This window comes from Anomaloglossus baeobatrachus, chromosome 1, assembly GCF_048569485.1.
Source record: "Anomaloglossus baeobatrachus isolate aAnoBae1 chromosome 1, aAnoBae1.hap1, whole genome shotgun sequence".
Classification (NCBI taxonomy): Eukaryota; Metazoa; Chordata; class Amphibia; order Anura; family Aromobatidae; genus Anomaloglossus; species Anomaloglossus baeobatrachus.
The window spans coordinates 463,436,367-463,507,483 of NC_134353.1; positions in this window are offsets into that span (position 1 = coordinate 463,436,367).

The window sequence follows — 71,117 nt, forward strand, 5'->3', positions numbered from 1 at the left end:
TGCGTTGCCTATGAGTTTCCATTGGATTGATAGGCCAGGTACCGTCTTTTGCTTTCGTTTGGCCATGTTGTGTGCGCAGTCACTAGGATAATGTGAGTTAATGTAGAATCAGTTTCACACTTCTCTGTGTTGGTGTAGTGGTAGGCTCTTTGCTTGGGCTGCGAGAGGTTGTGGGGTCGACGCTGAGGTAAGGCCCATGGACTTTGTATGGCTGCATGTAATTGCCTAGTCCAATGGATTGTGTTGCCTTTGAGTTTCCATTGGATTGATACGCTTGGTACCGTCTTTTGCTTTTTTTTGGCTATGTTGTGTGCGCAGTCACTAGGATTATGTGAATTTATGTAGAGTAAGTTTTGCACTTCTCTGTGTTGGTGTAATGGTAGGCTCTTTACTTGGGCTGTGAGAGGTTGTGGGTTTGACTCTGAAGCAAGGCCCATGGATTTTGTATGGCTCTATGTAATTGCCTAGTCCAATGGAATGCGTTGCCTATGCGTTTCCATTGGATTGATAGGCCAGGTACCGTCTTTTGCTTTCGTTTGGCCATGTTGTGTGCGCAGTCACTAGGATAATGTGAGTTAATGTAGAATCAATTTCACACTTCTCCGTGTTGGTGTAGTGGTAGGCTCTTTGCTTTGGCTGCGAGAGGTTGTGGGTTCGACGCTGAGGCAAGGCCCATGGACTTTGTATGGCTGCATGTAATTGCCTAGTCCAATGGATTGTGTTGCCTTTGAGTTTCCATTGGATTGATAGGCCTGGTACCGTCTTTTGCTTTTGTTTGGCCATGTTGTGTGCGCAGTCACTAGGATTATGTGAATTTATGTAGAGTGAGTTTTGCACTTCTCTGTGTTGGTGTAGTGGTAGGCTCATTACTTGGGCTGTGAGAGGTTGTGGGTTTGACGCTGAAGCAAGGCCCATGGATTTTGTATGGCTCTATGTAATTGCCTAGTCCAATGGAATGCGTTGCCTATGAGTTTCCATTGGATTGATAGGTCAGGTACCGTCTTTTGCTTTCGTTTGGCCATGTTGTGTGCGCAGTCACTAGGATAATGTGAGTTAATGTAAAATCAGTTTCACACTTCTCTGTGTTGGTGTAGTGGTAGGCTCTTTGCTTGGGCTGCGAGAGGTTGTGGGTTTGACGCTGAGGCAAGGCCCATGGACTTTGTATGGCTACATGTAATTGCCTAGTCCAATGGATTGTGTTGCCTTTGAGTTTCCATTGGATTGATAGGCCTGGTAGTGTCTTTTGCTTTTGTTTGGCCATGTTGTGTGCGCAGTCACTAGGATTATGTGAATTTATGTAGAGTAAGTTTTGCACTTCTCTGTGTTGGTGTAGTGGTAGGCTCTTTACTTGGGCTGTGAGAGGTTGTGGGTTTGACTCTGAAGCAAGGCCCATGGATTTTGTATGGCTCTATGTAATTGCCTAGTCCAATGGAATGCGTTGCCTATGAGTTTCCATTGGATTGATAAGCCAGGTACCGTCTTTTGCTTTCGTTTGGCCATGTTGTGTGCGCAGTCACTAGGATAATGTGAGTTAATGTAGAATCAGTTTCACACTTCTCTGTGTTGGAGTAGTGGTAGGCTCTTTGCTTGGGCTGCGAGAGGTTGTGGGTTCGACGCTGAGGCAAGGCCCATGGACTTTGTATGGCTGCATGTAATTGCCTAGTCCAATGGATTGTGTTGCCTTGGAGTTTCCATTGGATTGATAGGCCTGGTACCGTCTTTTGCTTTTGTTTGGCCATGTTGTGTGCGCAGTCACTAGGATTATGTGAATTTATGTAGAGTAAGTTTTGCACTTCTCTGTGTTGGTGTAGTGGTAGGCTCTTTACTTGGGCTGTGAGAGGTTGTGGGTTTGACTCTGAAGCAAGGCCCATGGATTTTGTATGGCTCTATGTAATTGCCTAGTCCAATGGAATGCGTTGCCTATGAGTTTCCATTGGATTGATAGGCCAGGTACCGTCTTTTGCTTTCGTTTGGCCATGTTGTGTGCGCAGTCACTAGGATAATGTGAGTTAATGTAGAATCTGAATCACACTTCTCTGTGTTGGTGTAGTGTTAGGCTCTTTGCTTGGGCTGCGAGAGGTTGTGGGTTCGACGCTGAGGCAAGGCCCATGGACTTTGTACGGCTGCATGTAATTGCCTAGTCCAATGGATTGTGTTGCCTTTGAGTTTCCATTGGATTGATAGGCCTGGTACCGTCTTTTGCTTTTGTTTGGCCATGTTGTGTGCGCAGTCACTAGGATTATGTGAATTTATGTAGAATAAGTTTTGCACTTCTCTGTGTTGGTGTAGTGGTAGGCTCTTTACTTGGGCTGTGAGAGGTTGTGGGTTCGACGCTGAAGCAAGGCCCATGGATTTTGTATGGCTCTATGTAATTGCCTAGTCCAATGGAATGCGTTGCCTATGAGTTTCCATGGAATTGATAGGCCAGGTACCGTCTTTTGCTTTTGTTTGGCCATGTTGTGTGCGCAGTCACTAGGATTATGTGAATTTATGTAGAGTAAGTTTTGCACTTCTCTGTGTTGGTGTAGTGGTAGGCTCTTTACTTGGGCTGTGAGAGGTTGTGGGTTTGACTCTGAAGCAAGGCCCATGGATTTTGTATGGCTCTATGTAATTGCCTAGTCCAATGGAATGCGTTGCCTATGAGTTTCCATTGGATTGATAGGCCAGGTACCGTCTTTTGCTTTCGTTTGGCCATGTTGTGTGCGCAGTCACTAGGATTATGTGAATTTATGTAGAGTAAGTTTTGCACTTCTCTGTGTTGGTGTAGTGGTAGGCTCTTTACTTGGGCTGTGAGAGGTTGTGGGTTTGACTCTGAAGCAAGGCCCATGGATTTTGTATGGCTGCATGTAATTGCCTAGTCCAATGGATTGTGTTGCCTTTGAGTTTCCATTGGATTGATAGGCCTGGTACTGTCTTTTGCTTTTGTTTGGCCATGTTGTGTGCGCAGTCACTAGGATTATGTGAATTTATGTAGAGTAAGTTTTGCACTTCTCTGTGTTGGTGTAGTGGTAGGCTCTTTACTTGGGCTGTGAGAGGTTGTGGGTTTGACACTGAAGCAAGGCCCATGGATTTTGTATGGCTCTATGAAATTGCCTAGTCCAATGGAATGCGTTGCCTATGAGTTTCCATTGGATTGATAGGCCAGGTACCGTCTTTTGCTTTCGTTTGGCCATGTTGTGTGCGCAGTCACTAGGATTATGTGAATTCATGTAGAATAAGTTTTGCACTTCTCTGTGTTGGTGTAGTGGTAGGCTCTTTACTTGGGCTGTGAGAGGTTGTGGGTTTGACTCTGAAGCAAGGCCCATGGATTTTGTATGGCTCTATGTAATTGCCTAGTCCAATGGAATGCGTTGCCTATGAGTTTCCATTGGATTGATAGGCCAGGTACCGTCTTTTGCTTTCGTTTGGCCATGTTGTGTGCGCAGTCACTAGGATAATGTGAGTTAATGTAGAATCAGTTTCACACTTCTCTTTGTTTGTGTAGTGGTAGGCTCTTTGCTTGGGCTGCGAGAGGTTGTGGGTTCGACGCTGAGGCAAGGCCCATGGACTTTGTATGGCTGCATGTAATTGCCTAGTCCAATGGATTGTGTTTCCTTTGAGTTTCCATTGGATTGATAGGCCAGGTACCGTCTTTTGCTTTCGTTTGGCCATGTTGTGTGCGCAGTCACTAGGATTATGTGAATTCATGTAGAATAAGTTTTGCACTTCTCTGTGTTGGTGTAGTGGTAGGCTCTTTACTTGGGCTGTGAGAGGTTGTGGGTTTGACTCTGAAGCAAGGCCCATGGATTTTGTATGGCTCTATGTAATTGCCTAGTCCAATGGAATGCGTTGCCTATGAGTTTCCATTGGATTGATAGGCCAGGTACCGTCTTTTGCTTTCGTTTGGCCATGTTGTGTGCACAGTCACTAGGATAATGTGAGTTAATGTAGAATCAGTTTCACACTTCTCTGTGTTTGTGTAGTGGTAGGCTCTTTGCTTGGGCTGCGAGAGGTTGTGGGTTCGACGCTGAGGCAAGGCCCATGGACTTTGTATGGCTGCATGTAATTGCCTAGTCCAATGAATTGTGTTTCCTTTGAGTTTCCATTGGATTGATAGGCCTGGTACCGTCTTTTGCTTTTGTTTGGCCATGTTTTGTGCGCAGTCACTAGGATTATGTGAATTTATGTAGAGTAAGTTTTGCACTTCTCTGTGTTGGTGTAGTGGTAGGCTCTTTACTTAGGCTGTGAGAGGTTGTGGGTTTGACTCTGAAGCAAGGCCCATGGATTTTGTATGGCTCTATGTAATTGCCTAGTCCAATGGAATGCGTTGCCTATGAGATTCCATTGGATTGATAGCCCAGGTACCGTATTTTGCTTTCGTTTGGCCATGTTGTTTGCGCAGTCACTAGGATTATGTGAATTTATGTAGAGTAAGTTTTGCACTTCTCTGTGTTGGTGTAGTGGTAGGCTCTTTACTTGGGCTGTGAGAGGTTGTGGGTTTGACTCTGAAGCAAGGCCCATGGATTTTGTATGGCTCTATGTAATTGCCTAGTCCAATGGAATGCATTGCCTATGAGTTTCCATTGGATTGATAGGCCAGGTACTGTCTTTTGCTTTCGTTTGGCCATGTTGTGTGCGCAGTCACTAGCATAATGTGAGTCAATGTAGAGTCAGTTTCACACTTCTCTGTGTTGGTGTAGTGGTAGGCTCTTTGCTTAGGCTGCGAGAGGTTGTGGGTTCGACACTGAGGCAAGGCCCATGGACTTTGTATGGCTGCATGTAATTGCCTAGTCCAATGGATTGTGTTGCCTTTGAGTTTCCGTTGGATTGATAGGCCTGGTACCGTCTTTTGCTTTTGTTTGGCCATGTTGTGTGCGCAGTCACTAGGATTATGTGAATTTATGTAGAGTAAGTTTTGCACTTCTCTGTGTTGGTGTAGTGGTAGGCTCTTTACTTGGGCTGTGAGAGGCTGTGGGTTTGACTCTGAAGCAAGGCTCATGGATTTTGTATGGCTCTATGTAATTGCCTAGTCCAATGGAATGCGTTGCCTATGAGTTTCCATTGGATTGATAGGCCAGGTACCGTCTTTTGCTTTCGTTTGGCCATGTTGTGTGCGCAGTCACTAGGATTATGTGAATTTATGTAGCGTAAGTATAGCACTTCTCTGTGTTGGTGTAGTGGTAGGCTCTTTACTTGGGCTGTGAGAGATTGTGGGTTTGACTCTGAGGAAAGGCCCATGGATTTTGTATGGCTCTATGTAATTGCCTAGTCCAATGGAATGCGTTGCCTATGAGTTTCCATTGGATTGATAGGCCAGGTACCGTCTTTTGCTTTCGTTTGGCCATGTTGTGTGCGCAGTCACTAGGATAATGTGAGTTAATGTAGAATCAGTTCCACACTTCTCTGTGTTGGTGTAGTGGTAGGCTCTTTGCTTGGGCTGCGAGAGGTTGTGGGTTCGACGCTGAGGCAAGGCCCATGGACTTTGTATGGCTGCATGTAATTGCCTAGTCCAATGGATTGTGTTGCCTTTGAGTTTCCATTGGATTGATAGGCCTGGTACCGTCTTTTGCTTTTGTTTGGCCATGTTGTGTGCGCAGTCACTAGGATTATGTGAATTTATGTAGAGTAAGTTTTGCTCTTCTCTGTGTTGGTGTAGTGGTAGGCTCTTTACTTGGGCTGCGAGAGGTTGTGGGTTCGACGCTGAGGCAAGGCCCATGGACTTTGTATGGCTGCATGTAATGACCTAGTCCAATAGACTGTGTTTCCTGTGAGTTTCAATTGGTTTGATAGGCCAGGTATTGTCTTTTGCTTTTGTTTGGCCATGTTGTATGCGCAGTCACTAGGATTATGGGAATTAATGAAGAGGCTGTTTCCCACTTCTCTGTGTTGGTGTAGTGGTAGGCTCTTTGCTTGGGCTGCGAGAGGTTGTGGGTTCAACGCTGAGGCAAGGCCCATGGACTTTGTATGGCTGCATGTAATTGCCTAGTCCAATGGATTGTGTTGCCTTTGAGTTTCCATTGGATTGATAGGCCTGGTACCGACTTTTGCTTTTGTTTGGCAATGTTGTGTGCGCAGTCACTAGGATTATGTGAATTTATGTAGAGTAAGTTTTGCACTTCTCTGTGTTGGTGTAGTGGTAGGCTCTTTACTTGGGCTGTGAGAGGTTGTGGGTTTGACTCTGAAGCAAGGCCCATGGATTTTGTATGGCTCTATGTAATTGCCTAGTCCAATGGAATGCGTTGCCTATGAGTTTCCATTGGATTGATAGGCCAGGTACCGTCTTTTGCTTTCGTTTGGCCATGTTGTGTGCGCAGTCACTAGGATAATGTGAGTTAATGTAGAAGCAGTTTCACACTTCTCTGTGTTGGTGTAGTGGTAGACTCTTTGCTTGGGCTGCGAGAGTTTGTGGGTTCGACGCTGAGGCAAGGCCCATGGACTTTGTATGGCTGCATGTAATTGCCTAGTCCAATGGATTGTGTTGCCTTTGAGTTTCCATTGGATTGATAGGCCTGGTACCGTCTTTTGCTTTTGTTTGGCCATGTTGTGTGCGCAGTCACTAGGATTATGTGAATTTATGTAGAGTAAGTTTTGCACTTCTCTGTGTTGGTGTAGTGGTAGGCTCTTTACTTGGGCTGTGAGAGGTTGTGGGTTCGACGCTGAAGCAAGGCCCATGGATTTTGTATGGCTCTATGTAATTGCCTAGTCCAATGGAATGCGTTGTCTATGAGTTTCCATTGGATTGATAGGCCAGGTACCGTCTTTTGCTTTCGTTTGTCCATGTTGTGTGCGCAGTCACTAGGATTATGTGAATTTATGTAGAGTAAGTTTTGCACTTCTCTGTGTTGGTGTAGTGGTAGGCTCTTTACTTGAGCTGTGAGAGGTTGTGGATTTGACTCTGAAGCAAGGCCCATGGATTTTGTATGGCTCTATGTAATTGCCTAGTCCAATGGAATGCGTTGCCTATGAGTTTCCATTGGATTGATAGGCCAGGTACCGTCTTTTGCTTTCGTTTGGCCATGTTGTGTGCGCAGTCACTAGGATAATTTGAGTTAAATTAGAATCAGTTTCACACTTCTCTGTGTTGGTGTAGTGGTAGGCTCTTTGCTTGGGCTGCGAGAGGTTGTGGGTTCGATGCTGAGGCAAGGCCCATGGACTTTGTATGGCTGCATGTAATTGCCTAGTCCAATGGATTGTGTTGCCTTTGAGTTTCCATTGGATTGATAGGACTGGTACCGTCTTTTGCTTTTGTTTGGCCATGTTGTGTGCGCAGTCACTAGGATTATGTGAATTTATGTAGAGTAAGTTTTGCACTTCTCTGTATTGGTGTAGTGGTAGGCTCTTTACTTGGGCTGTGAGAGGTTGTGGGTTTGACTCTGAAGCAAGGCCCATGGATTTTGTATGGGTCTATGTAATTGCCTAGTCCAATGGAATGCGTTGCCTATGAGTTTCTATTGGATTGATAGGCCAGGTACCGTCTTTTGCTTTCGTTTGGCCATGTTGTGTGCGCAGTCACTAGGATTATGTGAATTTATGTAGAGTAAGCTTTGCACTTCTCTGTGTTGGTGTAGTGGTAGGCTCTTTACTTGGGCTGTGAGAGGTTGTGGGTTTGACTCTGAAGCAAGGCCCATGGATTTTGTATGGCTCTATGTAATTGCCTAGTCCTATGGAATGCGTTGCCTATGAGTTTCCATTGGATTGATAGGCCAGGTACCGTCTTTTGCTTTCGTTTGGCCATGTTGTGTGCGCAGTCACTAGGATAATGTGAATTTATGTAGAGTAAGTTTTGCACTTCTCTGTGTTGGTGTAGTGGTAGGCTCTTTACTTGGGTTGTGAGAGGTTGTGGGTTTGACTCTGAAGCAAGGCCCATGGATTTTGTATGGCTCTATGTAATTGCCTAGTCCAATGGAATGCGTTGCCTATGAGTTTCCATTGGATTGATAGGCCAGGTACCGTCTTTTGCTTTCGTTTGGCCATGTTGTGTGCGCAGTCACTAGGATAATGTGAGTTAATGTAGAATCAGTTTCACACTTCTCTGTGTTGGTGTAGTGATAGGCTCTTTGCTTAGGCTGCGAGAGGTTGTGGGTTCGACGCTGAGGCAAGGCCCATGGACTTTGTATGGCTGCATGTAATTGCCTAGTCCAATGGATTGTGTTGCCTTTGAGTTTCCATTGGATTGATAGGCCTGGTACCGTCTTTTGCTTTTGTTTGGCCATGTTGTGTGCGCAGTCACTAGGATTATGTGAATTTATGTAGAGTAAGTTTTTCACTTCTCTGTGTTGGTCTAGTGGTAGGCTCTTTACTTGGGCTGTGAGAGGTTGTGGGTTTGACTCTGAAGCAAGGCCCATGGATTTTGTATGGCTCTATGTAATTGCCTAGTCCAATGGCATGCGTTGCCTATGAGTTTCCATTGGATTGATAGGCCAGGTACCGTCTTTTGCTTTCGTTTGGCCATGTTGTGTGCGCAGTCACTAGGAAAATGTGAGTTAATGTAGAATCAGCTTCCCACTTCTCTGTGTTGGTGTAGTGGTAGGCTCTTTGCTTGGGCTGCGAGAGGTTGTGGGTTCAACGCTGCGGCAAGGCCCATGGACTTTGTATGGCTGCATGTAATTGCCTAGTCCAATGGATTGTGTTGACTTTGAGTTTCCATTGGATTGATAGGCCTGGTAGCGTCTTTTGCTTTTGTTTGGCCATGTTGTGTGCGCAGTCACTAGGATTATGTGAATTTATGTAGAGTAAGTTTTGCACTTCTCTGAGTTGGTGTAGTGGTAGGCTCTTTACTTGGGCTGTGAGAGGTTGTGGGTTTGACTCTGAAGCAAGGCCCATTGATTTTGTATGGCTCTATGTAATTGCCTAGTCCAATGGAATGCGTTGCCTATGAGTTTCCATTGGATTGATAGGCCATGTACCGTCTTTTGCTTTCGTTTGGCCATGTTGTGTGCGCAGTCACTAGGATTATGTGAATTTATGTAGAGTAAGTTTTGCACTTCTCTGTGTTGGTGTAGTGGTAGGCTCTTTACTTGGGCTGTGAGAGGTTGTGGGTTTGACTCTGAAGCAAGGCCCATGGATTTTGTATGGCTCTATGTAATTGCCTGGTCCAATGCATTGTGTTGCCTATGAGTTTCCATTGGATTGATAGGCCAGGTACCGGCTTTTGCTTTCGTTTGGCCATGTTGTGTGCGCAGTCACTAGGATAATGTGAGTTAATGTAGAATCAGTTTCACACTTCTCTGTGTTGGTGTAGTGGTAGGCTCTGTGCTTTGGCTGCGAGAGGTTGTGGGTTCGACGCTGAGGCAAGGCCCATGGACTTTGTATGGCTGCATGTAATTGCCTAGTCCAATGGATTGTGTTGCCTTTGAGTTTCCATTGGAATGATAGGCCTGGTACCGACTTTTGCTTTTGTTTGGCAATGTTGTGTGCGCAGTCACTAGGATTATGTGAATTTATGTAGAGTAAGTTTTGCACTTCTCTGTGTTGGTGTAGTGGTAGGTTCTTTACTTGGGCTGTGAGAGGTTGTGGGTTTGACTCTGAAGCAAGGCCCATGGATTTTGTATGGCTCTATGTAATTGCCTAGTCCAATGGAATGCGTTGCCTATGAGTTTCCATTGGATTGATAGGCCAGGTACCGTCTTTTGCTTTCGTTTGGCCATGTTGTGTGCGCAGTCACTAGGATAATGTGAGTTAATGTAGAATCAGTTTCACACTTCTCTGTGTTGGTGTAGTGGTAGGCTCTTTGCTTGGGCTGCGAGAGGTTGTGGGTTCGACGCTGAGGCAAGGCCCATGGACTTTGTATGGCTGCATGTAATTGCCTAGTCCAATGGATTGTGTTGCCTTTGAGTTTCCATTGGATTGGTAGGCCTGGTACCGTCTTTTGCTTTTGTTTGGCCATGTTGTGTGCGCAGTCACTAGGATTATGTGATTTTATGTAGAGTAAGTTTTGCACTTCTCTGTGTTGGTGTAGTGGTAGGCTCTTTACTTGGGCTGTGAGAGGTTGTGGGTTCGACGCTGAAGCAAGGCCCATGGATTTTGTATGGCTCTATGTAATTGCCTAGTCCAATGGAATGCATTGCCTATGAGTTTCCATTGGATTGATAGGCCAGGTACTGTCTTTTGCTTTCGTTTGGCCATGTTGTGTGCGCAGTCACTAGGATAATGTGAGTTAATGTAGACTCAGATTCACACTTCTCTGTGTTGGTGTAGTGGTAGGCTCTTTACTTGGGCTGTGAGAGGTTGTGGGTTCGACGCTGAAGCAAGGCCCATGGATTTTGTATGGCTCTATGTAATTGCCTAGTCCAATGGAATGCGTTGCCTATGAGTTTCCATGGAATTGATAGGCCAGGTACCGTCTTTTGCTTTTGTTTGGCCATGTTGTGTGCGCAGTCACTAGGATTATGTGAATTTATGTAGAGTAAGTTTTGCACTTCTCTTTGTTGGTGTAGTGGTAGGCTCTTTACTTGGGCTGTGAGAGGTTGTGGGTTTGACTCTGAAGCAAGGCCCATGGATTTTGTATGGCTCTATGTAATTGCCTAGTCCAATGGAATGCGTTGCCTATGAGTTTCCATTGGATTGATAGGCCAGGTACCGTCTTTTGCTTTCGTTTGGCCATGTTGTGTGCGCAGTCACTAGGATTATGTGAATTTATGTAGAGTAAGTTTTGCACTTCTCTGTGTTGGTGTAGTGGTAGGCTCTTTACTTGGGCTGTGAGAGGTTGTGGGTTTGACTCTGAAGCAAGGCCCATGGATTTTGTATGGCTGCATGTAATTGCCTAGTCCAATGGATTGTGTTGCCTTTGAGTTTCCATTGGATTGATAGGCCTGGTACTGTCTTTTGCTTTTGTTTGGCCATGTTGTGTGCGCAGTCACTAGGATTATGTGAATTTATGTAGAGTAAGTTTTGCACTTCTCTGTGTTGGTGTAGTGGTGGGCTCTTTACTTGGGCTGTGAGAGGTTGTGGGTTTGACACTGAAGCAACGCCTATGGATTTTGTATGGCTCTATGTAATTGCCTAGTCCAATGGAATGCGTTGCCTATGAGTTTCCATTGGATTGATAGGCCAGGTACCGTCTTTTGCTTTCGTTTGGCCATGTTGTGTGCGCAGTCACTAGGATTATGTGAATTCATGTAGAATAAGTTTTGCACTTCTCTGTGTTGGTGTAGTGGTAGGCTCTTTACTTGGGCTGTGAGAGGTTGTGGGTTTGACTCTGAAGCAAGGCCCATGGATTTTGTATGGCTCTATGTAATTGCCTAGTCCAATGGAATGCGTTGCCTATGAGTTTCCATTGGATTGATAGGCCAGGTACCGTCTTTTGCTTTCGTTTGGCCATGTTGTGTGCGCAGTCACTAGGATAATGTGAGTTAAAGTAGAATCAGTTTCACACTTCTCTGTGTTTGTGTAGTGGTAGGCTCTTTGCTTGGGCTGCGAGAGGTTGTGGGTTCGACGCTGAGGCAAGGCCCATGGACTTTGTATGGCTGCATGTAATTGCCTAGTCCAATGGATTGTGTTTCCTTTGAGTTTCCATTGGATTGATAGGCCAGGTACCGTCTTTTGCTTTCGTTTGGCCATGTTGTGTGCGCAGTCACTAGGATTATGTGAATTCATGTAGAATAAGTTTTGCACTTCTCTGTGTTGGTGTAGTGGTAGGCTCTTTACTTGGGCTGTGAGAGGTTGAGGGTTTGACTCTGAAGCAAGGCCCATGGATTTTGTATGGCTCTATGTAATTGCCTAGTCCAATGGAATGCGTTGCCTATGAGTTTCCATTGGATTGATAGGCCAGGTACCGTCTTTTGCTTTCGTTTGGCCATGTTGTGTGCGCAGTCACTAGGATAATGTGAGTTAATGTAGAATCAGTTTCACACTTCTCTGTGTTTGTGTAGTGGTAGGCTCTTTGCTTGGGCTGCGAGAGGTTGTGGGTTCGACGCTGAGGCAAGGCCCATGGACTTTTTATGGCTGCATGTAATTGCCTAGTCCAATGAATTGTGTTTCCTTTGAGTTTCCATTGGATTGATAGGCCTGGTACCGTCTTTTGCTTTTGTTTGGCCATGTTGTGTGCGCAGTCACTAGGATTATGTGAATTTATGTAGAGTAAGTTTTGCACTTCTCTGTGTTGGTGTAGTGGTAGGCTCTTTACTTGGGCTGTGAGAAGCTGTGGGTTTGACTCTGAAGCAAAGCTCATGGATTTTGTATGGCTCTATGTAATTGCCTAGTCCAATGGAATGCGTTGCCTATGAGTTTCCATTGGATTGATAGGCCAGGTACCGTCTTTTGCTTTCGTTTGGCCATGTTGTGTGCGCAGTCACTAGGATTATGTGAATTTATGTAGAGTAAGTATAGCACTTCTCTGTGTTGGTGTAGTGGTAGGCTCTTTACTTGGGCTGTGAGAGATTGTGGGTTTGACTCTGAGGAAAGGCCCATGGATTTTGTATGGCTCTATGTAATTGCCTAGTCCAATGGAATGCGTTGCCTATGAGTTTCCATTGGATTGATAGGCCAGGTACCGTCTTTTGCTTTCGTTTGGCCATGTTGTGTGCGCAGTCACTAGGATAATGTGAGTTAATGTAGAATCAGTTCCACACTTCTCTGTGTTGGTGTAGTGGTAGGCTCTTTGCTTGGGCTGCGAGAGGTTGTGGGTTCGACGCTGAGGCAAGGCCCATGGACTTTGTATGGCTGCATGTAATTGCCTAGTCCAATGGATTGTGTTGCCTTTGAGTTTCCATTGGATTGATAGGCCTGGTACCGTCTTTTGCTTTTGTTTGGCCATGTTGTGTGCGCAGTCACTAGGATTATGTGAATTTATGTAGAGTAAGTTTTGCACTTCTCTGTGTTGGTGTAGTGGTAGGCTCTTTACTTGGGCTGTGAGAGGTTGTGGGTTCGACGCTGAAGCAAGGCCCACGGATTTTGTATGGCTCTATGTAATTGCCTAGTCCAATGGAATGCGTTGCCTATGAGTTTCCATTGGATTGATAGGCCAGGTACCGTCTTTTGCTTTCGTTTGGCCATGTTGTGTGCGCAGTCACTAGGATAATGTGAGTTAATGTAGAATCAGTTGCACACTTCTCTGTGTTGGTGTAGTGGTAGGCTCTTTGCTTGGGCTGCGAGAGGTTGTGGGTTCGACGCTGAGACAAGGCCCATGGACTTTGTATGGCTGCATGTAATTGCCTAGTCCAATGGATTGTGTTGCCTTTGAGTTTCCATTGGATTGATAGGCCTGGTACCGTCTTTTCCTTTTGTTTGGCCATGTTGTGTGCGCAGTCACTAGGATTATGTGAATTTATGTAGAGTAAGTTTTGCACTTCTCTGTGTTGGTGTAGTGGTAGGCTCTTTACTTGGGCTGTGAGAGGTTGTGGGTTTGACTCTGAAGCAAGGCCCATGGGTTTTGTATGGCTCTATGTAATTGCCTAGTCCAATGGAATGCGTTGCCTATGAGTTTCCATTGGATTGATAGGCCAGGTACCGTCTTTTGCTTTCGTTTGGCCATGTTGTGTGCGCAGTCACTAGGATTATGTGAATTTATGTAGAGTAAGTTTTGCACTTCTCTGTGTTGGTGTAGTGGTAGGCTCTTTACTTGGGCTGTGAGAGGTTGTGGGTTTGACTCTGAAGCAAGGCCCATGGATTTTGTATGGCTCTATGTAATTGCCTAGTCCAATGGAATGCGTTGCCTATGAGTTTCCATTGGATTGATAGGCCAGGTACCGTCTTTTGCTTTCTTTTGGCCATGTTGTGTGCGCAGTCACTAGGATAATGTGAGTTAATGTAGAGTCGGTTTCACACTTCTCTGTGTTGGTGTAGTGGTAGGCTCTTTGCTTGGGCTGCGTGAGGTTGTGGGTTCGACGCTGAGGCAAGGCCCATGGACTTTGTATGGCTGCATGTAATTGCCTAGTCCAATGGATTGTGTTGCCTTTGAGTTTCCATTGGATTGATAGGCCTGGTACCGTCTTTTGCTTTTGTTTGGCCATGTTGTGTGCGCAGTCACTAGGATTATGTGAATTTATGTAGAGTAATTTTTGCTCTTCTCTGTGTTGGTGTAGTGGTAGGCTCTTTACTTGGGCTGCGAGAGGTTGTGGGTTCGACGCTGAGGCAAGGCCCATGGACTTTGTATGGCTGCATGTAATGACCTAGTCCAATAGACTGTGTTTCCTGTGAGTTTCAATTGGTTTGATAGGCCAGGTATTGTCTTTTGCTTTTGTTTGGCCATGTTGTATGCGCAGTCACTAGGATTATGGGAATTAATGAAGAGGCTGTTTCCCACTTCTCTGTGTTGGTGTAGTGGTAGGCTCTTTGCTTGGGCTGCGAGAGGTTGTGGGTTCAACGCTGAGGCAAGGCCCATGGACTTTGTATGGCTGCATGTAATTGCCTAGTCCAATGGATTGTGTTGCCTTTGAGTTTCCATTGGATTGATAGGCCTGGTACCGACTTTTGCTTTTGTTTGGCAATGTTGTGTGCGCAGTCACTAGGATTATGTGAATTTATGTAGAGTAAGTTTTGCACTTCTCTGTGTTGGTGTAGTGGTAGGCTCTTTACTTGGGCTGTGAGAGGTTGTGGGTTTGACTCTGAAGCAAGGCCCATGGATTTTGTATGGCTCTATGTAATTGCCTAGTCCAATGGAATGCGTTGCCTATGAGTTTCCATTGGATTGATAGGCCAGGTACCGTCTTTTGCTTTCGTTTGGCCATGTTGTGTGCGCAGTCACTAGGATAATGTGAGTTAATGTAGAAGCAGTTTCACACTTCTCTGTGTTGGTGTAGTGGTAGACTCTTTGCTTGGGCTGCGAGAGTTTGTGGGTTCGACGCTGAGGCAAGGCCCATGGACTTTGTATGGCTGCATGTAATTGCCTAGTCCAATGGATTGTGTTGCCTTTGAGTTTCCATTGGATTGATAGGCCTGGTACCGTCTTTTGCTTTTGTTTGGCCATGTTGTGTGCGCAGTCACTAGGATTATGTGAATTTATGTAGAGTAAGTTTTGCACTTCTCTGTGTTGGTGTAGTGGTAGGCTCTTTACTTGGGCTGTGAGAGGTTGTGGGTTCGACGCTGAAGCAAGGCCCATGGATTTTGTATGGCTCTATGTAATTGCCTAGTCCAATGGAATGCGTTGTCTATGAGTTTCCATTGGATTGATAGGCCAGGTACCGTCTTTTGCTTTCGTTTCTCCATGTTGTGTGCGCAGTCACTAGGATTATGTGAATTTATGTAGAGTAAGTTTTGCACTTCTCTGTGTTGGTGTAGTGGTAGGCTCTTTACTTGAGCTGTGAGAGGTTGTGGGTTTGACTCTGAAGCAAGGCCCATGGATTTTGTATGGCTCTATGTAATTGCCTAGTCCAATGGAATGCGTTGCCTATGAGTTTCCATTGGATTGATAGGCCAGGTACCGACTTTTGCTTTCGTTTGGCCATGTTGTGTGCGCAGTCACTAGGATAATTTGAGTTAAATTAGAATCAGTTTCACACTTCTCTGTGTTGGTGTAGTGGTAGGCTCTTTGCTTGGGCTGCGAGAGGTTGTGGGTTCGATGCTGAGGCAAGGCCCATGGACTTTGTATGGCTGCATGTAATTGCCTAGTCCAATGGATTGTGTTGCCTTTGAGTTTCCATTGGATTGATAGGACTGGTACCGTCTTTTGCTTTTGTTTGGCCATGTTGTGTGCGCAGTCACTAGGATTATGTGAATTTATGTAGAGTAAGTTTTGCACTTCTCTGTATTGGTGTAGTGGTAGGCTCTTTACTTGGGCTGTGAGAGGTTGTGGGTTTGACTCTGAAGCAAGGCCCATGGATTTTGTATGGGTCTATGTAATTGCCTAGTCCAATGGAATGCGTTGCCTATGAGTTTCTATTGGATTGATAGGCCAGGTACCGTCTTTTGCTTTCGTTTGGCCATGTTGTGTGCGCAGTCACTAGGATTATGTGAATTTATGTAGAGTAAGCTTTGCACTTCTCTGTGTTGGTGTAGTGGTAGGCTCTTTACTTGGGCTGTGAGAGGTTGTGGGTTTGACTCTGAAGCAAGGCCCATGGATTTTGTATGGCTCTATGTAATTGCCTAGTCCTATGAAATGCGTTGCCTATGAGTTTCCATTGGATTGATAGGCTAGGTACCGTCTTTTGCTTTCGTTTGGCCATGTTGTGTGCGCAGTCACTAGGATAATGTGAATTTATGTAGAGCAAGTTTTGCACTTCTCTGTGTTGGTGTAGTGGTAGGCTCTTTACTTGGGCTGTGAGAGGTTGTGGGTTTGACTCTGAAGCAAGGCCCATGGATTTTGTATGGCTCTATGTAATTGCCTAGTCCAATGGAATGCGTTGCCTATGAGTTTCCATTGGATTGATAGGCCAGGTACCGTCTTTTGCTTTCGTTTGGCCATGTTGTGTGCGCAGTCACTAGGATAATGTGAGTTAATGTAGAATCAGTTTCACACTTCTCTGTGTTGGTGTAGTGGTAGGCTCTTTGCTTGGGCTGCGAGAGGTTGTGGGTTCGACGCTGAGGCAAGGCCCATGGACTTTGTATGGCTGCATGTAATTGCCTAGTCCAATGGATTGTGTTGCCTTTGAGTTTCCATTGGATTGATAGGCCTGGTACCGTCTTTTGCTTTTGTTTGGCCATGTTGTGTGCGCAGTCACTAGGATTATGTGAATTTATGTAGAGTAAGTTTTTCACTTCTCTGTGTTGGTCTAGTGGTAGGCTCTTTACTTGGGCTGTGAGAGGTTGTGGGTTTGACTCTGAAGCAAGGCCCATGGATTTTGTATGGCTCTATGTAATTGCCTAGTCCAATGGCATGCGTTGCCTATGAGTTTCCATTGGATTGATAGGCCAGGTACCGTCTTTTGCTTTCGTTTGGCCATGTTGTGTGCGCAGTCACTAGGAAAATGTGAGTTAATGTAGAATCAGCTTCCCACTTCTCTGTGTTGGTGTAGTGGTAGGCTCTTTGCTTGGGCTGCGAGAGGTTGTGGGTTCAACGCTGCGGCAAGGCCCATGGACTTTGTATGGCTGCATGTAATTGCCTAGTCCAATGGATTGTGATGACTTTGAGTTTCCATTGGATTGATAGGCCTGGTAGCGTCTTTTGCTTTTGTTTGGCCATGTTGTGTGCACAGTCACTAGGATTATGTGAATTTATGTAGAGTAAGTTTTGCACTTCTCTGAGTTGGTGTAGTGGTAGGCTCTTTACTTGGGCTGTGAGAGGTTGTGGGTTTGACTCTGAAGCAAGGCCCATTGATTTTGTATGGCTCTATGTAATTGCCTAGTCCAATGGAATGCGTTGCCTATGAGTTTCCATTGGATTGATAGGCCATGTACCGTCTTTTGCTTTCGTTTGGCCATGTTGTGTGCGCAGTCACTAGGATTATGTGAATTTATGTAGAGTAAGTTTTGCACTTCTCTGTGTTGGTGTAGTGGTAGGCTCTTTACTTGGGCTGTGAGAGGTTGTGGGTTTGACTCTGAAGCAAGGCCCATGGATTTTGTATGGCTCTATGTAATTGCCTGGTCCAATGCATTGTGTTGCCTATGAGTTTCGATTGGATTGATAGGCCAGGTACCGGCTTTTGCTTTCGTTTGGCCATGTTGTGTGCGCAGTCACTAGGATAATGTGAGTTAATGTAGAATCAGTTTCACACTTCTCTGTGTTGGTGTAGTGGTAGGCTCTGTGCTTTGGCTGCGAGAGGTTGTGGGTTCGACGCTGAGGCAAGGCCCATGGACTTTGTATGGCTGCATGTAATTGCCTAGTCCAATGGATTGTGTTGCCTTTGAGTTTCCATTGGAATGATAGGCCTGGTACCGACTTTTGCTTTTGTTTGGCAATGTTGTGTGCGCAGTCACTAGGATTATGTGAATTTATGTAGAGTAAGTTTTGCACTTCTCTGTGTTGGTGTAGTGGTAGGCTCTTTACTTGGGCTGTGAGAGGTTGTGGGTTTGACTCTGAAGCAAGGCCCATGGATTTTGTATGGCTCTATGTAATTGCCTAGTCCAAAGGAATGCGTTGCCTATGAGTTTCCATTGGATTGATAGGCCAGGTACCGTCTTTTGCTTTCGTTTGGCCATGTTGTGTGCGCAGTCACTAGGATAATGTGAGTTAATGTAGAATCAGTTTCACACTTCTCTGTGTTGGTGTAGTGGTAGGCTCTTTGCTTGGGCTGCGAGAGGTTGTGGGTTCGACGCTGAGGCAAGGCCCATGGACTTTGTATGGCTGCATGTAATTGCCTAGTCCAATGGATTGTGTTGCCTTTGAGTTTCCATTGGATTGATAGGCCTGGTACCGTCTTTTGCTTTTGTTTGGCCATGTTGTGTGCGCAGTCACTAGGATTATGTGAATTTATGTAGAGTAAGTTTTGCACTTCTCTGTGTTGGTGTAGTGGTAGGCTCTTTACTTGGGCTGTGAGAGGTTGTGGGTTCGACGCTGAAGCAAGGCCCATGGATTTTGTATGGCTCTATGTAATTGCCTAGTCCAATGGAATGCGTTGTCTATGAGTTTCCATTGGATTGATAGGCCAGGTACCGTCTTTTGCTTTCGTTTCTCCATGTTGTGTGCGCAGTCACTAGGATTATGTGAATTTATGTAGAGTAAGTTTTGCACTTCTCTGTGTTGGTGTAGTGGTAGGCTCTTTACTTGAGCTGTGAGAGGTTGTGGGTTTGACTCTGAAGCAAGGCCCATGGATTTTGTATGGCTCTATGTAATTGCCTAGTCCAATGGAATGCGTTGCCTATGAGTTTCCATTGGATTGATAGGCCAGGTACCGTCTTTTGCTTTCGTTTGGCCATGTTGTGTGCGCAGTCACTAGGATAATTTGAGTTAAATTAGAATCAGTTTCACACTTCTCTGTGTTGGTGTAGTGGTAGGCTCTTTGCTTGGGCTGCGAGAGGTTGTGGGTTCGATGCTGAGGCAAGGCCCATGGACTTTGTATGGCTGCATGTAATTGCCTAGTCCAATGGATTGTGTTGCCTTTGAGTTTCCATTGGATTGATAGGACTGGTACCGTCTTTTGCTTTTGTTTGGCCATGTTGTGTGCGCAGTCACTAGGATTATGTGAATTTATGTAGAGTAAGTTTTGCACTTCTCTGTATTGGTGTAGTGGTAGGCTCTTTACTTGGGCTGTGAGAGGTTGTGGGTTTGACTCTGAAGCAAGGCCCATGGATTTTGTATGGGTCTATGTAATTGCCTAGTCCAATGGAATGCGTTGCCTATGAGTTTCTATTGGATTGATAGGCCAGGTACCGTCTTTTGCTTTCGTTTGGCCATGTTGTGTGCGCAGTCACTAGGATTATGTGAATTTATGTAGAGTAAGCTTTGCACTTCTCTGTGTTGGTGTAGTGGTAGGCTCTTTACTTGGGCTGTGAGAGGTTGTGGGTTTGACTCTGAAGCAAGGCCCATGGATTTTGTATGGCTCTATGTAATTGCCTAGTCCTATGAAATGCGTTGCCTATGAGTTTCCATTGGATTGATAGGCTAGGTACCGTCTTTTGCTTTCGTTTGGCCATGTTGTGTGCGCAGTCACTAGGATAATGTGAATTTATGTAGAGCAAGTTTTGCACTTCTCTGTGTTGGTGTAGTGGTAGGCTCTTTACTTGGGCTGTGAGAGGTTGTGGGTTTGACTCTGAAGCAAGGCCCATGGATTTTGTATGGCTCTATGTAATTGCCTAGTCCAATGGAATGCGTTGCCTATGAGTTTCCATTGGATTGATAGGCCAGGTACCGTCTTTTGCTTTCGTTTGGCCATGTTGTGTGCGCAGTCACTAGGATAATGTGAGTTAATGTAGAATCAGTTTCACACTTCTCTGTGTTGGTGTAGTGGTAGGCTCTTTGCTTGGGCTGCGAGAGGTTGTGGGTTCGACGCTGAGGCAAGGCCCATGGACTTTGTATGGCTGCATGTAATTGCCTAGTCCAATGGATTGTGTTGCCTTTGAGTTTCCATTGGATTGATAGGCCTGGTACCGTCTTTTGCTTTTGTTTGGCCATGTTGTGTGCGCAGTCACTAGGATTATGTGAATTTATGTAGAGTAAGTTTTTCACTTCTCTGTGTTGGTCTAGTGGTAGGCTCTTTACTTGGGCTGTGAGAGGTTGTGGGTTTGACTCTGAAGCAAGGCCCATGGATTTTGTATGGCTCTATGTAATTGCCTAGTCCAATGGCATGCGTTGCCTATGAGTTTCCATTGGATTGATAGGCCAGGTACCGTCTTTTGCTTTCGTTTGGCCATGTTGTGTGCGCAGTCACTAGGAAAATGTGAGTTAATGTAGAATCAGCTTCCCACTTCTCTGTGTTGGTGTAGTGGTAGGCTCTTTGCTTGGGCTGCGAGAGGTTGTGGGTTCAACGCTGCGGCAAGGCCCATGGACTTTGTATGGCTGCATGTAATTGCCTAGTCCAATGGATTGTGATGACTTTGAGTTTCCATTGGATTGATAGGCCTGGTAGCGTCTTTTGCTTTTGTTTGGCCATGTTGTGTGCACAGTCACTAGGATTATGTGAATTTATGTAGAGTAAGTTTTGCACTTCTCTGAGTTGGTGTAGTGGTAGGCTCTTTACTTGGGCTGTGAGAGGTTGTGGGTTTGACTCTGAAGCAAGGCCCATTGATTTTGTATGGCTCTATGTAATTGCCTAGTCCAATGGAATGCGTTGCCTATGAGTTTCCATTGGATTGATAGGCCATGTACCGTCTTTTGCTTTCGTTTGGCCATGTTGTGTGCGCAGTCACTAGGATTATGTGAATTTATGTAGAGTAAGTTTTGCACTTCTCTGTGTTGGTGTAGTGGTAGGCTCTTTACTTGGGCTGTGAGAGGTTGTGGGTTTGACTCTGAAGCAAGGCCCATGGATTTTGTATGGCTCTATGTAATTGCCTGGTCCAATGCATTGTGTTGCCTATGAGTTTCGATTGGATTGATAGGCCAGGTACCGGCTTTTGCTTTCGTTTGGCCATGTTGTGTGCGCAGTCACTAGGATAATGTGAGTTAATGTAGAATCAGTTTCACACTTCTCTGTGTTGGTGTAGTGGTAGGCTCTGTGCTTTGGCTGCGAGAGGTTGTGGGTTCGACGCTGAGGCAAGGCCCATGGACTTTGTATGGCTGCATGTAATTGCCTAGTCCAATGGATTGTGTTGCCTTTGAGTTTCCATTGGAATGATAGGCCTGGTACCGACTTTTGCTTTTGTTTGGCAATGTTGTGTGCGCAGTCACTAGGATTATGTGAATTTATGTAGAGTAAGTTTTGCACTTCTCTGTGTTGGTGTAGTGGTAGGCTCTTTACTTGGGCTGTGAGAGGTTGTGGGTTTGACTCTGAAGCAAGGCCCATGGATTTTGTATGGCTCTATGTAATTGCCTAGTCCAAAGGAATGCGTTGCCTATGAGTTTCCATTGGATTGATAGGCCAGGTACCGTCTTTTGCTTTCGTTTGGCCATGTTGTGTGCGCAGTCACTAGGATAATGTGAGTTAATGTAGAATCAGTTTCACACTTCTCTGTGTTGGTGTAGTGGTAGGCTCTTTGCTTGGGCTGCGAGAGGTTGTGGGTTCGACGCTGAGGCAAGGCCCATGGACTTTGTATGGCTGCATGTAATTGCCTAGTCCAATGGATTGTGTTGCCTTTGAGTTTCCATTGGATTGGTAGGTCTGGTACCGTCTTTTGCTTTTGTTTGGCCATGTTGTGTGCGCAGTCACTAGGATTATGTGATTTTATGTAGAGTAAGTTTTGCACTTCTCTGTGTTGGTGTAGTGGTAGGCTCTTTACTTGGGCTGTGAGAGGTTGTGGGTTCGACGCTGAAGCAAGGCCCATGGATTTTGTATGGCTCTATGTAATTGCCTAGTCCAATGGAATGCGTTGCCTATGAGTTTCCATTGGATTGATAGGCCAGGTACTGTCTTTTGCTTTCGTTTGGCCATGTTGTGTGCGCAGTCACTAGGATAATGTGAGTTAATGTAGACTCAGATTCACACTTCTCTGTGTTGGTGTAGTGGTAGGCTCTTTGCTTGGGCTGCGAGAGGTTGTGGGTTCGACGCTGAGGCAAGGCCCATGGACTTTGTATGGCTGCATGTAATTGCCTAGTCCAATGGATTGTTTTTTATCTTTGAGTTTCCATTGGATTGATAGGCCTGGTACCGTCTTTTGCTTTTGTTTGGCCATGTTGTGTGCGCAGTCACTAGGATTATGTGAATTTATGTAGAGTAAGTTTTGCACTTCTCTGTGTTGGTGTAGTGGTAGGCTCTTTACTTGGGCTGTGAGAGGTTGTGGGTTTGACTCTGAAGCAAGGCCCATGGATTTTGTATGGCTCTATGTAATTGCCTAGTCCAATGGAATGCGTTGCCTATGAGTTTCCATTGGATTGATAGGCCAGGTACCGTCTTTTGCTTTCGTTTGTACATGTTGTGTGCGCAGTCACTAGGATTATGTGAATTTATGTAGAGTAAGTTTTGCACTTCTCTGTGTTGGTGTAGTGGTAGGCTCTTTACTTGGGCTGTGAGAGGTTGTGGGTTTGACTCTGAAGCAAGGCCCATGGATTTTGTATGGCTCTATGTAATTGCCTAGTCCAATGGAATGCGTTGCCTATGAGTTTCCATTGGATTGATAGGCCAGGTACCGTCTTTTGCTTTCGTTTGGCCATGTTGAGTGCGCAGTCACTAGGATAATGTGAGTTAATGTAGAATCAGTTTCACACTTCTCTGTGTTGGTGTAGTGGTAGGCTCTTTGCTTGGGCTGCGAGAGGTTGTGGGTTCGACGCTGAGGCATGTCCCATGGACTTTGTATGGCTGCATGTAATTGCCTAGTCCAATGGATTGTGTTGCCTTTGAGTTTCCATTGGATTGATAGGTCTGGTACCGTCTTTTGCTTTTGTTTGGCCATGTTGTGTGCGCAGTCACTAGGATTATGTGAATTTATGTAGAGTAAGTTTTGCACTTCTCTGTATTGGTGTAGTGGTAGGCTCTTTACTTGGGCTGTGAGAGGTTGTGGGTTTGACTCTGAAGCAAGGCCCATGGATTTTGTATGGCTCTATGTAATTGCCTAGTCCAATGGAATGCGTTGCCTATGAGTTTCTATTGGATTGATAGGCCAGGTACCGTCTTTTGCTTTCGTTTGGCCATGTTGTGTGCGCAGTCACTAGGATTATGTGAATTTATGTAGAGTAAGTTTTGCACTTCTCTGTGTTGGTGTAGTGGTAGGCTCTTTACTTGGGCTGTGAGAGGTTGTGGGTTTGACTCTGAAGCAAGGCCCATGGATTTTGTATGGCTCTATGTAATTGCCTAGTCCAATAGCATGCGTTGCCTATGAGTTTCCATTGGATTGATAGGCCAGGTACCGTCTTTTGCTTTCGTTTGGCCATGTTGTGTGCGCAGTCACTAGGATAATGTGAGTTAATGTAGAATCAGTTTCACACTTCTCTGTGTTGGTGTAGTGGTAGGCTCTTTGCTTGGGCTGCGAGAGGTTGTGGGTTCGACGCTGAGGCAAGGCCCATGGACTTTGTATGGCTGCATGTAATTGCCTAGTCCAATGGATTGTGTTGCCTTTGAGTTTCCATTGGATTGATAGGCCTGGTACCGTCTTTTGCTTTTGTTTGGCCATGTTGTGTGCGCAGTCACTAGGATTATGTGAATTTATGTAGAGTAAGTTTTGCACTTCTCTGTGTTGGTGTAGTGGTAGGCTCTTTACTTGGGCTGTGAGAGGTTGTGGGTTCGACGCTGAAGCAAGGCCCATGGATTTTGTATGGCTCTATGTAATTCCCTAGTCCAATGGAATGCGTTGCCTATGAGTTTCAATTGGATTGATAGGCCAGGTACCGTCTTTTGCTTTCGTTTGGCCATGTTGTGTGCGCAGTCACTAGGATAATGTGAGTTAATGTAGAATCAGTTTCACACTTCTCTGTGTTGGTGTAGTGGTAGGCTCTTTGCTTGGGCTGCGAGAGGATGTGGGTTCGACGCTGAGGCAAGGCCCATGGACTTTGTATGGCTGCATGTAATTGCCTAGTCCAATGGATTGTGTTGCCTTTGAGTTTCCATTGGATTGATAGGCCTGGTACCGTCTTTTGCTTTTGTTTGGCCATGTTGTGTGCGCAGTCACTAGGATTATGTGAATTTATGTAGAGTAAGTTTTGCACTTCTCTGTGTTGGTGTAGTGGTAGGCTCTTTACTTGGGCTGTGAGAGGTTGTGGGTTTGACTCTGAAGCAAGGCCCATGGATTTTGTATGGCTCTATGTAATTGCCTAGTCCAATGGAATGCGTTGCCTATGAGTTTCCATTGGATTGATAGGCCAGGTACCGTCTTTTGCTTTTGTTTGGCCATGTTGTGTGCGCAGTCACTAGGATTATGTGAATTTATGTAGAGTAAGTTTTGCACTTCTCTGCGTTGGTGTAGTGGTAGGCTCTTTACTTGGGCTGTGAGAGGTTGTGGGTTTCACTCTGAAGCAAGGCCCATGGATTTTGTATGGCTCTATGTAATTGCCTAGTCCAATGGCATGCGTTGCCTATGAGTTTCCATTGGATTGATAGGCCAGGTACCGTCTTTTGCTTTCGTTTGGCCATGTTGTGTGCGCAGTCACTAGGATAATGTGAGTTAATGTAGAATCAATTTCACACTTCTCTGTGTTGGTGTAGTGGTAGGCTCTTTGTTTTGGCTGCGAGAGGTTGTGGGTTCGACGCTGAGGCAAGGCCCATGGACTTTGTATGGCTGCATGTAATTGCCTAGTCCAATGGATTGTGTTGCCTTTGAGTTTCCATTGGATTGATAGGCCTGGTACCGTCTTTTGCTTTTGTTTGGCCATGTTGTGTGCGCAGTCACTAGGATTATGTGAATTTATGTAGAGTAAGTTTTGCACTTCTCTGTGTTGGTGTAGTGGTAGGCTCTTTACTTGGGCTGTGAGAGGTCGTGGGTTCGACGCTGAAGCAAGGCCCATGGATTTTGTATGGCTCTATGTAATTCCCTAGTCCAATGGAATGCGTTGCCTATGAGTTTCAATTGGATTGATAGGCCAGGTACCGTCTTTTGCTTTCGTTTGGCCATGTTGTGTGCGCAGTCACTAGGATAATGTGAGTTAATGTAGAATCAGTTTCACACTTCTCTGTGTTGGTGTAGTGGTAGGCTCTTTGCTTAGGCTGCGAGAGGTTGTGGGTTCGACGCTGAGGCAAGGCCCATGGACTTTGTATGGCTGCATGTAATTGCCTAGTCCAATGGATTGTGTTGCCTTTGAGTTTCCATTGGATTGATAGGCCTGGTACCGTCTTTTGCTTTTGTTTGGCCATGTTGTGTGCGCAGTCACTAGGATTATGTGAATTTATGTAGAGTAAGTTTTGCACTACTCTGTGTTGGTGTAGTGGTAGGCTCTTTACTTGGGCTGTGAGAGGTTGTGGGTTTGACTCTGAAGCAAGGCCCATGGATTTTGTATGGCTCTATGTAATTGCCTAGTCCAATGGAATGCGTTGCCTATGAGTTTCCATTGGATTGATAGGCCAGGTACCGTCTTTTGCTTTTGTTTGGCCATGTTGTGTGCGCAGTCACTAGGATTATGTGAATTTATGTAGAGTAAGTTTTGCACTTCTCTGCGTTGGTGTAGTGGTAGGCTCTTTACTTGGGCTGTGAGAGGTTGTGGGTTTCACTCTGAAGCAAGGCCCATGGATTTTGTATGGCTCTATGTAATTGCCTAGTCCAATGGAATGCGTTGCCTATGAGTTTCCATTGAATTGATAGGCCAGGTACCGTCTTTTGTTTTCGTTTGGCCATGTTGTGTGCGCAGTCACTAGGATAATGTGAATTTATGTAGAGTAAGTTTTGCACTTCTCTGTGTTGGTGTAGTGGTAGGCTCTTTACTTGGGCTGTGAGAGGATGTGGGTTTGACTCTGAAGCAAGGCCCATGGATTTTGTATGGCTCTATGTAATTGCCTAGTCCAATGGAATGCGTTGCCTATGAGTTTCCATTGGATTGATAGGCCAGGTACCGTCTTTTGCTTTCGTTTGGCCATGTTGTGTGCGCAGTCACTAGGATTATGTGAGTTAATGTAGAATCAGTTTCACACTTCTCTGTGTTGGTGTAGTGGTAGGCTCTTTGCTTGGGCTGCGAGAGGTTGTGGGTTCGACGCTGAGGCAAGGCCCATGGACTTTGTATGGCTGCATGTAATTGCCTAGTCCAATGGATTGTGTTGCCTTTGAGTTTCCATTGGATTGATAGGCCTGGTACCGTCTTTTGCTTTTGTTTGGCCATGTTGTGTGCGCAGTCACTAGGATTATGTGAATTTATGTAGAGTAAGTTTTGCACTTCTCTGTGTTGGTGTAGTGGTAGGCTCTTTACTTGGGCTGTGAGAGGTTGTGGGTTCAACGCTGAAGCAAGGCCCATGGATTTTGTATGGCTCTATGTAATTCCCTAGTCCAATGGAATGCGTTGCCTATGAGTTTCCATTGGATTGATAGGCCAGGTACCGTCTTTTGCTTTCGTTTGGCCATGTTGTGTGCGCAGTCACTAGGATAATGTGAGTTAATGTAGAATCAGTTTCACACTTCTCTGTGTCTGGTGACTCTGAAGCAAGGCCCATGGATTTTGTATGGCTCTATGTAATTGCCTAGTCCAATGGAATGCGTTGCCTATGAGTTTCCATTGGATTGATAGGCCAGGTACCGTCTTTTGCTTTCGTTTGGCCATGTTGTGTGCGCAGTCACTAGGATTATGTGAGTTAATGTAGAATCAGTTTCACACTTCTCTGTGTTGGTGTAGTGGTAGGCTCTTTGCTTGGGCTGCGAGAGGTTGTGGGTTCGACGCTGAGGCAAGGCCCATGGACTTTGTATGGCTGCATGTACTTGCCTAGTCCAATGGATTGTGTTGCCTTTGAGTTTCCATTGGATTGATAGGCCTGGTACCGTCTTTTGCTTTTGTTTGGCCATGTTGTGTGCGCAGTCACTAGGATTATGTGAATTTATGTAGAGTAAGTTTTGCACTTCTCTGTGTTGGTGTAGTGGTAGGCTCTTTACTTGGGCTGTGAGAGGTTGTGGGTTCAACGCTGAAGCAAGGCCCATGGATTTTGTATGGCTCTATGTAATTCCCTAGTCCAATGGAATGCGTTGCCTATGAGTTTCCATTGGATTGATAGGCCAGGTACCGTCTTTTGCTTTCGTTTGGCCATGTTGTGTGCGCAGTCACTAGGATAATGTGAGTTAATGTAGAATCAGTTTCACACTTCTCTGTGTTGGTGTAGTGGTAGGCTCTTTGCTTGGGCTGCGAGAGGTTGTGGGTTCGATGCTGAGGCAAGGCCCATGGACTTTGTATGGCTGCATGTAATTGCCTAGTCCAATGGATTGTGTTGCCTTTGAGTTTCCATTGGATTGATAGGCCTGGTACCGTCTTTTGCTTTTGTTTGGCCATGTTGTGTGCGCAGTCACTAGGATTATGTGAATTTATGTAGAGTAAGTTTTGCACTTCTCTGTGTTGGTGTAGTGGTAGGCTCTTTACTTGGGCTGTGAGAGGTTGTGGGTTTGACTCTGAAGCAAGGCCCATGGATTTTGTATGGCTCTATGTAATTGCTTAGTCCAATGGAATGCGTTGCCTATGAGTTTCCATTGGATTGATAGGCCAGGTACCGTCTTTTGCTTTTGTTTGGCCATGTTGTGTGCGCAGTCACTAGGATTATGTGAATTTATGTAGAGTAAGTTTTGCACTTCTCTGTGTTGGTGTAGTGGTAGGCTCTTTACTTGGGCTGTGAGAGGTTGTGGGTTTCACTCTGAAGCAAGGCCCATGGATTTTGTATGGCTCTATGTAATTGCCTAGTCCAATGGAATGCGTTGCCTATGAGTTTCCATTGAATTGATAGGCCAGGTACCGTCTTTTGTTTTCGTTTGGCCATGTTGTGTGCGCAGTCACTAGGATAATGTGAATTTATGTAGAGTAAGTTTTGCACTTCTCTGTGTTGGTGTAGTGGTAGGCTCTTTACTTGGGCTGTGAGAGGTTGTGGGTTTGACTCTGAAGCAAGGCCCATGGATTTTGTATGGCTCTATGTAATTGCCTAGTCCAATGGAATGCGTTGCCTATGAGTTTCCATTGGATTGATAGGCCAGGTACCGTCTTTTGCTTTCGTTTGGCCATGTTGTGTGCGCAGTCACTAGGATTATGTGAATTTATGTAGAGTAAGTTTTGCACTTCTCTGTGTTGGTGTAGTGGTAGGCTCTTTACTTGGGCTGTGAGAGGCTGTGGGTTTGACTCTGAAGCAAGGCCCATGGATTTTGTATGGCTGCATGTAATTGCCTAGTCCAATGGATTGTGTTGCCTTTGAGTTTCCATTGGATTGATAGGCCAGGTACCGTCTTTTGCTTTCGTTTGGCCATGTTGTGTGCGCAGTCACTAGGATTATGTGAATTTATGTAGAGTAAGTTTCGCACTTCTCTGTGTTGGTGTAGTGGTAGGCTCTTTACTTGGGCTGTGAGAGGTTGTGGGTTTGACTCTGAAGCAAGGCCCATGGATTTCGTATGGCTCTATGTAATTGCCTAGTCCAATGGAATGCGTTGCCTATGAGTTTCCATTGGATTGATAGGCCAGGTACCGTCTTTTGCTTTCGTTTGGCCATGTTGTGTGCGCAGTCACTAGGATAATGTGAGTTAATGTAGAATCAGTTTCACACTTCTCTGTGTTGGTGTAGTGGTAGGCTCTTTGCTTGGGCTGCGAGAGGTTGTGGGTTCGACGCTGAGGCAAGGCCCATGGACTTTGTATGGCTGCATGTAATTGCATAGTCCAATGGATTGTGTTGCCTTTGAGTTTCCATTGGATTGATAGGCCTGGTACCGTCTTTTGCTTTTGTTTGGCCATGTTGTGTGCGCAGTCACTAGGATTATGTGAATTTATGTAGAGTAACTTTTGCACTTCTCTGTGTTGGTGTAGTGGTAGGCTCTTTACTTGGGCTGTGAGAGGTTGTGGGTTCGACGCTGAAACAAGGCCCATGGATTTTGTATGGCTCTATGTAATTCCCTAGTCCAATGGAATGCGTTGCCTATGAGTTTCCATTGGATTGATAGGCCAGGTAACGTCTTTTGCTTTCGTTTGGCCATGTTGTGTGCGCAGTCACTAGGATAATGTGAGTTAATGTAGACTCAGTTTCACACTTCTCTGTGTTGGTGTAGTGGTAGGCTCTTTGCTTGGGCTGCGAGAGGTTGTGGGTTCGACGCTGAGGCAAGGCCCATGGACTTTGTATGGCTGCATGTAATTGCCTAGTCCAATGGATTGTGTTGCCTTTGAGTTTCCATTGGATTGATAGGCCTGGTACCGTCTTTTGCTTTTGTTTGGCCATGTTGTGTGCGCAGTCACTAGGATTATGTGAATTTATGTAGAGTAAGTTTTGCACTTCTCTGTGTTGGTGTAGTGGTAGGCTCTTTACTTGGGCTTTGAGAGGTCGTGGGTTCGACGCTGAAGCAAGGCCCATGGATTTTGTATGGCTCTATGTAATTCCCTAGTCCAATGGAATGCGTTGCCTATGAGTTTCAATTGGATTGATAGACCAGGTACCGTCTTTTGCTTTCGTTTGGCCATGTTGTGTGCGCAGTCACTAGGATAATGTGAGTTAATGTAGAATCAGTTTCACACTTCTCTGTGTTGGTGTAGTGGTAGGCTCTTTGCTTGGGCTGCGAGAGGTTGTGGGTTCGACGCTGAGGCAAGGCCCATGGACTTTGTATGGCTGCATGTAATTGCCTAGTCCAATGGATTGTGTTGCCTTTGAGTTTCCATTGGATTGATAGGCCTGGTACCGTCTTTTGCTTTTGTTTGGCCATGCTGTGTGCGCAGTCACTAGGATTATGTGAATTTATGTAGAGTAAGTTTTGCACTTCTCTGTGTTGGTGTAGTGGTAGGCTCTTTACTTGGGCTGTGAGAGGTTGTGGGTTTGACTCTGAAGCAAGGCCCATGGATTTTGTATGGCTCTATGTAATTGCCTAGTCCAATGGAATGCGTTGCCTATGAGTTTCCATTGGATTGATAGGCCAGGTACTGTCTTTTGCTTTTGTTTGGCCATGTTGTGTGCGCAGTCACTAGGATTATGTGAATTTATGTAGAGTAAGTTTTGCACTTCTCTGCGTTGGTGTAGTGGTAGGCTCTTTACTTGGGCTGTGAGAGGTTGTGGGTTTCACTCTGAAGCAAGGCCCATGGATTTTGTATGGCTCTATGTAATTGCCTAGTCCAATGGAATGCGTTGCCTATGAGTTTCCATTGAATTGATAGGCCAGGTACCGTCTTTTGTTTTCGTTTGGCCATGTTGTGTGCGCAGTCACTAGGATAATGTGAATTTATGTAGAGTAAGTTTTGCACTTCTCTGTGTTGGTGTAGTGGTAGGCTCTTTACTTGGGCTGTGAGAGGTTGTGGGTTTGACTCTGAAGCAAGGCCCATGGATTTTGTATGGCTCTATGTAATTGCCTAGTCCAATGGAATGCGTTGCCTATGAGTTTCCATTGGATTGATAGGCCAGGTACCGTCTTTTGCTTTCGTTTGGCCATGTTGTGTGCGCAGTCACTAGGATTATGTGAGTTAATGTAGAATCAGTTTCACACTTCTCTGTGTTGGTGTAGTGGTAGGCTCTTTGCTTGGGCTGCGAGAGGTTGTGGGTTCGACGCTGAGGCAAGGCCCATGGACTTTGTATGGCTGCATGTAATTGCCTAGTCCAATGGATTGTGTTGCCTTTGAGTTTCCATTGGATTGATAGGCCTGGTACCGTCTTTTGCTTTTGTTTGGCCATGTTGTGTGCGCAGTCACTAGGATTATGTGAATTTATGTAGAGTAAGTTTTGCACTTCTCTGTGTTGGTGTAGTGGTAGGCTCTTTACTTGGGCTGTGAGAGGTTGTGGGTTCAACGCTGAAGCAAGGCCCATGGATTTTGTATGGCTCTATGTAATTCCCTAGTCCAATGGAATGCGTTGCCTATGAGTTTCCATTGGATTGATAGGCCAGGTACCGTCTTTTGCTTTCGTTTGGCCATGTTGTGTGCGCAGTCACTAGGATAATGTGAGTTAATGTAGAATCAGTTTCACACTTCTCTGTGTTGGTGTAGTGGTAGGCTCTTTGCTTGGGCTGCGAGAGGTTGTGGGTTCGATGCTGAGGCAAGGCCCATGGACTTTGTATGGCTGCATGTAATTGCCTAGTCCAATGGATTGTGTTGCCTTTGAGTTTCCATTGGATTGATAGGCCTGGTACCGTCTTTTGCTTTTGTTTGGCCATGTTGTGTGCGCAGTCACTAGGATTATGTGAATTTATGTAGAGTAAGTTTTGCACTTCTCTGTGTTGGTGTAGTGGTAGGCTCTTTACTTGGTCTGTGAGAGGTTGTGGGTTTGACTCTGAAGCAAGGCCCATGGATTTTGTATGGCTCTATGTAATTGCCTAGTCCAATGGAATGCGTTGCCTATGAGTTTCCATTGGATTGATAGGCCAGGTACCGTCTTTTGCTTTTGTTTGGCCATGTTGTGTGCGCAGTCACTAGGATTATGTGAATTTATGTAGAGTAAGTTTTGCACTTCTCTGTGTTGGTGTAGTGGTAGGCTCTTTACTTGGGCTGTGAGAGGTTGTGGGTTTCACTCTGAAGCAAGGCCCATGGATTTTGTATGGCTCTATGTAATTGCCTAGTCCAATGGAATGCGTTGCCTATGAGTTTCCATTGAATTGATAGGCCAGGTACCGTCTTTTGTTTTCGTTTGGCCATGTTGTGTGCGCAGTCACTAGGATAATGTGAATTTATGTAGAGTAAGTTTTGCACTTCTCTGTGTTGGTGTAGTGGTAGGCTCTTTACTTGGGCTGTGAGAGGTTGTGGGTTTGACTCTGAAGCAAGGCCCATGGATTTTGTATGGCTCTATGTAATTGCCTAGTCCAATGGAATGCGTTGCTTATGAGTTTCCATTGGATTGATAGGCCAGGTACCGTCTTTTGCTTTCGTTTGGCCATGTTGTGTGCGCAGTCACTAGGATTATGTGAATTTATGTAGAGTAAGTTTTGCACTTCTCTGTGTTGGTGTAGTGGTAGGCTCTTTACTTGGGCTGTGAGAGGTTGTGGGTTTGACTCTGAAGCAAGGCCCATGGATTTTGTATGGCTGCATGTAATTGCCTAGTCCAATGGATTGTGTTGCCTTTGAGTTTCCATTGGATTGATAGGCCTGGTACTGTCTTTTGCTTTTGTTTGGCCATGTTGTGTGCGCAGTCACTAGGATTATGTGAATTTATGTAGAGTAAGTTTTGCACTTCTCTGTGTTGGTGTAGTGGTAGGCTCTTTACTTGGGCTGTGAGAGGTTGTGGGTTTGACTCTGAAGCAAGGCCCATGGATTTTGTATGGCTCTATGTAATTGCCTAGTCCAATAGAATGCGTTTCTTATGAGTTTCCATTGGATTGATAGGCCAGGTACCGTCTTTTGTTTTCGTTTGGCCATGGTGTGCGCAGTCACTAGGATAATGTGAATTTATGTAGAGTAAGTTTTGCACTTCTCTGTGTTGGTGTAGTGGTAGGCTCTTTACTTGGGCTGTGAGAGGTTGTGGGTTTGACTCTGAAGCAAGGCCCATGGATTTTGTATGGCTCTATGTAATTGCCTAGTCCAATGGAATGCGTTGCCTATGAGTTTCCATTGGATTGATAGGCCAGGTACCGTCTTTTGCTTTCGTTTGGCCATGTTGTGTGCGCAGTCACTAGGATTATGTGAGTTAATGTAGAATCAGTTTCACACTTCTCTGTGTTGGTGTAGTGGTAGGCTCTTTGCTTGGGCTGCGAGAGGTTGTGGGTTCGACGCTGAGGCAAGGCCCATGGACTTTGTATGGCTGCATGTAATTGCATAGTCCAATGGATTGTGTTGCCTTTGAGTTTCCATTGGATTGATAGGCCTGGTACCGTCTTTTGCTTTTGTTTGGCCATGTTGTGTGCGCAGTCACTAGGATTATGTGAATTTATGTAGAGTAACTTTTGCACTTCTCTGTGTTGGTGTAGTGGTAGGCTCTTTACTTGGGCTGTGAGAGGTTGTGGGTTCGACGCTGAAACAAGGCCCATGGATTTTGTATGGCTCTATGTAATTCCCTAGTCCAATGGAATGCGTTGCCTATGAGTTTCCATTGGATTGATAGGCCAGGTACCGTCTTTTGCTTTCGTTTGGCCATGTTGTGTGCGCAGTCACTAGGATAATGTGAGTTAATGTAGACTCAGTTTCACACTTCTCTGTGTTGGTGTAGTGGTAGGCTCTTTGCTTGGGCTGCGAGAGGTTGTGGGTTCGACGCTGAGGCAAGGCCCATGGACTTTGTATGGCTGCATGTAATTGCCTAGTCCAATGGATTGTGTTGCCTTTGAGTTTCCATTGGATTGATAGGCCTGGTACCGTCTTTTGCTTTTGTTTGGCCATGTTGTGTGCGCAGTCACTAGGATTATGTGAATTTATGTAGAGTAAGTTTTGCACTTCTCTGTGTTGGTGTAGTGGTAGGCTCTTTACTTGGGCTTTGAGAGGTCGTGGGTTCGACGCTGAAGCAAGGCCCATGGATTTTGTATGGCTCTATGTAATTCCCTAGTCCAATGGAATGCGTTGCCTATGAGTTTCAATTGGATTGATAGACCAGGTACCGTCTTTTGCTTTCGTTTGGCCATGTTGTGTGCGCAGTCACTAGGATAATGTGAGTTAATGTAGAATCAGTTTCACACTTCTCTGTGTTGGTGTAGTGGTAGGCTCTTTGCTTGGGCTGCGAGAGGTTGTGGGTTCGACGCTGAGGCAAGGCCCATGGACTTTGTATGGCTGCATGTAATTGCCTAGTCCAATGGATTGTGTTGCCTTTGAGTTTCCATTGGATTGATAGGCCTGGTACCGTCTTTTGCTTTTGTTTGGCCATGCTGTGTGCGCAGTCACTAGGATTATGTGAATTTATGTAGAGTAAGTTTTGCACTTCTCTGTGTTGGTGTAGTGGTAGGCTCTTTACTTGGGCTGTGAGAGGTTGTGGGTTTGACTCTGAAGCAAGGCCCATGGATTTTGTATGGCTCTATGTAATTGCCTAGTCCAATGGAATGCGTTGCCTATGAGTTTCCATTGGATTGATAGGCCAGGTACTGTCTTTTGCTTTTGTTTGGCCATGTTGTGTGCGCAGTCACTAGGATTATGTGAATTTATGTAGAGTAAGTTTTGCACTTCTCTGCGTTGGTGTAGTGGTAGGCTCTTTACTTGGGCTGTGAGAGGTTGTGGGTTTCACTCTGAAGCAAGGCCCATGGATTTTGTATGGCTCTATGTAATTGCCTAGTCCAATGGAATGCGTTGCCTATGAGTTTCCATTGAATTGATAGGCCAGGTACCGTCTTTTGTTTTCGTTTGGCCATGTTGTGTGCGCAGTCACTAGGATAATGTGAATTTATGTAGAGTAAGTTTTGCACTTCTCTGTGTTGGTGTAGTGGTAGGCTCTTTACTTGGGCTGTGAGAGGTTGTGGGTTTGACTCTGAAGCAAGGCCCATGGATTTTGTATGGCTCTATGTAATTGCCTAGTCCAATGGAATGCGTTGCCTATGAGTTTCCATTGGATTGATAGGCCAGGTACCGTCTTTTGCTTTCGTTTGGCCATGTTGTGTGCGCAGTCACTAGGATTATGTGAGTTAATGTAGAATCAGTTTCACACTTCTCTGTGTTGGTGTAGTGGTAGGCTCTTTGCTTGGGCTGCGAGAGGTTGTGGGTTCGACGCTGAGGCAAGGCCCATGGACTTTGTATGGCTGCATGTAATTGCCTAGTCCAATGGATTGTGTTGCCTTTGAGTTTCCATTGGATTGATAGGCCTGGTACCGTCTTTTGCTTTTGTTTGGCCATGTTGTGTGCGCAGTCACTAGGATTATGTGAATTTATGTAGAGTAAGTTTTGCACTTCTCTGTGTTGGTGTAGTGGTAGGCTCTTTACTTGGGCTGTGAGAGGTTGTGGGTTCAACGCTGAAGCAAGGCCCATGGATTTTGTATGGCTCTATGTAATTCCCTAGTCCAATGGAATGCGTTGCCTATGAGTTTCCATTGGATTGATAGGCCAGGTACCGTCTTTTGCTTTCGTTTGGCCATGTTGTGTGCGCAGTCACTAGGATAATGTGAGTTAATGTAGAATCAGTTTCACACTTCTCTGTGTTGGTGTAGTGGTAGGCTCTTTGCTTGGGCTGCGAGAGGTTGTGGGTTCGATGCTGAGGCAAGGCCCATGGACTTTGTATGGCTGCATGTAATTGCCTAGTCCAATGGATTGTGTTGCCTTTGAGTTTCCATTGGATTGATAGGCCTGGTACCGTCTTTTGCTTTTGTTTGGCCATGTTGTGTGCGCAGTCACTAGGATTATGTGAATTTATGTAGAGTAAGTTTTGCACTTCTCTGTGTTGGTGTAGTGGTAGGCTCTTTACTTGGTCTGTGAGAGGTTGTGGGTTTGACTCTGAAGCAAGGCCCATGGATTTTGTATGGCTCTATGTAATTGCCTAGTCCAATGGAATGCGTTGCCTATGAGTTTCCATTGGATTGATAGGCCAGGTACCGTCTTTTGCTTTTGTTTGGCCATGTTGTGTGCGCAGTCACTAGGATTATGTGAATTTATGTAGAGTAAGTTTTGCACTTCTCTGTGTTGGTGTAGTGGTAGGCTCTTTACTTGGGCTGTGAGAGGTTGTGGGTTTCACTCTGAAGCAAGGCCCATGGATTTTGTATGGCTCTATGTAATTGCCTAGTCCAATGGAATGCGTTGCCTATGAGTTTCCATTGAATTGATAGGCCAGGTACCGTCTTTTGTTTTCGTTTGGCCATGTTGTGTGCGCAGTCACTAGGATAATGTGAATTTATGTAGAGTAAGTTTTGCACTTCTCTGTGTTGGTGTAGTGGTAGGCTCTTTACTTGGGCTGTGAGAGGTTGTGGGTTTGACTCTGAAGCAAGGCCCATGGATTTTGTATGGCTCTATGTAATTGCCTATTCCAATGGAATGCGTTGCCTATGAGTTTCCATTGGATTGATAGGCCAGGTACCGTCTTTTGCTTTCGTTTGCCATGTTGTGTGCGCAGTCACTAGGATTATGTGAATTTATGTAGAGTAAGTTTTGCACTTCTCTGTGTTGGTGTAGTGGTAGGCTCTTTACTTGGGCTGTGAGAGGTTGTGGGTTTGACTCTGAAGCAAGGCCCATGGATTTTGTATGGCTGCATGTAATTGCCTAGTCCAATGGATTGTGTTGCCTTTGAGTTTCCATTGGATTGATAGGCCTGGTACTGTCTTTTGCTTTTGTTTGGCCATGTTGTGTGCGCAGTCACTAGGATTATGTGAATTTATGTAGAGTAAGTTTTGCACTTCTCTGTGTTGGTGTAGTGGTAGGCTCTTTACTTGGGCTGTGAGAGGTTGTGGGTTTGACTCTGAAGCAAGGCCCATGGATTTTGTATGGCTCTATGTAATTGCCTAGTCCAATAGAATGCGTTTCTTATGAGTTTCCATTGGATTGATAGGCCAGGTACCGTCTTTTGTTTTCGTTTGGCCATGTTGTGTGCGCAGTCACTAGGATAATGTGAATTTATGTAGAGTAAGTTTTGCACTTCTCTGTGTTGGTGTAGTGGTAGGCTCTTTACTTGGGCTGTGAGAGGTTGTGGGTTTGACTCTGAAGCAAGGCCCATGGATTTTGTATGGCTCTATGTAATTGCCTAGTCCAATGGAATGCGTTGCCTATGAGTTTCCATTGGATTGATAGGCCAGGTACCGTCTTTTGCTTTCATTTGGCCATGTTGTGTGCGCAGTCACTAGGATTATGTGAGTTAATGTAGAATCAGTTTCACACTTCTCTGTGTTGGTGTAGTGGTAGGCTCTTTGCTTGGGCTGCGAGAGGTTGTGGGTTCGACGCTGAGGCAAGGCCCATGGACTTTGTATGGCTGCATGTAATTGCCTAGTCCAATGGATTGTGTTGCCTTTGAGTTTCCATTGGATTGATAGGCCTGGTACCGTCTTTTGCTTTTGTTTGGCCATGTTGTGTGCGCAGTCACTAGGATTATGTGAATTTATGTAGAGTAAGTTTTGCACTTCTCTGTGTTGGTGTAGTGGTAGGCTCTTTACTTGGGCTGTGAGAGGTTGTGGGTTCAACGCTGAAGCAAGGCCCATGGATTTTGTATGGCTCTATGTAATTCCCTAGTCCAATGGAATGCGTTGCCTATGAGTTTCCATTGGATTGATAGGCCAGGTACCGTCTTTTGCTTTCGTTTGGCCATGTTGTGTGCGCAGTCACTAGGATAATGTGAGTTAATGTAGAATCAATTTCACACTTCTCTGTGTTGGTGTAGTGGTAGGCTCTTTGCTTGGGCTGCGAGAGGTTGTGGGTTCGATGCTGAGGCAAGGCCCATGGACTTTGTATGGCTGCATGTAATTGCCTAGTCCAATGGATTGTGTTGCCTTTGAGTTTCCATTGGATTGATAGGCCTGGTACCGTCTTTTGCTTTTGTTTGGCCATGTTGTGTGCGCAGTCACTAGGATTATGTGAATTTATGTAGAGTAAGTTTTGCACTTCTCTGTGTTGGTGTAGTGGTAGGCTCTTTACTTGGTCTGTGAGAGGTTGTGGGTTTGACTCTGAAGCAAGGCCCATGGATTTTGTATGGCTCTATGTAATTGCCTAGTCCAATGGAATGCGTTGCCTATGAGTTTCCATTGGATTGATAGGCCAGGTACCGTCTTTTGTTTTCGTTTGGCCATGTTGTGTGCGCAGTCACTAGGATAATGTGAATTTATGTAGAGTAAGTTTTGCACTTCTCTGTGTTGGTGTAGTGGTAGGCTCTTTACTTGGGCAGTGAGAGGTTGTGGGTTTGACTCTGAAGCAAGGCCCATGGATTTTGTATGGCTCTATGTAATTGCCTAGTCCAATGGAATGCGTTGCCTATGAGTTTCCATTGGATTGATAGGCCAGGTACCGTCTTTTGCTTTCGTTTGGCCATGTTGTGTGCGCAGTCACTAGGATTATGTGAGTTAATGTAGAATCAGTTTCACACTTCTCTGTGTTGGTGTAGTGGTAGGCTCTTTGCTTGGGCTGCGAGAGGTTGTGGGTTCGACGCTGAGGCAAGGCCCATGGACTTTGTATGGCTGCATGTAATTGCCTAGTCCAATGGATTGTGTTGCCTTTGAGTTTCCATTGGATTGATAGGCCTGGTACCGTCTTTTGCTTTTGTTTGGCCATGTTGTGTGCGCAGTCACTAGGATTATGTGAATTTATGTAGAGTAAGTTTTGCACTTCTCTGTGTTGGTGTAGTGGTAGGCTCTTTACTTGGGCTGTGAGAGGTTGTGGGTTCAACGCTGAAGCAAGGCCCATGGATTTTGTATGGCTCTATGTAATTCCCTAGTCCAATGGAATGCGTTGCCTATGAGTTTCCATTGGATTGATAGGCCAGGTACCGTCTTTTGCTTTCGTTTGGCCATGTTGTGTGCGCAGTCACTAGGATAATGTGAGTTAATGTAGAATCAGTTTCACACTTCTCTGTGTTGGTGTAGTGGTAGGCTCTTTGCTTGGGCTGCGAGAGGTTGTGGGTTCGATGCTGAGGCAAGGCCCATGGACTTTGTATGGCTGCATGTAATTGCCTAGTCCAATGGATTGTGTTGCCTTTGAGTTTCCATTGGATTGATAGGCCTGGTACCGTCTTTTGCTTTTGTTTGGCCATGTTGTGTGCGCAGTCACTAGGATTATGTGAATTTATGTAGAGTAAGTTTTGCACTTCTCTGTGTTGGTGTAGTGGTAGGCTCTTTACTTGGTCTGTGAGAGGTTGTGGGTTTGACTCTGAAGCAAGGCCCATGGATTTTGTATGGCTCTATGTAATTGCCTAGTCCAATGGAATGCGTTGCCTATGAGTTTCCATTGGATTGATAGGCCAGGTACCGTCTTTTGCTTTTGTTTGGCCATGTTGTGTGCGCAGTCACTAGGATTATGTGAATTTATGTAGAGTAAGTTTTGCACTTCTCTGTGTTGGTGTAGTGGTAGGCTCTTTACTTGGGCTGTGAGAGGTTGTGGGTTTCACTCTGAAGCAAGGCCCATGGATTTTGTATGGCTCTATGTAATTGCCTAGTCCAATGGAATGCGTTGCCTATGAGTTTCCATTGAATTGATAGGCCAGGTACCGTCTTTTGTTTTCGTTTGGCCATGTTGTGTGCGCAGTCACTAGGATAATGTGAATTTATGTAGAGTAAGTTTTGCACTTCTCTGTGTTGGTGTAGTGGTAGGCTCTTTACTTGGGCTGTGAGAGGTTGTGGGTTTGACTCTGAAGCAAGGCCCATGGATTTTGTATGGCTCTATGTAATTGCCTAGTCCAATGGAATGCGTTGCCTATGAGTTTCCATTGGATTGATAGGCCAGGTACCGTCTTTTGCTTTCGTTTGGCCATGTTGTGTGCGCAGTCACTAGGATTATGTGAATTTATGTAGAGTAAGTTTTGCACTTCTCTGTGTTGGTGTAGTGGTAGGCTCTTTACTTGGGCTGTGAGAGGTTGTGGGTTTGACTCTGAAGCAAGGCCCATGGATTTTGTATGGCTGCATGTAATTGCCTAGTCCAATGGATTGTGTTGCCTTTGAGTTTCCATTGGATTGATAGGCCTGGTACTGTCTTTTGCTTTTGTTTGGCCATGTTGTGTGCGCAGTCACTAGGATTATGTGAATTTATGTAGAGTAAGTTTTGCACTTCTCTGTGTTGGTGTAGTGGTAGGCTCTTTACTTGGGCTGTGAGAGGTTGTGGGTTTGACTCTGAAGCAAGGCCCATGGATTTTGTATGGCTCTATGTAATTGCCTAGTCCAATAGAATGCGTTGCCTATGAGTTTCCATTGGATTGATAGGCCAGGTACCGTCTTTTGCTTTCGTTTGGCCATGTTGTGTGCGCAGTCACTAGGATTATGTGAATTTATGTAGAGTAAGTTTCGCACTTCTCTGTGTTGGTGTAGTGGTAGGCTCTTTACTTGGGCTGTGAGAGGTTGTGGGTTTGACTCTGAAGCAAGGCCCATGGATTTCGTATGGCTCTATGTAATTGCCTAGTCCAATGGAATGCGTTGCCTATGAGTTTCCATTGGATTGATAGGCCAGGTACCGTCTTTTGCTTTCGTTTGGCCATGTTGTGTGCGCAGTCACTAGGATAATGTGAGTTAATGTAGAATCAGTTTCACACTTCTCTGTGTTGGTGTAGTGGTAGGCTCTTTGCTTGGGCTGCGAGAGGTTGTGGGTTCGACGCTGAGGCAAGGCCCATGGACTTTGTATGGCTGCATGTAATTGCATAGTCCAATGGATTGTGTTGCCTTTGAGTTTCCATTGGATTGATAGGCCTGGTACCGTCTTTTGCTTTTGTTTGGCCATGTTGTGTGTGCAGTCACTAGGATTATGTGAATTTATGTAGAGTAAGTTTTGCACTTCTCTGTGTTGGTGTAGTGGTAGGCTCTTTACTTGGGCTGTGAGAGGTTGTGGGTTTGACTCTGAAGCAAGACCCATGGATTTTGTATGGCTCTATGTAATTGCCTAGTCCAATGGCATGCGTTGCCTATGAGTTTCCATTGGATTGATAGGCCAGGTACCGTCTTTTGCTTTCGTTTGGCCATGTTGTGTGCGCAGTCACTAGGATAATGTGAGTTAATGTAGCATCAGTTTCACACTTCTCTGTGTTGGTGTAGTGGTAGGCTCTTTGCTTGGGCTGCGAGAGGTTGTGGGTTCGACGCTGAGGCAAGGCCCATGGACTTTGTATGGCTGCATGTAATTGCCTAGTCCAATGGATTGTGTTGCCTTTGAGTTTCCATTGGATTGATAGGCCTGGTACCGTCTTTTGCTTTTGTTTGGCCATGTTGTGTGCGCAGTCACTAGGATTATGTGAATTTATGTAGAGTAAGTTTTGCACTTCTCTGTGTTGGTGTAGTGGTAGGCTCTTTACTTGGGCTGTGAGAGGTTGTGGGTTCGACGCTGAAGCAAGGCCCATGGATTTTGTATGGCTCTATGTAATTCCCTAGTCCAATGGAATGCGTTGCCTATGAGTTTCCATTGGATTGATAGGCCAGGTACCGTCTTTTGCTTTCGTTTGGCCATGTTGTGTGCGCAGTCACTAGGATAATGTGAGTTAATGTAGAATCAGTTTCACACTTCTCTGTGTTGGTGTAGTGGTAGGCTCTTTGCTTGGGCTGCGAGAGGTTGTGGGTTCGACGCTGAGGCAAGGCCCATGGACTTTGTATGGCTGCATGTAATTGCCTAGTCCAATGGATTGTGTTGCCTTTGAGTTTCCATTGGATTGATAGGCCTGGTACCGTCTTTTGCTTTTGTTTGGCCATGTTGTGTGCGCAGTCACTAGGATTATGTGAATTTATGTAGAGTAAGTTTTGCACTTCTCTGTGTTGGTGTAGTGGTAGGCTCTTTACTTGGGCTGTGAGAGGTTGTGGGTTCGACGCTGAAGCAAGGCCCATGGATTTTGTATGGCTCTATGTAATTCCCTAGTCCAATGGAATGCGTTGCCTATGAGTTTCCATTGGATTGATAGGCCAGGTACCGTCTTTTGCTTTCGTTTGGCCATGTTGTGTGCGCAGTCACTAAGATAATGTGAGTTAATGTAGAATCAGTTTCACACTTCTCTGTGTTGGTGTAGTGGTAGGCTCTTTGCTTGGGCTGCGAGAGGTTGTGGGTTCGATGCTGAGGCAAGGCCCATGGACTTTGTATGGCTGCATGTAATTGCCTAGTCCAATGGATTGTGTTGCCTTTGAGTTTCCATTGGATTGATAGGCCTGGTACCGTCTTTTGCTTTTGTTTGGCCATGTTGTGTGCGCAGTCACTAGGATTATGTGAATTTATGTAGAGTAAGTTTTGCACTTCTCTGTGTTGGTGTAGTGGTAGGCTCTTTACTTGGGCTGTGAGAGGTTGTGGGTTTGACTCTGAAGCAAGGCCCATGGATTTTGTATGGCTCTATGTAATAGCCTAGTCCAATGGAATGCGTTGCCTATGAGTTTCCATTGGATTGATAGGCCAGGTACCGTCTTTTGCTTTTGTTTGGCCATGTTGTGTGCGCTGTCACTAGGATTATGTGAATTTATGTAGAGTAAGTTTTGCACTTCTCTGTGTTGGTGTAGTGGTAGGCTCTTTACTTGGGCTGTGAGAGGTTGTGGGTTTCACTCTGAAGCAAGGCCCATGGATTTTGTATGGCTCTATGTAATTGCCTAGTCCAATGGAATGCGTTGCCTATGAGTTTCCATTGAATTGATAGGCCAGGTACCGTCTTTTGTTTTCGTTTGGCCATGTTGTGTGCGCAGTCACTAGGATAATGTGAATTTATGTAGAGTAAGTTTTGCACTTCTCTGTGTTGGTGTAGTGGTAGGCTCTTTACTTGGGCTGTGAGAGGTTGTGGGTTTGACTCTGAAGCAAGGCCCATGGATTTTGTATGGCTCAATGTAATTGCCTAGTCCAATGGAATGCGTTGCCTATGAGTTTCCATTGGATTGATAGGCCAGGTACCGTCTTTTGCTTTCGTTTGGCCATGTTATGTGCGCAGTCACTAGGATTATGTGAATTTATGTAGAGTAAGTTTTGCACTTCTCTGTGTTGGTGTAGTGGTAGGCTCTTTACTTGGGCTGTGAGAGGTTGTGGGTTTGACTCTGAAGCAAGGCCCATGGATTTTGTATGGCTGCATGTAATTGCCTAGTCCAATGGATTGTGTTGCCTTTGAGTTTCCATTGGATTGATAGGCCTGGTACTGTCTTTTGCTTTTGTTTGGCCATGTTGTGTGCGCAGTCACTAGGATTATGTGAATTTATGTAGAGTAAGTTTTGCACTTCTCTGTGTTGGTGTAGTGGTAGGCTCTTTACTTGGGCTGTGAGAGGTTGTGGGTTTGACTCTGAAGCAAGGCCCATGGATTTTGTATGGCTCTATGTAATTGCCTAGTCCAATAGAATGCGTTGCCTATGAGTTTCCATTGGATTGATAGGCCAGGTACCGTCTTTTGCTTTCGTTTGGCCATGTTGTGTGCGCAGTCACTAGGATTATGTGAATTTATGTAGAGTAAGTTTCGCACTTCTCTGTGTTGGTGTAGTGGTAGGCTCTTTACTTGGGCTGTGAGAGGTTGTGGGTTTGACTCTGAAGCAAGGCCCATGGATTTCGTATGGCTCTATGTAATTGCCTAGTCCAATGGAATGCGTTGCCTATGAGTTTCCATTGGATTGATAGGCCAGGTACCGTCTTTTGCTTTCGTTTGGCCATGTTGTGTGCGCAGTCACTAGGATAATGTGAGTTAATGTAGAATCAGTTTCACACTTCTCTGTGTTGGTGTAGTGGTAGGCTCTTTGCTTGGGCTGCGAGAGGTTGTGGGTTCGACGCTGAGGCAAGGCCCATGGACTTTGTATGGCTGCATGTAATTGCATAGTCCAATGGATTGTGTTGCCTTTGAGTTTCCATTGGATTGATAGGCCTGGTACCGTCTTTTGCTTTTGTTTGGCCATGTTGTGTGTGCAGTCACTAGGATTATGTGAATTTATGTAGAGTAAGTTTTGCACTTCTCTGTGTTGGTGTAGTGGTAGGCTCTTTACTTGGGCTGTGAGAGGTTGTGGGTTTGACTCTGAAGCAAGACCCATGGATTTTGTATGGCTCTATGTAATTGCCTAGTCCAATGGCATGCGTTGCCTATGAGTTTCCATTGGATTGATAGGCCAGGTACCGTCTTTTGCTTTCGTTTGGCCATGTTGTGTGCGCAGTCACTAGGATAATGTGAGTTAATGTAGCATCAGTTTCACACTTCTCTGTGTTGGTGTAGTGGTAGGCTCTTTGCTTGGGCTGCGAGAGGTTGTGGGTTCGACGCTGAGGCAAGGCCCATGGACTTTGTATGGCTGCATGTAATTGCCTAGTCCAATGGATTGTGTTGCCTTTGAGTTTCCATTGGATTGATAGGCCTGGTACCGTCTTTTGCTTTTGTTTGGCCATGTTGTGTGCGCAGTCACTAGGATTATGTGAATTTATGTAGAGTAAGTTTTGCACTTCTCTGTGTTGGTGTAGTGGTAGGCTCTTTACTTGGGCTGTGAGAGGTTGTGGGTTCGACGCTGAAGCAAGGCCCATGGATTTTGTATGGCTCTATGTAATTCCCTAGTCCAATGGAATGCGTTGCCTATGAGTTTCCATTGGATTGATAGGCCAGGTACCGTCTTTTGCTTTCGTTTGGCCATGTTGTGTGCGCAGTCACTAGGATAATGTGAGTTAATGTAGAATCAGTTTCACACTTCTCTGTGTTGGTGTAGTGGTAGGCTCTTTGCTTGGGCTGCGAGAGGTTGTGGGTTCGATGCTGAGGCAAGGCCCATGGACTTTGTATGGCTGCATGTAATTGCCTAGTCCAATAGATTGTGTTGCCTTTGAGTTTCCATTGGATTGATAGGCCTGGTACCGTCTTTTGCTTTTGTTTGGCCATGTTGTGTGCGCAGTCACTAGGATTATGTGAATTTATGTAGAGTAAGTTTTGCACTTCTCTGTGTTGGTGTAGTGGTAGGCTCTTTACTTGGGCTGTGAGAGGTTGTGGGTTCGACGCTGAAGCAAGGCCCATGGATTTTGTATGGCTCTATGTAATTCCCTAGTCCAATGGAATGCGTTGCCTATGAGTTTCCATTGGATTGATAGGCCAGGTACCGTCTTTTGCTTTCGTTTGGCCATGTTGTGTGCGCAGTCACTAAGATAATGTGAGTTAATGTAGAATCAGTTTCACACTTCTCTGTGTTGGTGTAGTGGTAGGCTCTTTGCTTGGGCTGCGAGAGGTTGTGGGTTCGATGCTGAGGCAAGGCCCATGGACTTTGTATGGCTGCATGTAATTGCCTAGTCCAATGGATTGTGTTGCCTTTGAGTTTCCATTGGATTGATAGGCCTGGTACCGTCTTTTGCTTTTGTTTGGCCATGTTGTGTGCGCAGTCACTAGGATTATGTGAATTTATGTAGAGTAAGTTTTGCACTTCTCTGTGTTGGTGTAGTGGTAGGCTCTTTACTTGGGCTGTGAGAGGTTGTGGGTTTGACTCTGAAGCAAGGCCCATGGATTTTGTATGGCTCTATGTAATTGCCTAGTCCAATGGAATGCGTTGCCTATGAGTTTCCATTGGATTGATAGGCCAGGTACCGTCTTTTGCTTTTGTTTGGCCATGTTGTGTGCGCTGTCACTAGGATTATGTGAATTTATGTAGAGTAAGTTTTGCACTTCTCTGTGTTGGTGTAGTGGTAGGCTCTTTACTTGGGCTGTGAGAGGTTGTGGGTTTCACTCTGAAGCAAGGCCCATGGATTTTGTATGGCTCTATGTAATTGCCTAGTCCAATGGAATGCGTTGCCTATGAGTTTCCATTGAATTGATAGGCCAGGTACCGTCTTTTGTTTTCGTTTGGCCATGTTGTGTGCGCAGTCACTAGGATAATGTGAATTTATGTAGAGTAAGTTTTGCACTTCTCTGTGTTGGTGTAGTGGTAGGCTCTTTACTTGGGCTGTGAGAGGTTGTGGGTTTGACTCTGAAGCAAGGCCCATGGATTTTGTATGGCTCAATGTAATTGCCTAGTCCAATGGAATGCGTTGCCTATGAGTTTCCATTGGATTGATAGGCCAGGTACCGTCTTTTGCTTTCGTTTGGCCATGTTATGTGCGCAGTCACTAGGATTATGTGAATTTATGTAGAGTAAGTTTTGCACTTCTCTGTGTTGGTGTAGTGGTAGGCTCTTTACTTGGGCTTTGAGAGGTTATGGGTTTGACTCTGAAGCAAGGCCCATGGATTTTGTATGGCTGCATGTAATTGCCTAGTCCAATGGATTGTGTTGCCTTTGAGTTTCCATTGGATTGATAGGCCTGGTACTGTCTTTTGCTTTTGTTTGGCCATGTTGTGTGCGCAGTCACTAGGATTATGTGAATTTATGTAGAGTAAGTTTTGCACTTCTCTGTGTTGGTGTAGTGGTAGGCTCTTTACTTGGGCTGTGAGAGGTTGTGGGTTTGACTCTGAAGCAAGGCCCATGGATTTTGTATGGCTCTATGTAATTGCCTAGTCCAATGGAATGCGTTGCCTATGAGTTTCCATTGGATTGATAGGCCAGGTACTGTCTTTTGCTTTCGTTTGGCCATGTTGTGTGCGCAGTCACTAGGATTATGTGAATTTATGTAGAGTAAGTTTCGCACTTCTCTGTGTTGGTGTAGTGGTAGGCTCTTTGCTTGGGCTGCGAGAGGTTGTGGGTTCGACGCTGAGGCAAGGCCCATGGACTTTGTATGGCTGCATGTAATTGCATAGTCCAATGGATTGTGTTGCCTTTGAGTTTCCATTGGATTGATAGGCCTGGTACCGTCTTTTGCTTTTGTTTGGCCATGTTGTGTGCGCAGTCACTAGGATTATGTGAATTTATGTAGAGTAAGTTTTGCACTTCTCTGTGTTGGTGTAGTGGTAGGCTCTTTACTTGGGCTGTGAGAGGTTGTGGGTTTGACTCTGAAGCAAGGCCTATGGATTTTGTATGGCTCTATGTAATTGCCTAGTCCAATGGAATGCGTTGGCTATGAGTTTCCATTGGATTGATAGACCAGGTACCGTCTTTTGCTTTCGTTTGGCCATGTTGTGTGCGCAGTCACTAGGATAATGTGAGTTAATGTAGAGTCAGTTTCACACTTCTATGTGTTGGTGTAGTGGTAGGCTCTTTGCTTGGGCTGCGAGAGGTTGTGGGTTAGACGCTGAGGCAAGGCCCATGGACTTTGTATGGCTGCATGTAATTGCCTAGTCCAATGGGTTGTGTTGCCTTTGAGTTTCCATTGGATTGATAGGCCTGGTACCGTCTTTTGCTTTTGTTTGGCCATGTTGTGTGCGCAGTCACTAGGATTATGTGAATTTATGTAGAGTAAGTTTTGCACTTCTCTGTGTTGGTGTAGTGGTAGGCTCTTTACTTGGGCTGTGAGAGGTTGTGGGTTTGACTCTGAAGCAAGGCCCATGGATTTTGTATGGCTCTATGTAATTGCCTAGTCCAATGGAATGCGTTGCCTATGAGTTTCCATTGGATTGATAGGCCAGGTACCGTCTTTTGCTTTCGTTTGGCCATGTTGTGTGCGCAGTCACTAGGATTATGTGAATTTATGTAGAGTAAGTTTTGCACTTCTCTGTGTTGGTGTAGTGGTAGGCTCTTTACTTGGGCTGTGAGAGGTTGTGGGTTTGACTCTGAAGCAAGGCCCATGGATTTTGTATGGCTCTATGTAATTGCCTAGTCCAATGGAATGCGTTGCCTATGAGTTTCCATTGGATTGATAGGCCAGGTACCGTCTTTTGCTTTCGTTTGGCCATGTTGTGTGCGCAGTCACTAGGATAATGTGAGTTAATGTAGAATCAGTTTCACACTTCTCTGTGTTGGTGTAGTGGTAGGCTCTTTGCTTGGGCTGCGAGAGGTTGTGGGTTCGACACTGAGGCAAGGCCCATGGACTTTGTATGGCTGCATGTAATTGCCTAGTCCAATGGATTGTGTTGCCTTTGAGTTTCCATTGGATTGATAGGCCTGGTACCGTCTTTTGCTTTTGTTTGGCCATGTTGTGTGCGCAGTCACTAGGATTATGTGAATTTATGTAGAATAAGTTTTGCACTTCTCTGTGTTGGTGTAGTGGTAGGCTCTTTACTTGGGCTGTGAGAGGTTGTGGGTTTGACTCTGAAGCAAGGCCCATGGATTTTGTATGGCTCTATGTAATTGCCTAGTCCAATGGAATGCGTTGCCTATGAGTTTCCATTGGATTGATAGGCCAGGTACCGTCTTTTGCTTTCGTTTGGCCATGTTGTGTGCGCAGTCACTAGGATTATGTGAATTTATGTAGAGTAAGTTTCGCACTTCTCTGTGTTGGTGTAGTGGTAGGCTCTTTACTTGGGCTGTGAGAGGTTGTGGGTTTGACTCTGAAGCAAGGCCCATGGATTTTGTATGGCTCTATGTAATTGCCTAGTCCAATGGAATGCGTTGCCTATGAGTTTCCATTGGATTGATAGGCCAGGTACCGTCTTTTGCTTTCGTTTGGCCATGTTGTGTGCGCAGTCACTAGGATAATGTGAGTTAATGTAGACTCAGTTTCACACTTCTCTGTGTTGGTGTAGTGGTAGGCTCTTTGCTTGGGCTGCGAGAGGTTGTGGGTTCGACGCTGAGGCAAGGCCCATGGACTTTGTATGGCTGCATGTAATTGCATAGTCCAATGGATTATGTTGCCTTTGAGTTTCCATTGGATTGATAGGCCAGGTACCGTCTTTTGCTTTCGTTTGGCCATGTTGTGTGCGCAGTCACTAGGATAATGTGAGTTAATGTAGAATCAGTTTCACACTTCTCTGTGTTGGTGTAGTGGTAGGCTCTTTGCTTGGGCTGCGAGAGGTTGTGGGTTCGATGCTGAGGCAAGGCCCATGGACTTTGTATGGCTGCATGTAATTGCCTAGTCCAATGGATTGTGTTGCCTTTGAGTTTCCATTGGATTGATAGGCCTGGTACCGTCTTTTGCTTTTGTTTGGCCATGTTGTGTGCGCAGTCACTAGGATTATGTGAATTTATGTAGAGCAAGTTTTGCACTTCTCTGTGTTGGTGTAGTGGTAGGCTCTTTACTTGGGCTGTGAGAGGTTGTGGGTTTGACTCTGAAGCAAGGCCCATGGATTTTGTATGGCTCTATGTAATTGCCTAGTCCAATGGAATGCGTTGCCTATGAGTTTCCATTGGATTGATAGGCCAGGTACCGTCTTTTGCTTTCGTTTGGCCATGTTGTGTGCGCAGTCACTAGGATATTGTGAGTTAATGTAGAATCAGTTTCACACTTCTCTTTGTTGGTGTAGTGGTAGGCTCTTTGCTTGGGCTGCGAGAGGTTGTGGGTTCGACGCTGAGGCAAGGCCCATGGACTTTGTATGGCTGCATGTAATTGCCTAGTCCAATGGATTGTGTTGCCTTTGAGTTTCCATTGGATTGATAGGCCAGGTACCGTCTTTTGCTTTCGTTTGGCCATGTTGTGTGCGCAGTCACTAGGATAATGTGAGTTAATGTAGAATCAGTTTCACACTTCTCTGTGTTGGTGTAGTGGTAGGCTCTTTGCTTGGGCTGCGAGAGGTTGTGGGTTCGACGCTGAGGCAAGGCCCATGGACTTTGTATGGCTGCATGTAATTGCCTAGTCCCATGGATTGTGTTGCCTTTGAGTTTCCATTGGATTGATAGGCCTGGTACCGTCTTTTGCTTTTGTTTGGCCATGTTGTGTGCGCAGTCACTAGGATTATGTGAATTTATGTAGAGCAAGTTTTGCACTTCTCTGTGTTGGTGTAGTGGTAGGCTCTTTACTTGGGCTGTGAGAGTTTGTGGGTTTGACTCTGAAGCATGGCCCATGGATTTTGTATGGCTCTATGTAATTGCCTAGTCCAATGGAATGCGTTGCCTATGAGTTTCCATTGGATTGATAGGCCAGGTACCGTCTTTTGCTTTCGTTTGGCCATGTTGTGTGCGCAGTCACTAGGATAATGTGAGTTAATGTAGAATCAGTTTCACACTTCTCTGTGTTGGTGTAGTGGTAGGCTCTTTGCTTGGGCTACGAGAGGTTGTGGATTCGACGCTGAGGCAAGGCCCATGGACTTTGTATGGCTGCATGTAATTGCCTAGTCCAAGTGATTGTGTTGCCTTTGAGTTTCCATTGGATTGATAGGCCAGGTACCGTCTTTTGCTTTCGTTTGGCCATGTTGTGTGCGCAGTCACTAGGATTATGTGAATTTATGTAGCGTAAGTTTTGCACTTCTCTGTGTTGGTGTAGTGGTAGGCTCTTTACTTGGGCTGTGAGAGGTTGTGGGTTTGACTCTGAAGCAAGGCCCATGGATTTTGTATGGCTCTATGTAATTGCCTAGTCCAATGGAATGGGTTGCCTATGGGTTTCCATTGGATTGATAGGCCAGGTACCGTCTTTTGCTTTCGTTTGGCCATGTTGTGTGCGCAGTCACTAGGATAATGTGAGTTAATGTAGAATCAGTTTCACACTTCTCTTTGTTGGTGTAGTGGTAGGCTCTTTGCTTGGGCTGCGAGAAGTTGTGGGTTCGACGCTGAGGCAAGGCCCATGGACTTTGTATGGCTGCATGTAATTGCCTAGTCTAATGGATTGTGTTGCCTTTGAGTTTCCATTGGATTGATAGGCATGGTACCGTCTTTTGCTTTTGTTTGGCCATGTTGTGTGCGCAGTCACTAGGATTATGTGAATTTATGTAGAGTAAGTTTTGCACTTCTCTGTGTTGGTGTAGTGGTAGGCTCTTTACTTGGGCTGTGAGAGGTTGTGGGTTTGACTCTGAAGCAAGGCTCATGGATTTTGTATGGCTCTATGTAATTGCCTAGTCCAATGGAATGCGTTGCCTATGAGTTTCCATTGGATTGATAGGCCAGGTACCGTCTTTTGCTTTCGTTTGGCCATGTTGTGTGCGCAGTCACTAGGATAATGTGAGTTAATGTAGAATCAGTTTCACACTTCTCTGTGTTGGTGTAGTGGTAGGCTCTTTGCTTTGGCTGCGAGAGGTTGTGGGTTCGACGCTGGGGCAAGGCCCATGGTCTTTGTATGGCTGCATGTAATTGCCTAGTCCAATGGATTGTGTTGCCTTTGAGTTTCCATTGGATTGATAGGCCTGGTGCCGTCTTTTGCTTTTGTTTGGCCATGTTGTGTGCGCAGTCACTAGGATTATGTGAATTTATGTAGAGTAAGTTTTGCACTTCTCTGTGTTGGTGTAGTGGTAGGCTCTTTACTTGGGCTGTGAGAGGTTGTGGGTTTGACTCTGAAGCAAGGCCCATGGATTTTGTATGGCTCTATGTAATTGCCTAGTCCAATGGAATGCGTTGCCTATGAGTTTCCATTGGATTGATAGGCCTGGTAACGTCTTTTGCTTTTGTTTGGCCATGTTGTGTGCACAGTCACTAGGATTATGTGAATTTATGTAGAGTAAGTATTGCACTTCTCTGTGTTGGTGTAGTGGTAGGCTCTTTATTTGGGCTGAGAGAGGTTGTGGGTTTGAGTCTGAAGCAAGGCCCATGGATTTTGTATGGCTCTATGTAATTGCCTAGTCCAATGGAATGCGTTGCCTATGAGTTTCCATTGGATTGATAGGCCAGGTACCGTCTTTTGCTTTCGTTTGGCCATGTTGTGTGCGCAGTCACTAGGATAATGTGAGTTAATGTAGAATCAGTTTCACACTTCTCTGTGTTGGTGTAGTGGTAGGCTCTTTGCTTGGGCTGCGAGAGGTTGTGGGTTCGACGCTGAGGCAAGGCCCATGGACTTTGTTTGGCTGCATGTAATTGCCTAGTCCAATGGATTGTGTTGCCTTTGAGTTTCCATTGGATTGATAGGCCTGGTACCGTCTTTTGCTTTTGTTTGGCCATGTTGTGTGCGCAGTCACTAGGATTATGTGAATTTATGTAGAGTAAGTTTTGCACTTCTCTGTGTTGGTGTAGTGGTAGGCTCTTTACTTGGGCTGTGAGAGGTTGTGGGTTTGACTCTGAAGCAAAGCCCATGGATTTTGTATGGCTCTATGTAATTGCCTAGTCCAATGGAATGCGTTGCCTATGAGTTTCCATTGGATTGATAGGCCTGGTACCGTCTTTTGCTTTTGTTTGGCCATGTTGTGTGCACATTCACTAGGATTATGTGAATTTATGTAGAGTAAGTTTTGCACTTCTCTGTGTTCGTGTAGTGGTAGGCTCTTTACTTGGGCTGTGAGAGGTTGTGGGTTTGACTCTGAAGCAAGGCCCATGGATTTTGTATGGCTCTATGTAATTGCCTAGTCCAATGGAATGCGTTGCCTATGAGTTTCCATTGGATTGATAGGCCAGGTACCGTCACTTGCTTTCGTTTGGCCATGTTGTGTGCGCAGTCACTAGGATAATGTGAGTTAATGTAGAATCAGTTTCACACTTCTCTGTGTTGGTGTAGTGGTAGGCTCTTTGCTTGGGCTGCGAGAGGTTGTGGGTTCGACGCTGAGGCAAGGCCCATGGACTTTGTATGGCTGCATGTAATTGCCTAGTCCAATGGATTGTGTTGCCTTTGAGTTTCCATTGGATTGATAGGCCTGGTACCGTCTTTTGCTTTTGTTTGGCCATGTTGTGTGCGCAGTCACTAGGATTATGTGAATTTATGTAGAGTAAGTTTTGCAGTTCTCTGTGTTGGTGTAGTGGTAGGCTCTTTACTTGGGCTGTGAGAGGTTGTGGGTTTGACTCTGAAGCAAGGCCCATGGATTTTGTATGGCTCTATGTAATTGCCTAGTCCAATGGAATGCGTTGCCTATGAGTTTCCATTGGATTGATAGGCCTGGTACCGTCTTTTGCTTTTGTTTGGCCATGTTGTGTGCGCAGTCACTAGGATTATGTGAATTTATGTAGAGTAAGTTTTGCACTTCTCTGTGTTGGTGTAGTGGTAGGCTCTTTACTTGGGCTGTGAGAGGTTGTGGGTTTGACTCTGAAGCAAGGCCCATGGATTTTGTATGGCTCTATGTAATTGCCTAGTCAAATGGACTGTGTTACCTAAGAGTTTCCATTGGATTGATAGGCCAGGTACTGTCTTTTGCTTTTGACTTGCCCATCCCAAGGCTATGGGACACCCGGTGCCGGGCCGGACTAGTCCGGTGGTCGTCAGTGGTGGCGGGGCCCGGCTCCTTGGCCCTGGTGGGTGTCAATTAATATGGCTGGTGATTTGGGAGTAATTAAAGTCTTTATTTCGTGACGCCACCTGTGGTTTGCGGCTATTAAGTCGCCGCTGCTGTGTGAGGCCTCCGGGGTGATGATATGCCAGCAATGGTTGTACTGCTCCCCACAGGTGGTGCGGTGCCCCGGGACACTATTGGTGCTCGTGAGAGTCTATGGTGTTGTGTGGATAACACGGTGCAGGGCCGACAGGCAATGAAAGAAACAGGCACAAACAACAGTCTCTTTACCTTCTCCTCTTTTACTTCACAAACGGTTAGTCCTGGGAGACCGTTACAGGTGGTAGAGGGCTCCGGCCGGCCTGGAAGTAACTGAGATGTCGTTTTGGCCAGATGAGTATGAGGCCTACTCCTGTTCTTTTCCTTACTGTGATAGGACCCTGCTCTCTGAATTTAGCAATGGCCCTCTTGCTGCTGGAACTGGTGGTACATCCCTTTCCCTCTGTGGTAGGCTGCGCAGGCCCTCTCTGGTGCTTCTTTGCTGGAGTCCACACCGGGCCCTGATGATGCAGCTGTACCTTCGGGCTGTTTATGGGCCAGGTGCTTGCAGCTCTGCTGCCCTTCGGATTCGGCTACCAGGGAGTATTTTAGGCCCTGGTGGCCACGGACTCCGATGTCCGAGTCTCTTCTGTGCCTCTCTGCTCCTCCTGCTTCCCTGGGCCAAGCTGCTCCAGCTCTAGGCCCCAGTTCCACAGGACAGCACACTCTGCGTCTGTACTCTCTGCTTTCTCCTACCGACTGAACACTAACCCCTCCCTCAGGTCAGGCTTAAGGAATGCTCCCTCGAATTCCAGGTTCAGAGCTCCCCCTGCTGGCCTGAGGGAGGAACTGCGTTGGATGTTAAACTTACTGGCCAATAGACCTCCCAATTACCTCCAAGTTCAGCATTAACCCTTTGGAGGGGCAATGCTGTTGTGGCGACCAGGTCCTGGGGCACCACACTCCCCCTTAGTTAAACTCAGTTCTCCTGGACTGAAGAAAAGAAAACAAAACATGTTACAACCTTAACCCCATTACGACCGCGTTACGTTTTAAAACGGCACCAAAAAAGGGTACTTATTCCTTTCTGCCGTTTTAAAACGGCGGGCAGAAATAAGTGTATAGCACCCCCCAGCGTCAGAAAATCTCCGGGGTTTCAGCTACCGGGGGTAGCTGAGACCCTGGAGATCATGTTTCGGGCCGGTTTTTCCGGTCCCCAGTCACGTGATGACCGGTATACACCGTATACCGATCATCAAGTTATAGTAAATGACCGCACCGGTAAAAAATGATTTATCTCTCATCTGGCATGATCAAACATGTCAGATGGGAGATAAATCTCTTTCCCGGTTCCCTCCGGTCCCCCGGTGTCTCCAAAGTGCCCCCCTGACCTCCAACCCCCTCCCGAAAATCCAAGATGGCCGCGCGCACCGGCGAGCACAGCAGCGCGCCGGTCACATTCACACTATTCCTATGGTTTCTGTCGTATGTGCCATAACACATACGACAGAAACCTGCTCCCCAGGCCCTGCCAAGTCACCCCCTATCCCCACCCCGGTGTTCCCCGGTGTCCTACATACCTGTCGGAGCGCTGATCCTCCGCGGCCCCCTCCTCCGGCTCCTTACAGCAGACGCCGGTCACATGTGCAGAGCGCGGCTGTCAGCTTCCTGTGTTCAGGACGCTGGCTGCTGCTGCTGCTCGGCACTGTGCAGCTGTGACCCAGGGAGAGTGGGTGCAGATTCTTTGCACCCACTCTCCTCAAATGGTGGGTCTGCACTCCTAGAAAATGGGGGATACGTTCCCTGAACGTGTCCCCCATATTCTAGAAGGTCCAGAGGCGACGTGGGACGTCCAAATGGATTACAGCGGATTTTTTTTTTCTTTTCAATAAACTGGTGAATCAGGGAATGTTTTTGGGGAGTGTTTTTTCAAATAATTTTTTTTTGTTGTCAATTTTTTTATTTTATTACTGTCAATTAGTTATGTCTGGTATCAAATAGACGCCGTGACATAACTAATTGCTGGGCTTGATGCCAGGTGACATTTCACATCTGGTATGAACCCCATTTATTACCCCGTTTGCCAACGCACCAGGGCACGGGATGAGCTGGGGCGAAGCGCAAGGATTGGCGCATCTAATGGATGCGCCACTTCTGGGGCGGCTGCGGCCTGCTATTTTTAGGCTGGGAAGAGTCCAATAACCATGGCTCTTCCCACCCTGAGAATACCAGACCCCAGCTGTCAGCTTCACCTTGGCTGGTGATCTAATTTGGTAATTTGGGGGGACCCCACGTTTGTTTTGTTTTTTTAATTATTTATTTATAAATAATTAAAAAAAAAAACAGCTTGGGGATCCCTCCAAATTAATCACCAGACAAGATGAAGCTGTCAGCTGTGGTTTGCAGGCTACAGCTGTCTGCTTTACCCTAGCTGGCTATCAAAAATAGAAGGGACCCCACGTCATTTATTTTAATTATTTTTTTTTTTTTTGGGCTAAATACAAGGCTAGGCATCCTTTAGTGCCACATGAAAGGCATAAAAGGGCGCCAGCTTAGAATATGCAGGGGGTGGGACGTTATATATGTTTGACATGTATCCAATCATCCACTGTAGCATTTTAGGCTATGTGCCCACAATCAGGGTTTGCAGCGTTTTGGGCGCAGAGTGTTTTCCCTGCATCCATAGCGCTGCGTTGTGCAGTAGAAGCACAGTGGAAGGAGTTTTAGAAATCCCATGCCCACTGTGTTTCTTTTCTCCGCAGCATACACTGACCTGTGGCGCAGCTTCCCGAACCTCAGCATGTCAATTTATGCAGCGGAGACAAGAGTGTTCTCTGCAGGTAGAATAGAACTAAAGTCCACAGCAGCCTGAACCCAAATCGTGGGCATGGGCAGCTGCATTCTCCCGTGGACAACACTCACATCTCTGCAGAAAGGCTGACACTGTGTACTAAATGCCGTGTCGCTGGATCATGGCCACATAGCCTAAAAATGAGAAATTTGTTGCTACAGCAACATTTTTGTGAAGTACCTGTGGATTCAAAATGCTTACTATACTCCTGAATAAAATCCTTGAGGGGTCCAGTTTCCAAAATGAGGTCACTTGTGGGGCTTTTTTTGCTGTTTACGTACCTTAGGGGTCCTCCAAATGCAACATGGTGCCCGCAATCTTTTTCAGCAAAATTTCCTTTCCAAAATTCAAATATTGCTCCTTTCGTTCCAAGCCCTCCCATTTCTCCAAACAAAGGTTTCAGACCACAAGTGAGGTATCAGCACGCTAATAAAAAAGTGGGTAACAAGCATTGGGGTCAAATTTTTGGAATTACCTCTTGAAAAAGTGAAAAAATTGATGCTAAAGCAACATTTTTGAGAAAAAAATGAACATTTTCAATGTGACAATGTAACGTTATCAAAATCTGTGAAGTACCTGTGGGTCCAAAATGCTCACTATACCCCTAGATAGAAGCCTTGAGTGGTCTAGTTTCCAAAATGGTGTCACTTGTGAGGGGTTTCTGCTGCTTAGGTACCTTAGCGGACCTGTAAATGCAACATGGTGCCCGCAATCTATTTCAGCCAAATTTGCTTTCCAAAATTCAAATATTGCTCCTTCTGTTCCGACCCCTCCCATTTGTCCAAACAAAGGTTTCTGACCTGGTATCGGCGCGCTCATAAGAAAGTGGGTAACAAGTTTTGGGGTTCATTTTGTTGTGTTATTTCTTCTAAAAGTGAATAAATTTGGGGTAGAGCAACATTTTAGGTAAAATTTTATTTTTTGCTTTTTTTCATTCCACTTTGCTTTAGTTCCTGTGAAGCACCTGAAGGGTAAATAAACTTCTTGGATGTGGTTTTGAGTACGTTGAGGGGTGCTGTTTTGAGAATGGTGTCACTTTTAGGTATTTTCTGTCACTTAGGCCTCTCAAAGTCACTTCAAATGTGATGTGGTCACTAAAAAAATGGTTTTGTGAATTTTGTTGAAAAAATTAGAAATTGCAGATGAACTTTGACCCCTTCTAACTTCCTAACCCCAAAAAATTTTGTTTCAGAAATTGCGCTGATGTAAAGTAGACAAGTGGGAAATGTTATTTATTAACTATTTTGTGTGACATAACTCTCTGGGTTAAGGGCATAAAAATTAAAAGTTTGAAAATTGCAAAAGTTTCAAAATTTTCATCAAATTTCCGATTTTTTCACAAATAAAAGCAAAAAATATCGTTCTAAATTTATAACTATCATGAAGTCCAATATGTCACAAAAAAACAATGTCAGAATCATTGGGATCCGTTGAAGCGTTCCAGAGTTATAACCTCATAAAGGGACACTGGTCAGAATTGCAAAAAATGGCCTGGGCATTAAGGACAAAACTGGCTTCGTCCTTAAGGGGTTAAAAAACTATAAGAGTCCAGTGTGGCTCCCTGCCGGGTGTCCATTACACTGCTCCATGGGGGACCCGCCGCGATAAAACCCCCAACGTAGGCTCTGGGCGTGCGTCAGAGCATTGATGACCCCACTCTATGCACGCCGGACGGGTTTTTCTTCAGGGGTGCTGAGCACACTGGTGCTAACTATGTACAATTAGAGTGTTGGCCACCCATAGTCCAGTGGCCCAATTGTCCATTTACTTAATCACCTAAAACAAAACTATACATACAAGACATTTTCACATAACTATATACATTCTAATAGGTACTTTTTCTTTTTATGTTCTATACCTTGGAGGGGGCTGTCCCCGAGTGCTACGTTGGGACCGGCGTAGCTCTGGGGTTTGTCCCTGACTACTTGGAGTGTCTGCCCCCTCCGTGTTACTGGTAGGCCTAACCCTGACAGGTATGCGTGTTGGTTGCCTACGGGGTCTCAGATTCGCCAAGGGTACGACAGGTTCACCACTGGCAGGGGGTTGATTCTCCTGTTCTACTGCTGGCGTGTCATCTTGTGTTGGGGCGGACAGTTCCTTAGATGGATCTGGAACCTCGTCTTTCTTTGGCTCGACCAACTGCGGGAACGTCAAGACTGGTACCACTATGGCATTATTTATTCGGGTCCAAGTTTTGGGGAATTTGCCAAGGATTGTTTGTATCATCTCTTCCTCTTTTTCTTGAATTTCTTCCACTTCTTTTTGGATTTTGCACCGCTCAGGGCACGCTTTCAGGCGGTCTCTGGACACTGTTTGATAAGTCTTGCCTTCATCTTTGCTTATGAGGCATACCTTACTATTGTCAAAGTTGGAGGGAATAATGGTGTAGGGTTCATTCTCCCACTGATCATCTAATTTATGCGCCCTACGCTTTTTCTTGAGGACCTGTTCTCCAGGTGCTAAGGGAGTTGCTGGGGCTGTTTGATTGTAGTTCTGCTCTTGTCTCGTTCTTGCTTGGGACAGGCTCTTTTCTACGCATTCCTGGACTTTGCGGTACTGCTGTTGTCGCTCTGTATCCCAATCTTCTATCTCTTGAACCGCTTCAGGTGACACAGTTCCCATCTCAAAGTCTACAGGTAACTTGCCAGGTCTTGCTTGCATCAAGTAAGCAGGGCTGCAGTTGGTCGAGTTTACTGGGATATGGTTATACAGGTCTACCAGATCTGGTAACTTCTCTGGCCATTGGTTTCTTTCTTCCAGAGGTAGAGTCTTGAGCATATCAATAACCACATGGTTCATCTTCTCGCACAATCCATTGGTTTGGGGGTGGCAAGGTGTTATTCTGATTTTCTTACAGCCGTACATGTTACAGAACTCTTGGAACACTTCTGCCTCGAATGCAGGACCTTGATCAGTCAGTACCCTTTCCGGATAACCGTGAGGTCGACAAAAGTATGCCTGAAATGCTCTAGCTGCTGTTCTGGCTGTTTGGTCCTTCACAGGCACTACTACCAGGAAACGAGAATAATGGTCCACAATGGTGAGGGCGTACACATAGCCTGACCGGCTTGGTGTTAACTTCACGTGGTCCAGGGCCACCAACTCTAGGGGCTGCTTCTTGACAATTGGCTGTAGGGGAGACCTCTGGCTGGCATCATCCTTCTGCCTCAGGTTACACGGACCACAGTCTCGGCACCACTTCTCGACTGTCTTTCTCATGTGCACCCAGTAGAACCGATCGCGGAGTAGGGTCTCCAACTTCTTTCACCCGAAGTGTCCTGCTTTATCATGGTAAGCTGCTAGGACCATTGGAGCATCCCTCTATGGGACCACTATCTGCCAGACGAGTTCATTCGTTCGCCAGTTGACATATCTCTTGCAGAACTTGCCTTGGTAGGTGAACAGTCGTCCCCTCTCCTTCCACAACTGCTGGGCTTCTTGTGGAGCGTCTGGACCGAGATGGGTCTCAGCTTGTGCTAGATTTTCTTTGACCAATCGCACGGCTGGGTCACCGTTCTCTGTCTCTTCTCAATTATGTTGGAGTAATGGGTTGACCGAGACCTCATGCTGGCTCGAGCGCTTCACTCCTACAGCATGCTCACACTGGGAAACACCTTGGTGATGGAAAGCCGGTAACTCTATCTCTTCGAGTTCATCCAGGTCTTCTCCAGACTCGGGTAAGTGAGGCATTCTGGACAGCGCATCAGCATTGTTATTCTTCTTGCCAGCCCGGTACTTGATGGTAAAGTCAAAGTTAGACAGCCAGGCCATCCATCGCTGCTCCAACGCACCTAACTTGGCTGTTGCCAGATGTGTCAGTGGGTTGTTGTCCGTGAAGATGGTGAACTTGGCCGATGCCAGATAGTGCTTGAAGCGTTCAGTCACTGCCCAAACAATAGCGAGGAACTCCAGCTTGAAGGAACTGTAGTTTTCTGGATTCCTTTCTGTGGGACGAAGCTTCCTACTGGCGTAAGCTATCACCTTCTCCCGGCCTCCCTGCACCTGGGACAGAACTGCTCCCAGTCCCACGTTGCTGGCGTCTGTGTACAGTACAAACGGCTGGCTGTAATCAGGGTAGGCCAGAATTTCTTCTCCCGTGAGAGCCCCTTTCAGCCGGACAAAAGATGTTTCTATTTGACTGTTCCATTCAAATGGAGGGCTTTGCTTCTTAGCCTTCTTTGGCTGCCCCACCAAGAGATCTTGAAGAGGCGCTGCTATCTTGGTGAAACCATCAATGAATCTTCGGTAGTAGCCCACCAGCCCAAGGAACTGCCGCACCTCCTTTACCGTGGTGGGTCTTGGCCAGTCCTTGATTACGGTGACTTTCTCCGGATCAGGTGCCACACCTTCTGCGCTGACCACATGACCCAGGTACTGTACCTTTGTCTTCAAGAGGTGACATTTGGACGGCTTTATCTTCAGGCCATACTCCGACAAGGACTCAAACACTTCTGCTAAGTGCCTCAGGTGGTCTTCGTAGGTCTTGGAGTAGACTATGACGTCATCCAGGTACAATAGCACGGTTTCAAAGTTGTGATGGCCCAAGCAGCACTCCATCAATCTCTGAAATGTCCCTGGGGCATTGCAGAGCCCGAACGGCATACAATTGAACTCGCAGAGACCCATTGGTGTCGTGAATGCAGTCTTCTCCTTGTCCGCCTCTGCCACGGGAACCTGCCAATACCCACTGGTGAGATCCATGGTATTGAAATAATTAGCTGATTTTAAGGCTGTTAGTGACTCTTCTATTCTGGGTAGTGGATAAGCATCTTTATGTGTAATGCGGTTAATTTGTCTGTAATCTACGCACATTCTCATTGTACCATCTTTTTTCTTTACGAGCACTAGTGGAGCTGCCCAGGGGCTACAACTATCTCTGATAACCCCAGCCTCCTTCATTTCCCGTAACATTTCTTTGGCACGCTGATACTGTGCTGGGGGTACAGGGCGGTATCTCTCTTTAATGGGATGATGATCACCCGTGGGGATTTGATGTTTAACCCCTTTTACCTGCTCAAAATCTAGGGGGTGTTTGCTGAAGACCCGCTCGTACTCCTGTACCACCCGGTAAACCCCATGCTTTTGGTGTGAGGGGGTGGAGTCGGTGCCCACATGTAATTTTTGGCACCAGTCTTCCAGCTGTCCCTTGGAGCCATTGTCTTCCGCCTGGTCGGACGGGATCAAGGGTTCCACTGCTTTGATGGTATTGTTACTGACAGTGTACAGTTTTGCTACAGTGGCGTACCGGGGCAATTTGGCTTCCTCCTCCCCACAATTCAGGACACGGACGGGCACTCTTCCCTTGCGGACGTCTGCTACCCCTCTGGCTATCAGGACTCCAGGCCTGCTGTCTGAATACACCGGTTCTACCAAGGCCTGGTAATCTTGACCCTTGAGGCCTATTGCTGCCCGACACCATATCAACATTTCACTTCTTGGGGGTATTGCAATGGGGAGGGGGTAACTTACCCTCACACTGCCAATTTCTCCTTCGGCCAGCTCTACCTGCTGCCTCCTCATCAGGGCTCGGATTTCCCTCTGTAGGGCACGCTGCTGCCCGGTGCTGGCAGTTTCAGACGCCTGCTGCAACAAAATTATCACTTCGGCAATACAATTTTCCATACCAATGGTTAGCAGTGGGTTAGATTCCTTGCGATCAATATCTACAATTATCATCCCCTGACATGGCAATTCTACCCGCCCCACTTTAATGGTTACTTCCTTGTACCCAATTTGAGGCAAGGGCTGACCATTACTGGCCACAATTGTTAAATCATCATCTGGGCCATGGTCAATGTCTGAATCAGCCCAATATCTTTTGTACAGTTTATAAGGGATGGCTATTACCTGGGACCCTGTATCCAGGAGGGCATTCAAAGGGATCCCATCCAGCACAATAGGAAGGACCGGGCATCCTCCCACATACTTGCTGCGACTGGGGTTTGAGCCGGGCTTCCTTACACTTGGAGGTTGGCTCCTGGCCCCAGGTTCGGCCCGTTTAAAGGACAGTGTCTTGCAATATGGCAGCGGCGGCAGATCGGTTGTCCCGTTAAATCATACCGGTCTGTGTCTTTTCCTCGGGTCGGCGGAATCCTCCTCTGTCGCATCCATGGGACGTCATCTGGGCTGGAGGCCAACTCGATTCTTGCAGGCGATGGGGTCACTTGTAGAGACTGCACGGTCTTGGCAAGGGCAGCTACAGTCTTGGTCAGCTCCTGGACCTGCTGTCTGAGCTCTGCAGCGGGATCCTTATCCAGGGACTGCGCCTCAGCCCCTGCAGCGGCTCGTGTTGTAGGCACCACCCCTGGGTACGTGATAGCAAGAGGCCGGAGGGGTACTGGGTCATTCGGTGTAGATTCTCTCAGTACCCGGATGGCCTGGTCCTTAAACTTTGCAAAGCCCAGAGCAGGGTTCTGCAGGACCATGATACGCATGAATTTTAGGCCCTGGTGGCCACAAACTCTGATGTCCGAGTCTCTTCTGTGCCTCTCTGCCCCTCCTGCTTCCCTGGGCCAAGCTGCTCCAGCTCTAGGCCCCAGTTCCACAGGACAGGACTACTCTGCGTCTGCACTCTCTGCTTTCTCCTACCGACTGAACACTAACCCCTCCCTCAAGTCAGGCTTAAGGAATGCTCCCTGGAATTCCAGGTTCAGAGCTCCCCCTGCTGGCCTGAGGGAGGAACTGCGTTGGATGTTAAACTTACTGGCCAATAGACCTCCCAATTACCTCCAAGCTCAGCATTAACCCTTTGGAGGGGCAATGCTGTTGTGGCGACCAGGTCCTGGGGCGCCACACTTTTGTTTGTCCATGTTGTGTGCGCAGTCGGTAGGATTATGTGAATTAATGTAGAATCAGTTTTCCATTTCATTGTGTTGGTGTAGTAGTAGGCTCTTTGCTTGGGCTGCAAGAGGTTGTGGGTTTGACTCTGAGGCAAGGCCCATGGATTTTGTATGGCTGCATGTAATTGCCTAGTCCAATGGACTGTGTTGCCTATGAGTTTCCATTGGATTGATAGGCCAGGTACTGTCTCTTGCTTTTGTTTGGCCATGTTGTGTGCGCAGTCACTAGAATTATGTGAATTATTGAAGAAGCAGTTTCCCACTTCTCTGTGTTGGTGTAGCGGTAGGCTCTTTGCTTGGGCTGCGAGAGATTGTGAGTTCGACTCTGAGGCAAGGCACATGGACTCTGTATGGCTGCATGTAATTGCCTAGTCCAATGCACTGTGTTGCCTATGCGTTTCCAATGGATTGAAAGGCCAGGTACTGGCTTTTGCTTTTGTTTGGCCATGTTGTTGCGCAGTCACTAGGATTATGTGAATTAATGTAGAATCAGTTTCCCACTTCTCTGTGTTGGTGTAGTGCTGCAAATATCTTTGCACTAGTGGGACAATACAGAAGTCCAACAGCCACTTTTAGGATGCCACTAAGTTCACTCAGTGTTTGCTAGTATAATGGCTTAGTAACAATGAGTTTGAATGTGCAATGCAGGCAGACGTGCTGCAAATATCTTTGCACTAGTGGGACAATACAGAAGTCCAACAGCCACGTTTAGGATGCCACTAAGTTCACTCAGTGTTTGCTAGTATAATGGCTTAGTAACAATGAGTTTTAGTGTGCAATGCAGGTAGACGTGCTCCAAATATCTTTGCACTAGTGGGACAATACAGAAGTCCAACAGCCACGTTTAGGATGCCTCTAAGTTCACTCAGTGTTTGCTAGTATAATGGCTTAGTAACAATGAGCTTGAGTGTGCAAAGGGCAGGAGGGTACAGTGGCAGGGTTGTGGGTCTGGATAGAGGAAAGGAAGCCTGCCTTTCTATGCCTCCTAATGGGGAAATGCAGCGAGGAAATCCCTGACCTTTGCTACACAGACGCTCTCATCTTGTGTACCTGTTAAACTCTATTTTAAACTCTGTCACCTATGGCTCTGACCCTGCCGGTATGAGCCCTTAAAAGGACTGATAGAAACTTCTACTCCTATTCTGTACAGCACAGTATATAGAGCGTACACAGCAGTATCGGAGATAGGAGCTGCGCTAGCGGTGTCTGACACCAAGGACGCAGAAGGCAGATAATGGCGTGCTGGGGGAAAATGTCCGGTTTTATAATGCAGGGACATGTGACATGGACATCCTGTCACACATGCCGTTGCTTCTCTGGCTAAAAGTCCACTTAGCTGTGTGTGTGTCTGGGATTGGCTGACATGCTGGCCCGCCCCACTACACGCGCACGCTTATGGAAGGAAGACAAGGGAAAAAAAAAAAATGGCAATCGCCATTATACATACAGCAGTGATCTGAATGCGCTATTCCCGCACACTATACACTGAAATTTCATAATGGTGTGAGTCACAGAGTGACTTACACTATTACAGCCGAAAGCCAGCTAGTAATTAGCTGGACTTTTTGCTGCTAGAACCGTTCTCGAACGTATCTTGAACTATCGAGCTTTAGCAAAAAGCTCAAGTTTTAGTTCGATCTAGAACAGCCCCCAAAATCACTCGAGCCGCGAACTGGAGAACCTTGAACCGCGAATCGCGCTCAACTCTACTAGTGACTACGCACACAACATGGACAAACAAAAGCAAATGACAGTACCTGGCCTATCAATCCAATGGAAACTCATAGGCAACACAGTCCATTGGATTATTCAATTACATGCAGACATACAAAGTCCATGGGCCTTGCCTCAGAGACAAACCCACAACCTCTCGCAGCCCAAACAAAGAGCTTACCACTACACCAACACAGAGAAGAAGGAAACTACCTCTACATTAATTCACATAATCCTATTGACTGCGCACACAACATGGCCAAACAAAAGCAAAAGACAGTATCTGGCTTATAAATCCAATGAAAACTCATCGGAAACACAGTCCATTGGACTGGGCAATTACATGCAGCTATACAAAGTCCTTGGGCCTTGCCTCAGAGTCAAACCTAAAACCTCTCATAGCCCAAGCAAAGAGCCTACCACTACACCATCACAGAGAAGTGGTAAACTGATTCTACATTAACTCACATAATCCTAGTGACTGCGCACACAACATGGCCAAACAAAAGCAAAATAAAGTACCTAGCCTATCAATCCAATAGAAACTCATAGGTAACAAAGTCGATTTGACTAGGCAATTTTATACTGCCATACAAAGTCCATGGGCCTTGCCCCAGAGTTGAACCCACAACCTCTCGTAGCCCAAGCAAAGAGCCTACCACTACACCAAGACAGAGAATTGGGAAACTGATTCTACAATCAGTGGACTAGGCTGCATGTAATTGCCTAGTCCAATGGACTATGTTGCCTATGAGTTTCCATTGGATTGATAAGCCAGGTACTGTATTTGATTTTGTTTGGCAATGTTGTGTGTGCAGTCGGTAGGATTATGTGAATTAATGGAAAATCAGTTCCCACTTCTCTGTGTTGATGTAGTGGTAGGCTCTTTGCTTGGGCTGCGAGAGGTTTTGGGTTTGACTCTGAGGCAAGGCTCATGGACTTTGTATGGCTGCATGTAATTGCCTAGTCCAATGGACTGTGTTGCATATGAGTTTCCATTGGATTGATGAGCCAGGTACTGTTTTTTTCTTTTGTTTGGCTATGTTGTGTGTGCAGTCACTAGGATTAGATGAATTAATGTAGAATCAGTTTCCCTCTTCTTTGTGGTGGTGTAGTGGTAGGCTCTTTGCATGGGCTGCGCGAGGTTGTAGGTTTGACGTTGATGGCAAGGCCCTTGGACTTTGTATGGCTGCATGTAACTGCCTAGTCCAATGGACTGTGTTGCCTATGAGTTTACATTGGATTAATAGGCAAGGTACTGTCTTTTGCTTTTGTATGGCCATGTTTTGTGCGCAGTCACTAGGATTATGTGAATTAATGTAGAGGCAGTTTCTCACTTCTCTGTGTTGGTGTAGTGAAAGGCTCTTTGCTTGGGCTGCGAGAGGTTGTGGTTTTGACTCTGAGGCAAGGCCCATGGACTTTGAATGGCTGCATGTAATTGCCTAGTCCAATGGACTGTGTTGCCTATAAGTCACTAGGATTATGTGTATTAATGTAGAATCAGTTTCCCACTTCTCTGTGTTGGTGTAGTGGTAGGCTCTTTGCTTGGGCTGCGAGAGGCTATGGGTTCGAATCTGAGGCAAGGCCCATGGGCTTCGTATGGCTGCATGTAATTGCCTTGTCCATTGAACTGTGTTGCCTATGACTTTCCATGGGATTGATAGGCCAGATAATGTCTTTTGCTTTTGTTTGGACATTTTGTGTGCGCAGTCACTAGGATTATGTGAATTAATGTAGAGTCAGTTTCCCACTTCTCTGTGATGGTGTAGTGGTAGGCACTTTGCTTATGCTGCTAGAGGTTGTGGGTTTGACTCTGAGGCAAGGCCCATGGACTTTGTTGGTGTAAAGGTAGGCTCTTTGCTTGGGCTGCGAGAGTTTGTGGGTTTGACTCTGAGGCAAGGCCCATGGACTTTGTATGGCTGCATGTAATTCCCTAGCCAAATTGACTGTGTTACCTATGAGTTTCCATTGGATTGATAGGCCAGGTACTGAAATTTGCTTTTGTTTAGCCATGTTGTGTGCGCAGTCACTAGGATTATGTGAATTAATGTAGCACCTTTTTCCCACTTCTCTGTGTTGGTGTAGTGGTAGTCTCTTTGCCTGGGCTGCAAGAGGTTGTGGCTTTGACTATGAGGCAAGGCCCATGGACTTTGCATGACTGCATGTAATTGATTTGTCCAATGGACTGTGTTGCCTATGAGTTTCCATTGGATTGATAGGCCGGGTACTGTCTTTTGCTTTTGTTTCGCCATGTTGTGTGCGCAGTCACTAGCATTATGTGAATTAATGTAGAGTCAGTTTCTCACTTCTCTGTGTTGGTGTAGTGGTAGGCTTTTTGCTTGGGCTACGAGAGGTTGTGTGTTCGACTCTGAGGCAAGGCCCACGGACTTTGTATGGCTGAATGTAATTACCTAGTCCGATGGACTGTGTTTCCTATGAGTTTCCATTGGATTGATAGGCCAAGTACTGTCTTTTGCTTTTGTTTGGCCATGTTGTGTGCGCAGTCACTAGGATTATGTGAATTAATGTAAAATCAATTTCCTATTTCTCTGTATTGGTGTAGTGGTAGGCTCTTTGCTTGGGCTTCGAGAGGTTGTGGGTTCGACTCTGAGGCCAGGCCCATGGACTTTGTATGGCTGCATGTAATTGCCTAGTCCAATGGACTATGTTGCCTATGAGTTTCCATTGGATTGATAGGCCAGGTCCTGTCTTTTGCTTCTGTTTGGCCATGTTGTGTGCGCAGTCACTAGGATTTTGTGAATTAATGTAGACTCAGCTTCCCACTTCTTTGTGTTGGTGTAGTGGTAGGCTTTTTGCTTGTTCTGCAAGAGGTTGTGGGTTCGACTCTGAGGCAAGGCCCATGGACTTTGTATGGCTGCATGTAGTTGCCTAGTCTAATGGACTGTGTTTCCTATAAATTTCCATTGGATTGATAGGGCAGGTACTGTCTTTTGCTATTGTTTGGCCATGTTGTGTGCGCAGTCACTAGGATTATGTGAATTAATGTAGAGTTAGTTTCCCACTTCTCTGTGTTGGTGTATTGGTAGGTTCTTTGCTTAGGCTTCGAGATTTTGTGGGTTCAATTCTGAGGCAAGGGTCGTGGACTTTGCATGGCTGCATGAAACTGCTTAGTCTAATGGACTGTGTTGCCTATCTGTTTCCATTGTCTTGTTAGGCCAGGTACTGTCTTTTGCTTTTGTTTGTGTAGTGGTAGGCTCTTTGCTTATGCTGCAAGAGGTTGTGGGTTTGACTCTGAGGCAAAGCCCATGGACTTTGTTGGTGTAAAGATAGGCTCTTTGCTTGGACTGTGAGAGGTTGTGGGTTCGACTCTTAGGCAAGGCCCATGGACTTTGTATGGCTGCATGTATATCCCTAGCCAAATGGACTGTGTTACCTATGAGTTTCCATTGGATTGATAGGCCAGGTACTGTCTTTTGCTTTTGTTTGGCAATGTTATGTGTGCAGTCACTAGGATTATGGGAATTAATTTAGCACCTGTTTCCCACTTCTCTGTGTTGGTGCAGTGGTAGGCTCTTTGCCTGGGCTGCAAGAGGTTGTGGATTTGACTATGAGGCAAGGCCCATGGACTTTGTATGGCTGCATGTAATTGCCTAGTCCAATGGACTGTGTTGTCTATGAGTTTTCATTGGATTCATTTCCAGGTACTGTCTTTTGTTTTTGTTTGGCCATGTTGTGTGTGCAGTCACTAGGATTATGTGATTTAATGTAGAATCAGTTTCCCACTTCTCTGTGTTGGTGTAGTGGTAGGCTCTTTGCTTGGGTTGAGAGAGGTTGTGGATTTGACTCTGAGGAAAGGCCCATGGACTTTGTATGGCTGCATATAATTGATTAGTCCAAAGGACTTTGTTGCCTATGAGTTTACATTGGATTCATTTCCAGGTACTGTCTTTTGCTATTGTTTGGCCATGTTGTGTGCGCAGTCACTAGGATTATGTGATTATGCCTATAATCTACAATGACCTCACCGCCCCACCACCGTGCGGAGCTGCCGCCCCACCACCGTGCGGAGCTGCCGCCCCACCACCGTGCGGAGCTGCCGCCCCACCACCGTGCGGAGCTGCCGCCCCACCACCGTGCGGAGCTGCCGCCCCACCACCGTGCGGAGCTGCCGCCCAACCTACACCCCACCTACTGTCTCCTCCCCAAAATCCTTTAGGATGTAAGCCCGCAAGGGCAGGGCCCTCTTCCCCCTGTGCTAGTCTGTCTATTGTAACGTGTACATGTATTCTTTATGTAACCCCCTCATGTACAGCACCATGGAATCAATGGTGCTCTATAAATAAACAATAATAATAATAATAATAATAATTAATGTAGAATCTATTTACCGCTTCTCTGTGTTGTTGTAGTGGTTGGCTCTTTGCTTGGGCTGCGAGAGGTTGTGGGTTCGACTATGAGTGAAGGCCCATGGACTTTGTATGCCTGCCTAGTCCAATGGACTGTGTTGCCTATGAGATTCCAATGGATTGATAGGCCAGGTACTGTATTTGCTTTTGTTTGGCCATGTTGTGTGTGCAGTCACTAGGATTATGTGAATTAATGTAGAATCAGTTTCACACTTCTCTGTGTTGGTGTAGTGGTAGGCTCTTTGTTTGGGCTGCGAGAGGTTGTGGGTTCGACTCTGATGCAATGCCCATGCAATTTGAATGGCTGCATATAATTGCCTAGTCCAATGGACTATGTTACCTATGAGTTTTCATTGGATTTATCTGCCAGGTACCGTCTTTTGCTTTTGTTTGGCCATGTTGTGTGCACAGTCACTAGGATGATGTGAATTAATTTAGAGTCAGTTTCCCACTTCTCTGTGTTGGTGTAGTGGTAGGCTCTTTGTTTGGGCTGCGAGAGGTTGTGGGTTCGACTCTGATGCAATGCCCATGCAATTTGAATGGCTGCATATAATTGCCTAGTCCAATGGACTATGTTACCTATGAGTTTTCATTGGATTTATCTGCCAGGTACCGTCTTTTGCTTTTGTTTGGCCATGTTGTGTGCACAGTCACTAGGATGATGTGAATTAATTTAGAGTCAGTTTCCCACTTCTCTGTGTTGGTGTATTGGTAGGTTCTTTGCTTAGGCTTCGAGATTTTGTGGGTTCAATTCTGAGGCAAGGGTCGTGGACTTTGCATGGCTGCATGAAACTGCTTAGTCTAATGGACTGTGTTGCCAATCTGTTTCCATTGTCTTGTTAGGCCAGGTACTGTCTTTTGCTTTTGTTTGGCCATGTTGTGTGCGCAGTCACTAGGATTATGTGAATTAATGTAGAGTATGTTTACCACTTCTCTGTGTTAGTGTAGTGGTTTGCTTTTTGCTTGGGCTGCGAGAGGTTGTGGGTTCGACTCTGAGGGAAGGCCCATGGACTTTGTATGGCTGCATGTAATTGCCTAGTCAAATGGACTGTGTTGCCTATGAGTTTCCATTGGATTGATAGGCCAGGTACTGTATTTTGCTTTTGTTTGGCCATTTTGTGTGTGCAGTCACTAGGATTATGTGAATTAATGTAGAACCAGTTTCCCGCTTCTCTGTGTTGGTGTAGTGGTAAGCTCTTTGCTTAGCCTGTGAGAGGTTGTGGTTTGACTCTGAGGCAAAGCAAATGGGCTTTTTATGGCTGCATGTAATTGCCTAGTCCAATGGACTGTATTGCCTATGAGTTTCCATTGGATTGATAGACCAGGTACTGTCTTTTGCTTTTGTTTGGCCATGTTCTTTGCGCAGTCACTAGGATTATGTGAATTAATGTAGAGGCAGTTTCCTACTTCTCTGTGTTGGTGTAGTGGTAGGCTCTTTGCTTGGCCTGCGAGAGTTTGTGGGTTTGACTCTGAGGAAAGGCCCATGGACTTTGTATGGCTGCATGTAATTGTTTATTCCAATGGACTGTGTTGCCTATGAGTTTCCATTGGATTGATAAGCCAGGTACTGTCTTTTGCTTTTGTTTGGCCATGTTGTGTGCGCAGTCACTAGAATTATGTGAATTAATGTAGAATGAATTTCCCACTTCTCTATGTTCGTGTAGTAGTAGGTAGTGATGAGCGAGTATGCTTGTTACTACTCGGTACTCGCACGAGTATCACTGTACTCGGGCTACTCGGCGGGTACTGAGTAATTTCGCGATACTAGTGCTGTACTCGTGGTCTACATCCCTGCATGTTGGCGCTCTTTTGAGAGCCAGCCCTCATGCAGGGATTGGCTGGCAGACCACTGCAATGCCGCAGCCCTGTTAGTTGTGGAATTGCAGTGATTGGCCGGCCCGCACAGCGTGACCGAGCCTTTATATTCCCTGCTTTCCCCGCCCACAGTCGCCTATGATTGGTTGCAGTGAGACACGCCCCCACGCTGAGTGACAGGTGTCTCACTGCACCCAATCACATCAGCCGGTGGGCGTGTCTATACTGTGCAGTAAAATAAATAAATAAATAATTAAAAAAAACGGCGTGCGGTCCCCCCAATTTTAATACCAGCCAGATAAAACCATACAGCTGAAGGCTGGTATTCTCAGGATGGGGAGCCCCACGTTATGGGGAGCCCCCCAGCCTAACCTAGCCCATAGCTGCCACTAAATCCTAGATTAATCATGTCAGGCGTCTCCCCGAGATACCTTCCATGATTAATCTGTAAATTACAGTTAAAAAACACACACCAGAAAAATTCTTTATTAGAAATAAAAAACAATATCAAAGTCCCTCATCACCAATTTATTAACCCCGACAGCCTCCATGTCCGACGTACTCCACAGTCCTCCAGCGTCGCATCCAGCTGTGCTGCATGAAGGTGACAGGAGCTGCAGAATACACTGCCGCTCCTGTCAGCTTCACACAGCAACTGAGGTGAGTAGCGCGATCAGCTGCTGTCAGTAAGGTAACTCACAGCCACCGCTGGATCCAGCAGTGGCCGTGATTAACCTCAGTGACAGCTCAGCTGATCGCGCTACTCACCTCAGTTGCTGCATGGAGCTGACCGGTGCGGCGGTGAGTAGCGCGATCAGCTGAGCTGTCACTGAGGTTACCCGCTGTCACTGGATCCAGCGGTGGCCACGATTAACCTCAGTGACAGCTCAGCTGATCGCGATACTCACCATAGTTGCTGCGTGGAGCTGACCGGTGCGGCGGTGAGTAGCGCGATCAGCTGAGCTGTCACTGAGGTTGCCCGCGGCCACCGCTGGATCCAGGTAACCTCAGTGACAGCTCAGCTGATCGCGCGGCTGTCTTCATTAGCTGTGTGGAGGTGACAGGAGCG